The sequence below is a fragment of the Vigna angularis genome, chromosome 1, assembly GCF_016808095.1.
Source record: "Vigna angularis cultivar LongXiaoDou No.4 chromosome 1, ASM1680809v1, whole genome shotgun sequence".
NCBI lineage: Eukaryota > Viridiplantae > Streptophyta > Magnoliopsida > Fabales > Fabaceae > Vigna > Vigna angularis.
This window is the reverse complement of record NC_068970.1, coordinates 42,799,428-42,871,516: the sequence shown is the minus strand read 5'-3', so window position 1 is coordinate 42,871,516 and position 72,089 is coordinate 42,799,428. Positions and strand designations below refer to the sequence as shown.

Below are 72,089 nucleotides of genomic sequence, written 5' to 3'. Positions count from 1 at the left end.
AACAACAAGCTTCTCCTTCTTCAAAAACTTGATCAAGCAATCACTTAAACACAATAGCTTCCTTAGAACCAATTATGTACTCTCAAATAGTTTAGGTAACCTCGGAAATGTTTAGGAGACTTCTATTTATATGCCAGGGGTCAAAAAATGAAAAGACAGCTACCAACTATCACATATAATCGATTACCAAAAGTGATAATCGATTATTTTAGACTGTTATGGATTTTGAAAAACATGATATTCGATTATCCTTAGTGATAATTGATTATTTCCGAACCTTGGACAATTATAATTTTCAAAGATAATCGAATATCCCCCATGATAATCGATTATTGCCGAGAGAAATCAATACAAAAGAATAAGTTACATGACTTCTAAGTGCTTACAATTGAAAGATAAAGCCTAATACAAATGATTCTACAAAATGATGCTTTAACAATGTATGTGAATGTTCCTTCAAGTCTTTAAGTGCATCATCATCAAAATCTCCTCAAAGAATCAATGCTTCTTATTGGTAGCATCAACTCAACAGCGTATCAGGAAGATAACAAGATTGTTTAGGGATACCAAGAGTGGTAAAGAATATTGCACAACCCGGAGTAGGTGATATTCGGTTCTAGTTAGAGTAACAGGGGTTACTGGATTGACTAAGTGATACCAGGAATGATATGAATAATCAGTTGTAAACTTATTGAAGATTAATGTGGAACCCTCTAAGAGATCTTGGAGGAGAACTACACGTAACTCTACGGAGTGAACCAATATAAAATAACTGTGTCATTTCTAAAAAAACTTGTATTTGAAGTTGCTAGAGAACATTAGAAGAGGGTTTTAATAGTGATTTCATAACTCTTTTCGAGCTATAAAGTTGATCTTGATGTACGTAACACTTATGAGTTAGTTATGTTTCATTATATAAACGTTATTATGTGTAAATCGTTTACAAAACTAACTCAATGAAGTCTATCATACACTCTAATTTCGCGAAAACATGATAGAGCAACAATACGAAGAGCCTTGTTCAATCCTTCTTCAATTTTGATCTCTCTGTGAATCCTAATTTTGAATCTCAGAATCTATTCTATTCCCAATTGCGAATGTAAGAATCCTAATTTCGTGATTCCTAATTTCAATTTTAAGAAACTTATTTCTTTAATAATGTAATCTAATATATTCCACATTATCTGCCTTCATTTGCCACGTAAATTAATGAATCTAGGTTAGAGTAACAACTAAACTTAATTTTAATTCCTTAACTAATTTATAGACAGATATCCAATTGTACTGTCTTTCTACATTTAGGGATTCAATTTTGAGACAAAAGAAAAATGACTATTTAAAAGAAACCAACATAAATAGTTACTATCATTATTATAATATATATATATATATATATTTATATATATATATATATAATGCAAATTTTAATTATTATTAATTTTTTAAATTATGTTGACCCATTATTCCATGAAGGGTTTTTTCTTGACCGCTTAGTATTAGACAATGTCCCACTAACATGAATTAATATACAACAGCTAGAATGCACCTGATAAGCTACCATTACACAAAGCCAATAAAAAATTATTACATGTGGAATTATCCATGTCTAACGCTCCTAATATCATATGGTTTTGCCTTACTAATTTTGTTTGACCCATTGATTACCAATGACAATGGTGTTGACTTACCAATTTTCGTATTTCATTTTTTTCTTCTTAATAATTGTTTTTGTTCAATTGTCCTTATAAATAAAAATTTCACAATTCTTTTTTTCACATTCTGTTTTCAATATCTTTTTATTGATAGGAAATAAAGTTGAAAAATACAAAAAATTATTTTGTTGATTTAAATCACTTAAATTTCATTCTGATGATCTCTATTTGTAATAATTAAAACTCTTCAAAAAAAAATAAAAAAGAAATAAAAGTATGGTAGAATAAGTAGGAATAGATTGTGAATATATTATTTTCTAATTACTACAGAGATATTGAAAATATTTTATCTTAATAATTTTTTATTTACAATAACCTCTTCCTGCTAAATGAACATTAATCATTTGTAGGACTCATTCGACTATAAAATTTGTGTGGCTTATATTATATCAAATTTGAGATTTATCAAACCTATACATATCATATATTTCATACTTGTATGTTCAAAATCTTTTTATTTTATAATTCTGTCATTTCACTTTGTTATTTTACTTATAATTATTATATGCAAATGAACAAAAGTATTTTCTGCAACATATTCAAAGATTGTAGATTACCAAAAAGCAAGGGAGCACAGCTCTAGGATTTAACACAACGAGTTCTTCAATCTCTGAGTGGTCTCTCATTTTCTTTACCAAAGAATCAAACCCAGTATGAGTGATTTCCTCAATCTCTTGTAGAGGATTATGGATTCTCCCAGCTATCACTCTGCACAGCATAACACATTTTCTGGTCACAGATTTGTTATTGGGTGAGCAAATTGAATGAATAGCTTTTGCACTGCTAGAAGAGGTGCAAACCCCAAGTGCACCATTAAATAGTTCTTGGTTGGAGTAAAAACCATGCTTCAGAATTTGACAGACACCACAGAGGTCTAAAGTGCAAACGGTAGAAGAGGAAGCATTTGAACCAAGTGAACATGCAAGTGTTGTGCCATGAAATCTGAGCAGTTCATTTCCATCAACCAAGCATCTCGGCTGCTCCTTTTCTAGGTTTTTCGCTTTCACCCTTACCAATTCCCTACATTCCTCATACCATGCAAACGTTTCTTGCTTGCTCTGTACTCTCATAACACATTCAATCTCTGTTGCATTGCTTTCCGTAAAGTTACCTTCGCATATTTGTTCAATGATCTTACTCGATGAATCTTCTCTCTCAAGTTGGATCACTGAACAAAATGTTTACAGCTTACGTGTTAAACTTTAGTATAGTTCTTTCCAGACAAATTATTATATTCAAAATAGCATGACACACTTTTATATTTATTTGATAGAGTATAAGGATAAAATAATTATTAAAATATAAATTTTTATATTTTTTTGAGAAAACAGAAAGGAAAAAGTAAGGATAATGTCAAATGAACGTAAAAAATGTAAGTGTATAATGATTCTTTGACACACCTAATTTTTTACATTCATTTGACACTACCTTTCTCTATTTTTTACTCTCTTCTTTCTTAAAAAATACAAAAATTTATACTTTTATCACCATTTTACCCTTATACTCTATATCAAATGAAATGTAAAAGTGTGTCATGATACCATTACTCTATTATATTTTTTACTATTATGAGAAATATATTTAAATGATAAATTAAACAATATTATATTTTCAACTTTGACTTATTTTTCTTTAAAAAAAGTTAGTTACAAGTATAAGTTTTACTTGATAAAAGATCCAAATATTGAATTTAAACTTGGTTTATTTATATCTTGATTATTTTATTTTTATAAAATGTTACTTTAACTGTTTTTTAACGTTCTCAATATAATAACACTTAATATGGCTTTAATACCAGATAATTTATCTACCAACAGAAAAATATGTTTAACATGGGAATTTATTCAACATTTTTAAAATATTATATTTTCACAAAGTGAATAAAAAGTTATAACTTATTGACTGTTAAGATAAAAACAATTCAAAATCAGTCAGAGTTTAGTCAATAGATTAATGTACATATTTCCATAAGCAACCTATAAAATAAGTAAATTAATAAAAACTTCACAATAATATTTATAAACAGACATATATAAAGAAGGACATACTCCAACATATATATTTAAGAGAATTATTTTTCTTAACATTTCATTTTCTTTTAATCTAACTCTAAAAGTATATATATATATATATATATATATATATATATATATATATATATATATATATATACTAATAATTCACGAGCTTTTAAATTTTGAATTTGATTCATTTAAAAATTCAATTTAATTCCAAGCTATTTTTTTTACGTAATTAAATAAAATAAGATCAACAAGTAATTAAAATCTAAAATTTTACTCATTTACATTTTTAATAGTCTACAAAAAACTCGGTGCTCTATCTTCATCCTGTCTAGGTAGACTATTTTGAGTTATGAAAAAAAAAACTCAGCAGAAACACACACAATGAAAATCCTAAAAAGAAAACAAAATATAATATTACAGAATATCTGGTGAAACCCATGTTTATATGAATTACTTTAGAAAAACCATAATATTTATTTTCATTGAAAAGCAAGAAACCAAAACCAGATACAGTGTCAAGAGAATGTTCAATCCCTGCCAAAGTTACAAAAGTGACATCAATATTCTTCCAAATCTTCCAAAGATTCTCACATGAAACTATATGACTAAATAGTCAAACTAGTGTAAAATTGTTCCATGAGAATTGGTCAAAAACTATATACATATAAACACTCATATTCATTTTGCTAGAAAAAGTACTGATCTTACCTGAATGTAGATGGAAATTTCCCTGTTCTTCAACAGTGTCACTAGATTTGATTTTGTCTTCACATTCACGATGACGTGTTGATATTGGGGGATCATTAGAATCTTTCACTGGAACCTTTTTCTTTGAGAAAACAACACATTCATCACAATCAACACAAAGTGTTTCTGATGAAACTATAGTTAGCTTGGATTTTGCAGGAGAATGAGAAGGAGGTTCTTCTATAGGATAACATGGAAAAATCTTAATCTCACCACTATATCTATCAAGGAAAATTTCATGGCTAAGTTGGTGTTTTGACTGTCTTTTATTTCTCTCATCCTTTTTTCTCTGATCTATTCTTTTTGCCTGGGGATCATGAACTTCTGATGAATGAGATCTGCAATGAAGTGATTTCTTCAGAACATGCCAAATCTCTGACATTCTCTTGCTGTTCTCTTTCTCACATGTCAAAGATTCATTACCAATGTTTTTATCTTGCTAAGGTAAGTAAACATTCAAGGAAAAAGAATCATTATTTTTTTTTCTTTGTATCACATAATATCGACCAGATTGTTTTCCTTGTTTGCAGCATTCACAAATGGGAGGAAATTCATGGAGTACAGATTTTATTAACACTGCCAGCTTTCTATACAAGAACACAAATACTGTCAACCTTCTCATTTATTTATTATTTAAACAGTAGAGATTTTCCTTTATTTGAAACGTTCTGTTTTTCTATATAATCATAAAATGAAATATTTGTTTGGCTTACACCATAAAAAGAATATGAGTCCATGAAAATATTTTTTGAAAGAAAATAATCCGTGCACGGGCATTATAAACTGATTGTACTTTAAACTAATTAAAATATATATGTTATGTAGTAAGGATATTTATGTAATAACATAAATATCTTAGATATTTTAGACAGTTAAAATATCAGTCAAAGCCACTAACCACACTTTTAGGTAAGGTGGTTACGTTTATTCTTTATAAATACAGTGACAGGACCCAAGTCCAGGTACGTTCTCTTTACGCTCTAGAGATCCTGAATAATATTTCAGAGCAGTGTCCAATTACTCTCTTCTGAGCTTCAGCTCCATAACTCATATCTGACTTGAACGTCGGAGTATCTTTGCAGGTACCTCCCCCTCCTTTGGTGAATACGAAGGACAACAGTTGAAGAAATGCAAGCATCCCAGATATCCAGGAGCAACAGAGACACACAGGAAAATGTACACCGAAACATTTTGGCGCCCACCGTGGGGCCGAGAGCCAACCCAAAGAAGCCACAAGAGGAGCCTCGGCCTCAATGAATCACTCCTTCGAATAGAGCTACTCCATCAAATCGCGGCATCGCCACCAAGATTCTCCTCCGCGAGCCGTGACGCCACTGTCACTACCAGATCAAATGACGCCTCCATCGGGTTTCTCTCCTTCTTCCCCCGTAAGCCATTGATGCCAGTAGACATCAACGAAATCATACCTCTTCGCGGGTCAGACTCAGCGTAGAGAACGCCTCCAAGTTAGGTCCATACATCAGCCTCCGTCACGCCACCGGACACCACTGTCACAGGGGAATCATTAATTCGTCCCCATCGCCTCCCATCGCCTCCCAAACACGGTCACGCTAATCCTGTGACAGTGAGGGAGACCACCGAACTCAGATCCAAGGTGCATCTCAACAAGAACCACCCACACCAGCACCTTCATTAGCGCCACTCTTCAGACCCCAAAACGCGCAACCGGATCCAACACCCAAAAACCTAGGTCTTTCTCCCAAAGCAGCTAACCAGAGGTACCTCCACCCAGTCACACATACTCGCCACTGTCTCCGCCCAAACCGGCCGCCGCCGGCTACATTCAAACCGCTACCAACGTGCCCACCGTCAAGACCATCATCGGCCTCACCGAGGCTCTTACCCTTCTCCTTTCTCGCGTGCGAGATTCTCTCCGCGCCGCGTCTTCGCCATCCGAAAGAGCCCGATCATCGCGGGTTGCGGCAGATGCCACCAAGCCAGGGTCATATTTCCGTTATCTCTGTTATTGTCCCTTCATCACTTGGAAGCAATGGAGCCCATATTTCCCGACATGGACAGAGTACAGGCTTTGGAACATCTTGCTGCCGCTGCAAAGAGAACTTTTGTTCCATGGAGGAGGGGTAGTAAAGTCAATGCCAATTTCATATTTAACACCAGAGACTGTCTCAAAGATCCTTGTAACAGAACATCCTAGTTTCCCAATTTCCACAAACCCCAATCCCCAAAATCGGAGAACAGAAAAACCCTAAATTCCCAAATCGCAACCCAAAGATCGCGCCCACCTCTTACAGGGCCGGACCACCCAGACGACAACCCCCGCTTCTTTGTCACCGGAACCTTGGGGGGCATCCGCCACCGCGCCAGTGCCGTCACAGGGTCACAACCTAGTCTGACCGGCGACTTTGCCAGGAGCTCGGTTCCAGTCACATGAGCAAGCTAGCCGTTTACGCGGAAGATTCCCACACGAAAGATCGCCAAAAAGATCGCGGACCCATTCTCCACGTCTTCCGCAACAATCGCGCCATCCACGCGTGATTCGGTTGATAGCAGACCCATTGTCCACGTCTTCCGCAAGACTCGCTCCACCCACGCATCATTCAGTTTGGCCTCCACGTCATCCAACCCAACTTCTATTCCTCAAATACTCCGACGTTCGACCTCGACTTTCGACTTCGAGGACGCTCGACAGTCACTATGTACGGGCGTCAAAACAGCCGACGTTCGGCCTCGACGCTCCTGCTCGCACGCTCGACAATCAGTGTGTGCGAGCGCCCAACAGTCAACGTTCAGCCTCGACGTTCCTGCTCGAGCGCTCGACCCTCGGCCTCGACGTTCCTGCTCGCACGCTCAACGTTCGGCCTCGACGTTCCTGCTCGCAAGCTCGACAATCAGTGCGTGCGGGCGCCCAACAGCCAACGTTCGGACTCGACGTTCCCGTTCGCGCGCTCGACGTTCGGCCTCGACGTTCCTGCTCGCACGCTCGACAATCAGTGTGTGCGAGCGCCCAACAGTCAACGTTCAGCCTCGACGTTCCTGCTCGAGCGCTCGACCCTCGGCCTCGACATTCCTGCTCGCAAGCTCGACAATCAGTGCGTGCGAGCGCCCAACAGCCAACGTTCAGCCTCGACGTTCCCGTTCGCGCGCTCGACGTTCGGCCTCGACGTTCAAGGATTCGAACGCTCGACAATACCTGTGGACGAGCGACCAAGCATTCAGCCGTTCGTCCTCGCCTTTGGGTTCGAACGCTCGACACTCAATGTGGACGAGCGTTCAAACAAAAGACCGTTCTCCTCGCCCTTGAATGCGAACGCTCGACACACCACGGCTACGGACAATTCGGCCACCTCAACAATTCGGCCACCTCAACAATTCGGCCACGAGTCTCAACAACGTTCGGCCATCTTTGGCCTCGACCGTTCGGCCACCAGGTTTGCAAACTTGACCAAACGGTCTCACCTATATGCTTAATATTATTTCTTACAGTGCAGATAAACATATCTTGTACATAAAAGCGGACACTTGAAAGCCGATCATCCTGAAGTACTTCTAAACCCGCTGGCCGATGTTCGCCCTAGAACACCCAGCTGCATCGAGCAACACGTGCATAAAGGAATACACCCCCGCTGGCCGATGTTCGCCCTAGAACACCCAGCTGCATCGAGCAACACGTGCATAAAGGAATACACCCCCGCTGGCCGATGTTCGCCCTAGAACACCCAGCTGCATCGAGCAACACGTGCATAAAGGGATACACTCCCGCTGGCCGATGTTCGCCCTAGAACACCCAGGTGCATCGAACAAAGGGACACACTCAACGCTCGACATTCGATTATCAACGAACGTCCACTCAGTCAGTCGTTCGGCCTCAACGCTCGACAAACAATTGTCAACGAGCGTCCACTCAGTCAGTCGTTCGGCCTCAGCGCTCGACAAACAATTGTCAACGAGCGTCCACTCAGTCAGTCGTTCGGCCTCAGCGCTCGACATTCAATTGTCAACGAACGTCCACTCAGTCAGTCGTTCGGCTTCAACGCTCGACATTCAATTGTCAACGAGCGTCCACTCAGTCAGTCGTTCGGCCTCAACGCTCAACATTCAATTGTCAAAAAGCGTCCTCATGATCGGCCTCGCATGTCACTCGGCCTCCACCGCTCGGTCATACGTATCCTCACGTTCGGCCTCACTTGCTCCAGCTTTTTGCCGTTTGGCTTCGCCTCCTTTTGGTCCATCAAATTCAACCACTCGGTCACGTTCAATCCACACATGAGCAATGACCAGGAACACGCTCTCTAATTACAGCAAAGACAGCCTCCCTCAAACTCATAAGTCCTATAGTTACCACGTCAACGGTTAACTCGGACTTGGGGGGCATGTTATGTAGTAAGGATATTTATGTAATAACATAAATATCTTAGATATTTTAGACAGTTAAAATATCAGTCAAAGCCACTAACCACACTTTTAGGTAAGGTGGTTACGTTTATTCTTTATAAATACAGTGACAGGACCCAAGTCCAGGTACGTTCTCTTTACGCTCTAGAGATCCTGAATAATATTTCAGAGCAGTGTCCAATTACTCTCTTCTGAGCTTCAGCTCCATAACTCATATCTGACTTGAACGTCGGAGTATCTTTGCAGGTACCTCCCCCTCCTTTGGTGAATACGAAGGACAACAGTTGAAGAAATGCAAGCATCCCAGATATCCAGGAGCAACAGAGACACACAGGAAAATGTACACCGAAACAATATATATCTTATACACAGTCTACTGAAAGAAAAATAGAGGAAAACTTTAAATATTTTTTTATCAACAAAAAATATATATTTATTTCAGTATAATAAAGTATTTGGGATAATCTAAGTCACATATATTATATGTTCCAGTTATTATGAAGAAGATCAGCAGGGAGATACCCAATCAACAAATACCTTCTAGAAGGATTCCTAAAATACTCATATGTTTACATAATAGCTAACAATACCTAATTCAGCATGTGGCCTTCAAATCTTTGTCAAATGTTTCCGAGTATAGGGTCAAGGTTTTATATGTTCATGAAATCATCCTTTTATAGGTATCTGTCCGCACGAATGGCACATCTCTTTTTTCTTGAAGAGTGTTGAGCTTCATCTTTAGTTGCTCGTCGTTAAGGTTCATCTTGGACTTGTCTCCTAAGCGAAGGTTTACCAACTTTCACGGACAACATAACATAAGTACCATATATGAGGTTAAATAGTGTTTTCCCATGTTGTAGTGTGGTGAGCAACAGTAAAGCCTACAAGACCTATGGTAACTCATCCATCCAGACGCCTTTTGATTCATCCAAACGTTACTTCAACTTGGCCATGATGTTCTTGTTGACTGCTTTAGCTTGATCGTTCATTTCAAGATGCTCGATAGAGCTAGTGACGTCATCCTTCCAATCTTTCTATTCGGACACAGATGCGGTCAAGCACTCCATCTTTTGTATAAAACCCAAGGAAAAATAATGGAAATTAACAAAATAAAATAAATTAGTTTTAAATTTTAATTATGCTTAGTTGGGTGTTAGGTTGTTGGTGAATAAATAAATTAAATTATAGTTTTAATTATTTATTATTTTAATAAAATATGGTTGGATTGTATGATTTAAATAGGTAACTTTGTATATAAATTTAAGCGAAATGGAAGTGGTGTAGTGGTTGTTGTGTGTGTGCATATTGTTGATAGGAGGAGTTATACTCACCTATATATCTAATGTGTTTTATGATGAACAAGAATGGTTTTATGATTTCTTGCACAACAAATGACATAACAATTGATTTATCTTTATTGTGTTTATGTTTGTGCTTGAGATGTTTGATATATGTATTCATTGTTTGTAAATGAATCATGAGTTTAAACAGATTGCACATTATATTTCTGGTAGAAATAATCAATTAGACAATGTATACTATAAGAAATGCGTTGATTACCGAAGGATTATTACCAAAGGCCTTTTGGCCGTCGGTAAAATTGATATACCGAAGGATTTCCCGACGGTCATTTAAGTTGGTCATTACCGAAGGCTTTTGCCCTTCGGTATTGGTCAGCGGATTTACTGAAGGCTTTTGGCCATCGGTATAGGCATTCACTTAATGAAATCAGAATTTGGGATTTCCCTCTTCCATTTTCCCAAATATTGTTCGCAAAAGCTTCCCTCAAACTTTCACTCCCAATTTGTCAGGTCCCCGCTTTCCCTTCTCCCCTGCCCTAATCTCTATCTTCCTCTGTTGTTCACAATCCGAAACCATCATTTCCATTGTTTCTCACTTTGTCGAGCTCCTCTTTCTTTACGACTGTGGTTTGGCGGAGTCAGGAGGTGTTGTCGCTACGTCAGGGTTGGTGTCGCGGCGTGGGCAGAGCTTCTAGTTGCCGAGGGAGGCTAATTCAGGGGTTGTGTGACGAAGTGGCTTTCGTTGCATGAGAAAGGTTGCGCGAGAGAGGGTATTGGAGGGTTGTCGCACTAGTAAAAAATTGGGTTTTTACAGCGCACATTATGCCACGGTTCACTGGAAACCGCAGCATAATGGTGCGCGGTGGCAGTTTTGTAAATAAATCGAACAAATATGCCGCGGTTCAGAGCGAAACCGCGGCATATACTCCAGTCAACCATCCCCTTTGACGCCACGTCTGAATAAAAAATTAAATAACAAAGTATATGTCGCGGGTTTCTGGACAACCGCGGCATATACCCCTGCCAATTTATTGTAGGGGCTGACTGAGTCAGAGAATTTCAGAAGTTACAAGGGTATATGTCGCGGTTGCTCTGAGGAACCGCAGCATATACCGCAGTAACTTCTGAACTTCTCCGTCAGTCAGAGAATTTCAGAAGTTACAGGGGTATATGTCGCGGTTTCTCAGAGCAACCGCGGCATATACCCCTGTCACCTACTGATATTCCCCAAAAGGCAGTTGGGGAGACAGTTGGGGAGACAGTTGTGTTCAGCACGTTACAGGGGTATAGGCCGCGGTTCTCAGAGTAACCGCGACCTATTCTCCTACCTGAAATAAATTTAAAATGAATTTGACATATTTAGAGGAATATACTGTGGTTGCCCGCTGAACCGCTGCATATACTTTAAAAATAATTTCAAAAATGCAATTAAGGTTAATTTTTTAAATCAGTATAGGCCGCGGTTCCTTGTGAAACCGCGGCATATAACCATCTTATATCGCGGTTAAGTAGTGAACCGCGGTAGATTCCCCAGTCAGAGTTAAAAAATAAAACTTTGGAACAGTGTCGTCTTCTTCGCGCAGTTTCCCTTTCGCGTTTTCTTCTCCTCCCGCGACCACCCATCTCAGGCCATCGTTTTTGCACCGTTTAAACTCAAAATTGTTCGGTCATTTTTCGTTTTTGACGATAAGAAAGAGTTTTAGCCGATCAAAATCGTTTGAAACGCCTGTCATTCCTCTCCGCTGCCATTTCCCTTTGTTGCACCAAGCTTTTTCGCCGCCCCTCTTCCAGGTATTTATGCCCTTTTGCATTCTTAACATGATTTCTTCATTAGTTTTTGCATAATAACAATTGCTATAGTTTTGGTAATGTATGAAATTACTATAGTTTTGGTAATGTATGGTATAGTTTTTGCTAAAATTTTGGTAATGCATGAAATTGCTATAGTTTTGATAATGTATGGTATAGTTTTTGCTATAGTTTTGGTAATGTGTGTTGTAGTTCTTGCATTATTTATAAACCTTCAAATATTATTCACTAAGTTTCAATGATATGTATGAAATTGCAAGTTTGATTTTTAGTAGCTTATCTTTTTATGTAATATTTAGGAATATGGATCGAAATTGGATTAATTTACCACGTATTAGTGCTGAGTACGAGAGAGGTGTAGAGGAATTTATACAATTTGCACAACGTAATGAGGGGAGAAGTGATGATGAAGTGAAGTTTAGATGTCCTTGTGTGAACTGTTTGAATGGGAGAAAGTTGAACGCAACTCAAATTAGAGAACATCTTATATGTGATGGTTTTCTAAGATGCTATACAACATGGATATGGCACGGCGAAGAAATGCATTTTCCCACTGACTCTCAAACTGTAAATGTTACTGATTCCACCATGGAAGAAGATCGACCGGATGAAGACAAATTGGAGGACATGATCCGCGATGTTGGAGCAAAAAATTTTGCCAAAGCTCATGTGTATGAGACGATGTCGACTGATGCGGAAACACCTTTGTATGTCGGTTCAACTAAGTTCACACGTTTGTCAGCGGTGTTAAGGCTCATGAATTTGAAGGCGAGCAATGGATGGACTGATAAGAGTTTTACAGAACTGTTGACGTTGTTGAATGAAATGTTGCCAGATGGAAATACACTGCCCACTCGTAATTATGATGCGAAGAAAATTCTTTGTCCAATGGGTATGGAGTATAAAAGGATACATGCTTGTCCCAATGACTGCATTTTGTATAGGAAAGAGTTTGAATTTTTGACAAAGTGTCCAAAATGTGGCTTATCACGATAGAAGTCAAAAAACAATAGTGAAGATAATGGTCAGATAGAAAAAAATGGATCTGCTTTGAAAGTAGTTTGGTACCTTCCAATAGTGCCCAGACTTAAGCGTTTGTTTGCGAATCCCAAAGATGCTAAAAACCTTAGATGGCATGCAAATGAGAGAAAAATTGACGGGCTGCTTCGTCATCCAGCTGATTCAAAGCAATGGAAAAATATTGATCGACAATTCCCCGAATTTGGTAAAGAGTGTAGAAATCTTAGGCTTGATTTAGCCACTGATGGAATGAACCCATTTGGTAATCTGAGTACCAATCACAGTTGTTGGCCAGTTATATTGATAATTTACAACTTATCTCCTGCATTGTGCATGAAGAGGAAGTACATGATGTTGTCTATGATGATATCTGGTCCAAAGCAGCCTGGAAATGACATAGATGTTTATCTAAGCCCACTAGTTGAAGACTTGAAGGTTTTGTGGGTTGATGGGGTTGAAATATTTGATGCATTCGCTTCAGAGACTTTTATGATGCGTGCAATGTTATTTTGCACCATTAATGATGGTAATTTGTCAGGATACAGTGTCAAGGGTCATAAAGCGTGTCCTATATGTGAAGAAAACACTGCAGCTCATCAATTGAAACATGGAAGAAAGACGGTGTATCTGCGTCATCGGAGATTTCTAAAACGTAATCATCCATATCGAAGGTTAAAAAAAGCATTCAATGGAGATCAAGAGAGGGACGAAGCACCAAATCCACTTACTGGCCTTCAAGTTCTTGAAAAAGTTAATAAAATACATCATGTATTTGGGAAAACATCGAAGAAGTCATCTGTAACGACCCCTTGAAAGAAGAAATCAATATTCTTTGATCTTCCATATTGGTCAAAGTTAGATGTTCGACATTGCATAGATGTGATGCATGTAGAAAAGAATGTGTGTGATAGCTTGATTGGTACATTACTCAACATTCAGGGAAAGACAAAAGATGGAGTGAATACTCGTTTGGATTTGGTTGACATGAATATCCGAGAAGAGTTGGCACCCAAGGAGATTGGTAAACGTACTTATTTGCCCCCTACATGTTACACAATGTCTAGACAAGAGAAGATAAGTTTTTGTGTATGTTTAAAGAGTATCAAAGTACCACAAGGATACTCTTCAAATATGAAGAGTTTAGTGTCAATGCAGGACTTAAAGCTTGTTGGCATGAAGTCTCACGATTGTCACGTCTTAATGCAACAGTTGTTACCGGTGGCTATTCGTGGAATTTTGCCCAAAAATGTTAGGCACACCATAAACAGGTTGTGTTCATTTTTCTCGTCAATATGTAGTAAAGCCATCGATCCTACAAAGTTAGATGAACTTGAAGGCGAGATTGTTATCATCTTGTGTCAACTAGAGATGTTTTTCCCTCCATCTTTTTTTGACATCATGGTACATTTACTTGTTCATTTGGTTAGAGAAATCAAGTTGTGCGGACCGGTATACTTAAGATGGATGTATCCTATTGAGCGTTTTATGAAGATTTTGAAAGGGTACGTTAAAAATCCATATCGTCCTGAAGGTTCGATGATTGAAAGGTATATTGCTGAAGAAAGTATCGAGTTTTGTTCAGATTACATGACATCAACGAATCCAATAGGAGTTCCTCGCACAGCATGGTTGAATAAATTTTCTACAAGTAAAAGCATCTGAGGTGTCAATGTGGTGACAAAAGATCGCGAAGAATTGTTGCAAGCGCATCTTTATATATTGAACAACACAGATGAGGTGATCCCTTTTTTGGAAGCACACAAAGCCATTGTTAAGAATAAAAATCCAAGACAATCAGAGAAATGGCAATTGATGGAGCATAACAAAACATTTATGTCTTGGTTCAAATCTGAAATTGACAAAGAGCCACATTCTTCTGAAACTTTATTGTGGCTTGCAAATGGTTTGAAGTTTGATGTCGTGTGTTGTACAGGTTATGAAGTCAATAATTGCACATTCTATACGAAGACTTTGGATGATAAAAGCACAGTACAAAATAGTGGAGTCAGTTTAGAAGCTGAGTCACTTCAATTTTCCACATCAAAAGATCAATCTCCTGTAGTTGGATCAATGAGATATTATGGTATAATAGAAGAGATATGGGAGGTTGATTACACCAAGTTTTTTGTTCCATTGTTCAAGTGTAAGTGGTTTGACAATAAGAGTGGTGTGAAATTAGATGACTCGGGTATGACACTGGTTGATTTTCGCAAGGTGGGTTACCGAGACGAACCGTTTATCATGGTACATCAAGCATCTCAAGTTTTTTATGTCAAAGATCCTGCGTCTGACCATTGGTATGTTGCTCTTCAAGGCAAAAAACAAATTGAAGTTAACGAAGACAATCTGATTAATATTTATATTGCTGACAACCATTCATTTCAAACTACAACAAACTTGGATGACCAATCTCTAGTTGACGATGATGTACATGCAATTCGGTCAGATCATGATGAGGGAATATACATATGATGAATCCATATCTTTATGTATGAATTTTCAATTTCTGTATAAGTATTTTATTAATATAACATAAGTTTTCCTTTTATACATTTCCTATGATTACTATTACATGTTTTGTTAAGTTATATGATATTACATAAGTCTTGAAATAAAATTTAATGTTGTTATTTATTTTGACAGATATATGGTTGATCATCCACATTCTTCAGGGGATGAGGCTCCCCCAACCAGATCCACTAGAGGACCCACTAGGATGAAACAACTATTGATCAGGAAAAATAGTGGTGAAAGAACTCCGGTGAATGTGAATGTCACCACGGGTGTGGCAACTGGCCCCCATGCAGATGACTTCCGATCATACCTTGGAGTAGTGGCACGTGATAAGATTAGCATTCTCATTCCATCTTTTGATCATGTGTCCGAGGTTGATCGGAACATTATTTGGAAAGATATATTGGTAAGTTAGTTAATAGCATTTGAATTAAAATTTGTTTATATTGATAATTTTGTACTAATACAACTTTATTATGTTTTTTTCAGATGACATTTGACATTCCAAATGTCACAACACTTAGAAATAAGTGTTTGTCAACTGTTGCAGAAAATTTCAGAAACTTTAAAAGCAAGTTGACATCAAGATACATCTTTGGACACCTTAAACATAAAAGTCCATGTAGTTCATATAAGTCCATTGATGAGGAGACTTGGCGGCTTTTTAAAGAGAGTCGGATGTCAGAGGAATGGTAGGTTAGTGTAGTTCATATTATTCAATTCCTCATTAACAAATATATATCATATGAACTAATTAATTAATGTGTATGTGACAGGCAATTAGAAGCAAAGCACAAGGAACAAGTGCTCACAACAAAAACCCCCACCTATTATCTCGTGGTGGGTATAGGAAGCTTGAGGAGAAAATCCTCAAGCAAAAGGCAGATGCTATACCACCATCTCAGGGTGGTAGCCCTCCTCAGCCTCTTTCTCCACCGTCTAGACATGAGAAATAGAAGTTGGCCCGTATGCGACCATCGGGCACCTACTCTTCCGACACTGCACGAGAGATTTCTGAAAGAAATATAAGTTATCACTGTTCCTAAAATAATAAATATTGTCATTATACATACTACATTAAACTATTTAAAGAATAATGGTGTTTTGTAATGTTACAGGACGCCTTGGTTGAGCAGAGCTCCCAAGGCCAATTCACTCCAGAGGGTCGCCAGGATATTCTTGCTGCTGCGATTGGACGACCTGAGCACCCTGGACGTGTACGTGCTGCAGGTCCTGGAGTAGGAAATTCCAGATGCTATACCAGCAGCAGTTTCAGAGCATGCGCCCGGTGCCGTCTCCTATAAAGGAACATGTTATCCCTCCCCCTCCCACAGGTAAACTTAATAAACATTTATGTGCAATTATTTCTATCTCTTGTATAATCTAACATTTACTCTGACAGGGAGAAGCGCGAAAGGAAGTTGTTCCGCATCAGCCATCCTAGAGGATGACATGGACGATGGTAGTCCATGTCTGCTATACATTTTAGAGGATACTGAGATGATGCTGGTAGCTCGTGGAACAGAGTTTAGGTCAGCGACTGTATGTCATGGTATGCAACTATTAGAGGATGAGGTGAAGGTCTCAGTGGATGAAATGATCATACCAGATGCCTCGGTTCCTCTATCCACGGAAGAGATTTTCACTGTGGAACAAGCATATAAGTCGTTTATCACTTGGCCTAAATTTTTGGTTAAACCAGTTTCTGACCCCTCGGTATGAAATTCTTCTTTACACTTCTCAATTTTAAAGGTTTTTGATGTCAAAACTTATCTTATCTTTTCATGTAACAACAGACGCAGGCACAAGAGAAGATTCCTCTATCTGAGGATGACCCTCTTTCTTCATTGCATCTACTTGCTGACATCCTTGATGATAAGCCTTTGGAGGTTGAGTATGATGCTAATGTATTTGGGACAGGCTCTAAGGTCCCAATATACCTTAATAGCCAAGATGTCTGTGAGCTTGCGTCGGGAACACAAGAATTGAATATTTCAATTATTCAACTTTGGACGATGTAAGTCTATGACCAATTATTTATATATAAAATTGATTTATATATCAAGTATCCTTATATCAAAGTTAATTTTTGATTTCAGGTATATGTCTGGGGTCAGTAACAAGTTGGGGCGTTCTGATGATTATGGATTCATTGATCCCCAATCAATTCATGAATCAAATGATTTTGATCAGATCAACATGAATCTGATAAGAAGTTTTGGAAGGGGCAAGAAAATATACTTTTTGCCTTATATATCCGGGTAAGTGAACTTTGTTAACATAATAATGTTCCATATGTGATTTTAATATTTAATAGTTACGTTATTATGAATTTCAGGCGCCATTGGCAACTTCTTGTTATGTCTATGCAAGACAACTATGCTTTGTGGTTCTGTTCATTGCATAGGCCTCCTCCCACACAACTCAGACAAGCAATTGATTGGTAAGAACCTCAATGTTTGGACTTTCTTTGTTATATAAATGAATGCTAAAACCTTTTTTTATATACAGTTCTATTCCAGCAAGTATAATGATGGGTGGGAGATCAATTGTTAATAGTAGAAAGATTGCTTGGATTTCTCTCAAGGTTTGACATATGCTAAAGCCATACTTTGTTATAATTGTTTTATTTTAATGTTATTCACTAACTATTATCAATTGTGATGATATATTGTAGTGTAACAGACAAAATAGGTCATATGAGTGCAGATACTATGTAATGTATTGGATGGCCCATATTGTTCGTTCTCACATCACAAGTCGCTGGGAAACGGTAATATTTAACTTTAACAAATTTTGATTTTTTCCCAAATGTTGAATTCATATACACTAATTAATATGAATTGTCTTTTGCAGAGATTCAAGACTACTACACCAGTTCCTGAGAAGTCACTATTATTCATTAGGAACGCTGCTGCGAAGTATATAATTAGATTATACAATAGCTCTTAGATTTAAACATTGCATTTGATTAGATTGAATTTTCTTAGACTTTGTACTTTATTTGATGTTGAAATACATTTGAACATGTGTTTGTTATGTTCAAATTGAATTTGTGTACATGTTTTTATATGCAGGTCTGTTTTTGTGGTAGTGGATATCACAAAAACAGACCTGCAATTTTAAAAAACTGTAGGGGAATATGCCGCGGTTGTGACCACAACCGCGGCCTATAGTGTTTCGTTTTTTTTTTAAATGAGACATATGGCCGCGGTTAGTGCTACAACCGCGGCATATACTGGAGTCTTTTGCCGCGGTTGAAACCGCGACATATCGTGGACAAATTTTATTTTTTTAAAAAAAATGGATTTAGGCAGCGGTTCCTTGGACAACCGCGGCATATTCGGCAACCTATATACCGCGGTCATAATCGCGGCCTAAAGTCTCTGACTTACTACCGCGACTGAATATGCCGCGGTTCGTAAACCGCGACGTATAGTGAAAAATAACCGCGGTAAAATCCCCTCGCTGCACTAGTGTCGCTGTCGTAGAGGTAAGTTATTGCTTCAAATTATGTACCTTTTGGTGGTTGCCCTCTTTGTGATGCATGTGTGAGTTAACTTGTATATGTGTATTGCTTTTGGTTCGCATTGGAGATTTTGTTTAACACTAAATATCATTGGAAAATAATTGCAATTGTAGTGGTGCGTCTGATGGAAAACCATCAAGAAATCACATTGGACCTCTTACTAGAGCAATGGCTAGGAAGATTCAAGAAGAAGAAGGATCATCTAACATTTTACTTCTATGGAAGGTTACTTATAAAAATCCTTCTTCTCTTAACTAAAGCACTTATATTTTGTTTTGTAGGAATTAATAAATCTTGGAGAATATGATTGAGCCATCCAAGAAAGAACCAAGCAAAGGAGCCAAAAAGCAAAGGAGGTGCTTACGGCATGCACCAGCATTTTCCCCGTGAATATTGGCTGATTTGGAAGGAAGCACACACCTTCCTGGATGAGCTGGAATGAGGCATGGATTTTGCTTGATCAAAATCTGAATAATTTGAATTTTAGGAGGGAATTACAAACAGAATTTAGACTCCTCTTCACCTATAAATAAGAGGGCCTTTTCTTTGTATTGGGTTACTTTTGAGCTTAGTAAATTGTTGCTGAAATTCATTGCCAACCCTATTGCTCTTGAGTCACTAATTCTCTCTACTTTCTCTTCCCTTTCCTCTAGCTTCCCTCCATTGTAGGAAGGCCTTCTGAGCTGTGAGGTTCCCACACATACTTATTCCACTCAAATACACCAAAATCTCACCCAATTGCTATTGCATCCACTCTGATGTATTTCATCCACTGCACCAATACTATTTTTCATCCGCTGCATCTGCAAGGCCAAGTCATTCAAGCATGGATAAGCTTTCATCAAGTGGTATCCAGAGCTTAGGTTCTCCACGCACCAAGGAGCTAAGCATTTCTTCTCATTCTGCAATTTAATTCTGCTGAATTCCATCTCTGTTTCTGTTTTCTTTTTCTATTTTCTGTTTCTGTTTTCTATTTCTGTTTCAGTTTTAATTCTGCTTCTGTAATTCTGTTCCAGCCTTTAATTCTGTGTTCTTACAGTGCCTTATGTCCATCTTTCATTTTAAACGGTGAATTTTATTTGTTTGAGTCATTTCTACCTTTATTTTTCATTTTCCAGTAATGTTAGGTCATGTCCTGTTGTGCAGTTTTTTCAACTCTGTCATCAAGTATTTGATTCTGTTCTAGCTTTCATTTTCGTTTTAAGTGTATCCTGAGCAATTGCTAGCTCTATGTTGATCATATAAAGCAATGGCAACATGTCCAGCTTTGATCATTTGAGCCAATTAGCATTGCAAATATTGATTCCAGTAGAAAAATCTGCATAAAACATCATTTCTGGATTAATTTGATATCAGTTGATGCAGTCCAGATTTCTTTATTTTCAAGCTTTGTACAAGTTTGTTTACTGTTTTTACATGTGTTTGAAGTGATAGCAACTCCTAATAATCACAGAATTGGAAAATGAGTGGTTGAGTTGCTTGAAATCTGGTTTCAAATCACTGTTACTGTTTTAATCCAAGCTTTTCACCGTGCTAAGTTTCCTTGAATTGTATTATCTGAGTTTGGTCATGCTAAGCACATTAAATCTAGCTTAGATCTGTGTTTTTACACTTCTTAGAGTCATTTCCTTTGCTGTCCAGTTTTTGATTCCATGAAAAGCTAAATTTGGTTGGTTCATTGATGGTTTTTGCTGCATAATTTGGCCATAGCAAGGGTGATTTTCGAATCCTGCTATTTCTGTGTGTTTGGACAGTTTGAACAAGTCTAAATGGATGATTAAAAGTTGCTAATACTGTTCATTTGGTCAAAATTGAAGTTATATGCAGATTGGATACTTAAACCATCAATTTTGAGTTAAAATTGGAAGTGGACCAGTGAATTTGAGTAGTAAGCATTAATTCAGCTGTTTAAGAGTTTAAACATGTTTAATATCATGAATAAAAGTTGTTTGAACATTCACCCAATTGCTACTGCATCCACTCTGATGTATTTCATCCACTGCACCAATACTATTTTTCATCCGCTGCATCTGCAAGGCCAAGTCATTCAAGCATGGATAAGCTTCCATCAAGCGTCGAAGGTCGAGTGAAGCGCACTCTAGGGCAAAAGTATGGTTTAAGGAGGTTATCTTCGTCCAGGAAGGTTGTAGCGTGGAGGTAAGCTCTTTGTCTCTGAATGAAGTGAGAAGTGGTGTAGAATTATGGTTAAATGTTGAATAAAAATGTGGTTGTATTAGTAAAAGAATGAGATTGTATTATTAGAGTGCTTTAGGTTCATCTTAGGAATTACATTTCTTGTATTACTGATCCTTGTTTGGGAATGATTGAAACCACAGACTGCTATGGTCATATTAGGTTGAATGCTATTTTTTCTTATATTCCAAGCTATGTTGCATGTGTGAAATGTAGTGTTATGGCCAGATTGCTAAAGGGTGCAAAGCTTTTAAATGTATTAAAGTCATGGACCTTTGATTCAATTTTGTTTGAGTATATTAGAATAAATGTTGTCGTTGTGAAACCAGTCATGATATCATTATATGTGTGCACGTGATATAGGTACTTAGTTAGTTGTTACCTTTGATTTAGGTACTTAGTTAGTTGTTACCTGTCTTGTTGATTCGTTTTCTAGTTTTAGCTCTTTACTTTAGCCTATATAAAGGCTTGACTGGTCATTTAGAAACCAAAACACACAAACACAGTAGTTGAACGTGAATGCAATATGTTTTGAGTTTAATCCATTCATATTAGGCATTTTACAACTGAATATGCATTCATATAGTTCATTTGTACATTGAATTCAAAAATCTGAAATAATGTTTGATTTTAGAGTTGTAAAACTGTCCAACTTAGCTTTACATATAGGAATAAATAATTTTTGCATCTTATTCTACTTATTAATTACATTTCAATGTGTGTTAGGTTTGTTTGCCAAAGATCAAGTGAAGGTAGGGCTGGTACTGGGTAGATCTAGAACACGAAATCAAAGAAGAAGAAAGTTAGAAAATCTATCACCCAAGGTTCACTTTAACATACCCCCTTTCGATATTTGTATACTTTAAATGCACTTGATTGAATATGATTGCTAGTTTTTGTGAACCTTGGTTGACCATATGTTTCATTTTAAGTTTGATCATGATGCTTGATGAATGGAAGGTGTATACACTTTATTTTGTATTGTTTAAGCATGTTTTGGTGGCTGTTTTTGTAGGCTGAATATGTTGGTTGTAGATGAATACAAATGTTACACAATTAAAAGAACATAGCAAAAGACATTCATGTGATACAATACAAATACATGAAGTAAATAATACTAAAGACTAGATAGAAAGTACCATATTTGACAGAAGATCATTTTGTTCCAACTTTTTCTCTCATTTGTCAATGATTCACAAACTGTTTCAACCATCAACTCAGTCATATATGCCTTTTTTTCAATGATACTCCCACACTTGAACTCAACAATGTCCCATAACACACAACCTACTTTACCTCAAAACTCTAAGACGTGGTATAATCTGGTTTTACAAGTCCAAGGCTGATGACAATGGACTTGAAAATCTGAATAAAAACCTAAAACAGGCTCAAAAATTGGTGCTAGGGAAAATTTTCCAAGGTAGGCTATATTTGGCAAGTGACTTAATTCAAAGAGGGCCTAGATCACATCAAGAATTCACATCAAATGATCAGTTATGAAGAGAAATAATGCAAGGCCTAGAATGTCATTTTCATGAATGCACACACAAGAAAAACTGAAGTTCGAATCTCTCAAGGTTCACTCTTGTCAAAACTGTTCTTTGCAACTGATTCATCATGTAAAAATCACTTAATTTAATGTATGAAACTGTACAAACATGACTAAAAATTATGCACTCAAGTTAGACACTCTATCTATCATCTATAAATTAAGAGCTAAGCTAGCAAAATGAGAAATGTGCAAATATGCAAAAACTAGTAAAAACAGAGGTAAAATTTATTCAAGGAACTTTAAAATGACAAAAGAAAGCTAGAAACAAACTCAAATTAAATTCTACAATAAACTCAAAATTTTACAACTCAACCTACAAAAACACTCTAAAACTAGGTTAAAGAAGCTAAAAGTAAGAACTAAACTAAAACCGGAAGAATACCAATAAAGAAACTACCTAAGCAAGTCTTAAATGACTAAAGAAAACTAAAGAACACTTCAAAAGTCACTCATTGTAAGAGATTCTAAAACTCACTAGTGAAAGCCTAAAAAGTATGCTAAACTAGTTTTAAAATGAGGACTACACTAAACTGATATGTAGAACTGTTAAGAGACTTTGTAAACAACTTTTAAATGGTAAAAGAATGTCAAAACTAATATAACCAGTACAAACAACCAGAATTGCGAAATTCACCCAAACAAACCCAAAAAGTGTTATCTGAACCAAGTAAAAACTAGAATGTAAGTATGTAAACAAGTTCAAAATGCTAAAATACTAATAAAAACTTAACTAACCACTACAAATCACTAAGAAAACTAAATCTGCCTATGGACCTAAAAATTAAAGCACTAAAACTAGTAAGAGTAAACCATAAAAAACTGCACTAAGTTTAAAATTGAGTTAAATTTCACTTTGAACATGTTTCCATTCATCAAACTAAGTTGCTGAAGTGGTTAGTTATGATAATTAAACTTGTTTGAGTAAACCACTACTAAAACCTCAAAATGACTACTAAAAATGTACTAGAATGGTCAAAATTTGCAAACTGCATTAACTAGCCTAAGAAACTTCAAAGAAACTGTCCTAACAAGTTTAGAATGGAAAAACCTAACGAATTAGAAACTCACACTACAAAAAGAACCTAGAACTCAAAATATGACACCCTAGAACCTAAAACTAGTTACTAGAATAGGCTAAAAGTGGTCATAATGCATAGCGTATTAAAGTACTAACTAAAACAGTTAATAAACTATCTACACAAGTTTTAAAACATAAAAGAAAGATAAAAAAGAGGGCACAATTCGAAAATACAAAGAAATACAAGAATTGACTATTGAGAACCTAAAATTACACTACTTAAAACATAATAAGTGTACTAAATAGGTGACAATTTCGAAATTGACCTAAAGAAACCTAAGAATGTGTAATTTTCTTATCCTAACAAGTTTAAAGTACTTGAATAAAGCTAAGAAAGATGTCAATATTTGAGGCAAGTAGCTAAATCTCAATATTTGGCTACTTAAACCTAAAAAGTATACTAAATAGGTAAGAAAATGGGAATTCACCTAAAGTAACCTAAGAATGCATAATCTTGTTATCCTAACAAGTTTAAAGTACTTAAATGAAGCTAAGAAAAATGTCAAATTGGAACAAGTAGCTAAATCTCAAAATTTGGCTACTTGAAACCTAAAAAGTGTACTAAATAAGTGAGAAAATGGGAATTGACCTAAAGTAACCTAAGAGTGTGTATTCTGAACATCCTAACAAGTTTAAAGTTCTTAAATAAAGCTAAGAAACATGTCAAAATAGATCCTTCCTTAGATTTTTCTATTGTGTCACTTTATTTGTAACCATTTCAATGCAGTCATGACAGGAGAAGGTTCAGAACGTCGTGATAAAGGAAAGGGGGTAGCAAGGCTTAAAAAGAGGCAACGACAAGCACCAAAGTATGTACTTAGGGTTTCTGCTACACTACCTACCACAATTGCCCCCAGTCCATCATCTGTGGGGCCTTCTCCTACCCCTACAGTACACCCTCCTCCTACCCCTGCAGTACACCCTCCTCTTACCCCTACAGCAGACATTCTTCCTCCTGCTGTGATTATTATCCCCACTACTCCCCCCTGTGATTATTACTCCCACTGCTCCCCCTAACCCTACTTCTATACCTTCATCATCTTGTATACCGCCTTCCGGGACTGCCACACCATCTGCTAATCCAGATTCAGATGGTGATGGTGATGGTGTTGACCCGCCCCTCCATGATCAACCGTGGATTGATCCATATGGTAAAGGGTAAGACTTTAATCCTCTTTTTAACCATTTTGATGTTTAAAGTTTATCATACTTCAAATGACTTTTATTTCTTTATATGCCGGTTTATTCCATCCAGGGTTGCTTCCTAGGCCATCACACGATCAATTAAGCAACAATATTTGAGTCCATGGCCTACTTGGGGAGTAATACCTGTAGATGACAAAAAGTCATTCTGGGATCGTTTTAAGGTGAACAACCTATTAAACTAATTGTCATTCTTATTTTAGTATGTTCATTAATTAATGTTTGTTTTGTTTACTGTTACAGATGAAGGTGCAGTGGAAACCTGAACATGAAACTCAAATACAAAGAAATTTCCACATGAAAGCATCTCATCGGCTATCAGAGATGTTTAGGGATGCTCGCAATGCAGGGGAGCGCCCTTGCTGGTTGGGCAAGCACATTTGGAACTCTTTACTCGCTCATTGGAATTCAGCAGAGTTTCGCAATAAGTATGCTACAGCTAAGAGGAACAGAGCTTCTGAAAAGGGGGGCACCCTGCATAGTGGTGGGTCGATCACGGTTCATGAGTGATGATTCAATATTTTCTTGATTTTACATAGCTTATTGTGCTAGATTTAATCAGGAAATTGTGCTTGAATGTCTAGTATTTTCCCATTTTTGCTAATTGTGCTTAATTTGACCAGAAATTCTTATTTTAAATAATTTGAATTATTTGAGACTAATTATTTGCATTATTAATTACAAGAAAATTGTTGGATAATATTTTAGGACATTAAAGGGGTTGCCACATAATTCAAGACTCTCCACAAAAGAAGTGTGCACAAGAAGGAGGACACTACGGTGATTTTACTCTTTGGGATTAATGAGTTTTTGGAGAAAGTTGCACATGTGATTAATCTTTATCTCTCTTTCTATGGAGAAAGTTGCACTTGAGTTTTTGGCTTTTAAAAGAAACAGCCCAAAAGAAAGGAGGGTTGCCACGTCTTTGAAGTTGGAGCACGCGTCTAGCAGCTTGGGCAGCAACACGTCCAGGAGGTGCACAAAGAAGCACGCGAAGGAGCCTGCACATCCAATACTCCACGCTGGCAACAATGAGGGTAGCCCATAAGCAATTAATCTTGGGAACAACACACGTCCATGAGCATAAAGAGCTCTCACACATGTCACAGCCTTTTTGGAAGCACACAACACACGTTTTTTAGGCTTTTAAAAAATGTAGCGCCTTCAATTGGAGAAGCAGCTGCCACATCCTGGAATTAGGGGGGCTCACGTTCAGCGTTGGATGCACACAATGTGGGTTGATTCACGTCCAGCAAGAAAAGGGTGCTTCATAGCCACCAGGCCACACACATAAATATATACATTGAATTCTCAATTGAAGGCAGCAGCACATGGTGTCATGGGTTGAAGGAATTTATGGGCTTTTAAAAGAGTGGTTGTCACGTCTTTGAAGCTGGAGAATGAGAAGCTCATGGCCCACAAGCTTGCTATAGGAGGTGAAGCTGGACTTCACACTCCATGCGGACCACACGCTGTAGCTGCTGATTCACTTGGGCTTGAAGAGAAGGTGCAACTGAACTTCACAATCCACACGGACAGGACGCGCTGCAGCAAGGCAAGTGGTGACATCACGGAGTAGGTTGGACTCCACATTCCCTGCTGGACTTCAATTTTTGTGCATGGCTTGGGCAGCAGCTTGGGAGGTGCTTAACGGTCACGACCCAAAGCAGGAGGAAGCAACACTTCATTTTCATGCTGGAATGGAGGAAGCAGCTCTAATAAAAAAAGGCTTCACACGGACGACAGCTTGGAGAGGTGCAGCCCATGTGCATAAGGACGTCCAATAATTAAAAATGGGGACAACAACACGTCCAGCAGGGAAGAAGGAGCACGCTGTCAGTAAGGAGCCTAGGAAAGCGAGTCATTCAAATCCTTCATTTAAGGAGTCATCCGCCACCCATTGGAGATGATTATTTTACTTTCTCTTTGGAAGCACACGAACGTGGATGATGGAGGGTTACGAATTGGGGATTCATTTTCGTCTTCTTTGCTTGAGCTGCTGCGTCCAACACGTTGTGAGCAGCAGTTGCTGTAAGTTTTTCATTGATCTTGATTACATGACATTAGGATCTTAAGAATTTATGATTCTCACTAGATTAAACATAATTACATAAGGAAGATGAAAATTTATTAACCTTGATCCATGCTAATTGATTCTTGATTTGCTTCAACTCCTTACCCAATCTATCCCTTGATGCAAGCTTAATTCTCTCAATTCTTTCTTGATGGTGGATTTAATGGGAGAGAGCTTCTTGAAGAAATTGTGTGCATCAGGGACAGAACCCTTCTTCATTCTTATACAACTTCCATCAAGTTGTAATTGCCATTAAGTCCCTCAATTATATTAAATCACATTTTGACCCTCATTTATTTTCACATGAGTCACTTAATTGTTAGGTAATTCTAACATTCTCCCACTTGACTCTTGTGATGTCATAACATTCTGTGATTTAATAAATAATCATAATGCGCATTTAAGGACTTTACATAATTGGCTTCATCATTATTCATAATTAAAGATATAGAAATAATAAGAGTCATGGCGGTCGCACATCATTCAACCGATATGTCTCCTTCTATGTACTATTGTATTATCTCTTTCTCTTTAATATGACGTTATAAAACTTAAATACATAATGGGTTCAAACATAATGCCATTTTAATAACAATAATATAATTTGTTTGTTTTTCTTCATCATAATTTGTATACATAACCATACAGAAGAAAATACAAATACAAATTTCAGAAACTTATACATTAAAGAATTCAAGTGTCACATAAGCATTAATAACATTAACATTCAACTTTCAATGGTAGACATAATGCCCATATTCTTTACATGATCAACAAATAATTTGGGCGGTAACCCTTTTGTTAAAGGGTCAGAAATCATAAAATCAGTGCTAATATGTTCTATTGACACTTTATGTTTCTGAATTTCTTCTTTAACGACAAAGTATTTCAATTCCATATGTTTAGCACCTTTGGAATACTTATCGTTCTTAGAAAAGAAGACTGCTGCGAAATTATCACAATAAATTTCCAGCGGCTTGGCAATACTGTCAACTATTCCAAGTCCTGAAATAAAGTTCCGCAACCAATTAGCCTGAATAGTGGCCTCAAAGCATGCCACAAATTCATCTTCCATAGTGGATGTAGCAATGACGGACTGCTTCGCACTTTTCCATGAGATTGCTCCTCCGGCTAAAAGATACACATAACCATAAGTAGATTTTCTTGTATCTATACAGCCAGCAAAGTCTGAATCTGTATATCCAATCACTTCAAGATGATTAGATCTTTTATAAGTAAGCATGTGATTCTTTGTTCCTTGTAGGTATCTTAAAACTTTCTTTGCAGCTTTCCAATGATCCATTCCTGGATTACTCTGATATCTACCAAGCATACCAACTGCAAAACTAATATCTGGTCTTGTACATGTTTGAGCATACATCAAACTCCCAACAACAGATGCATAAGGGATATTTTCCATCTGTTTCCGTTCCAAATCATTCTTTGGACATTGCATGAGACTAAACTTGTCTCCTTTATGTATTGGAACGGGAGATGCTGAACATTTATCCATCTTAAATCTCTCTAAAACTTTATTAATATATGCTTTCTGAGACAAACCTAACAATCCTTGTGATCTATCACGGAATATTTCTATTCCTATCACATAATATGCCTCACTCATATCTTTCATTTCAAAGTTGTTAGAGAGAAATTTCTTAGTCTCACTTAATAGACCAAGGTCATTAGTTGCAAGCAAGATATCATCAACATATAGAATCAAAAATATAAACTTGCTCCCACTGACCTTTAGATATATACACCGATCAACAGTGTTTTCCTTAAATCCAAAGGATATAATAGTATCATTGAACTTGAGATACCATTGTCGGGAAGCTTGTTTAAGTCCATATATTGATTTCTTTAGTTTATACACCATGTGTTCCTTTCCTTTTTCAGTGAACCCCACCGGTTGATCCATATAGACATCCTCTTCTAAATCTCCATTCAGAAAAGCAGTTTTAACATCCATTTGATGCAACTCAAGATCATAATGAGCTACTAATGCCATGATAATTCGGAAAGAATCTTTCTTAGAAACAGGTGAAAATGTTTCTTTATAGTCAATGCCATCTTTCTGAGTAAAACCTTTGGCAACAAGTCGGGCCTTGTACCGTTCGATATTACCATGAGAGTCAAGCTTAGTCTTAAAGACCCATTTACACCCAACTCTCTTGCATCCTTCTGGTAATTCCACAAGATCCCATACATCATTTTGTACCATCGATTTAAGCTCATCTTTCATAGCATTTAACCACTTATCAGAATTATCACCATTAATGGCTTCTGAAAATGAAACTGGATCATTATCAATACTTAAGTCATTTTCTGACTCTTGTAAGTAAACCACATAATCATTCGAAATAGCAGACTTTCTTTCTCTTTGAGATCTTCTTAATACTATTTCTTGTGATTGTTCTACTACTGGTTCATTGTTAATCATGGGAGTAATAATGTGTTGTTCTTCTTGATTGTTGTTTGTTTCTACAACATGAGGAACAACAACTCTTGAAGAAGAGGTACCAATTACAGGAACTTGTACTTTAATTTCTATAATTTCAACCTTTCGTGAATCTATACTCCCACTAGTTTCACCATTTTCAATGAACCGAGCATTTCCAGTTTCAACAATTCTTGTACTATGGTTAGGACAGTAAAATATATACCCTTTTGATTTTTCTGGATAACCAATGAAATATCCACTGATTGTTCTTGCATCCAGTTTCTTTTCTTGCGGATTATAAATTCTTATTTCTGCCTGACAACCCCAAACATGCAGGTGTCTCAAACTGGGTTTCCTATTTGTCCATAACTCAAAAGGAGTCTTTTGAACAACTTTACTGGGAACCCTGTTTAACAAATACATGGCAGTCTTTAATGAATACATCCACAATGATACAGGTAAACATGAATTACTTAACATACTCCTAACCATATCCATTAAGGTTCGATTACGCCTTTCTGATACACCATTTTGTTGTGGTGTGCCTGGCATTGTGTATTGAGCACAAATACCACGTTTCTCAAGAAATTTAGCAAATGGACCAGGGTGTTGTCCACTTTCATCATATCTTCCATAATACTCACCACCTCTATCAGACCTGACAATTTTCACCTTTCTGTCTAATTGTCTTTCTACTTCATTTATGTAAACTTCCAAGACATTCACTGCTTGAGATTTCTCATGCAGTAGATAGACATATCCATAACGCGAAAAATCATCAATGAAGGTGATGAAGTATTTCTCTTTATTGAAGGTATTCACATCAAACGGACCACATATGTCAGTGTGTATAATTTCAAGAAGCTGTGTACTTCTTGTGGCTCCTTTCTTTGTGTGTTTTGTTTGTTTGCCTTTAATACAATCCACACATACATTCAGATCAGTAAAATCTAAATCCGGAAGGATTTCATTCTTTACTAATCTTTGGATTCTTTCTTTGGAAATGTGTCCCAAACGTTTATGCCACAAATAAGCAGATCGTTCATCCACTAAACTGCGTTTAGTGCTAACATTGTGATGCAAGGTCATAAGATTTTCAGCATATAAATTATCCAAATTCAATTTATATAAACCATCATAAAGTGTACCAGATCCAATCATACAGGCACGCTTAAACAAACTGAAACAACCATTCCCAAATTTAAAAGAGTATCCAGCAACATCAAGCTTAGACAAAGAAATCAAATTTCTAGTGATACTAGGTACATAAAAAGTATCCATCAGGTCTAAGTGATATCCAGTGTCAAGAATTAATCGATAAGTCCCAACAGCTTCCACTGGAACTTTCACTCTATTTCCCATGAAGACGAACTTCTCAGTTGGGTTTATGGTTCGGATTGTAAGGAATCCCTTTCTTTTCGAACCAAGCTTTACGCTTTAAGCAGTCTTTCTGAAAATGTCCAGGCTTTTTGCAGAAATGACATTTATCATTTTTCTTCTGGATTTTGGTTGAGGACTCGTCAATCTTTAATGGTCCTTTACCCTTTACATGTTTCTTGAATTTCTTTCCAGCTCCTTGATTCTTTAGATAATGAACAGAGTGGCTTCTTAAGTTCTTAAGTCTGGTCTCTTCTTGAACTAACATACTGTGCAATTCATGCACATTCCATTTGTCTTTTAAGGTGTTATAGTTCATCTGAAATGGACCATACTCAGACGGTAGCGAGTTCAAAATGAACTGCACGAGAAAAGTTTCATCCACTTTCATTCCTAGAGACTTAAGTCTTGCTGCAATATTTGTCATCTCGATCACGTGTTCATGCATAGTACGTGAACCATCAAACTTCATGGTGGTCAACGTACTCATCAATGTCCCAGCGAGGGACTTGTCAGCAGTTTGGGAGCGCTCTTCCACTAATTTCATAAATTCTTTTGCATTTTCGGTTTTCGGAATAGCAGATTTGATGTTACTTGCAATGCTCATTCTCATAAACATTAGACTAAGTCTGTTTGATCTTTCCCAAGCTTTGTAATGAGCTTTCTCTTCAGTGCTACTAATATCAGTGGTAGCAGTCGGTTTCTCAACTTGAAGAGCCAAGTCAAGATCCAATACACCTAAATGAAATTGGACTTGTTCACTCCAATCAGGGAAATTTAAACCATTAAAAACCGGAACAGACGTAGCGAGCGAGTGTAAAGATACCGGAACGGGGACTGTAATTAATACATGCTAATCATTAGTGCTTTGAGTCATAAATACAGATTCATACTTTAATCATCATTCTATGTATATCAGTGTTCTCCTTTGGGAGATCCATTAATACACAAACATAAGCATAATGATGCTAATAATTGTAAATCTTTATTGATAATTAAAATATGCATCAACTAGAATCATCTACTACCTTTGGGTATATAAATAAATCTAGCGAGCATACAAAATTATCTACAATCATACTCATTAATTATAAGATCAAATAATCATCTTTGGATGATACAAAATATCTTATAATAATGAATTTTCAATTAACCCATAAATTAATTATTCATAATTTAGCATCCATACAATGAGTAATTGAAATAAAATCATTAATAATTTGAAATTAAATTAACTTTAAAATTTTGGTCACTTTGGTGACTAACAAAATTTACCATAATTAATTTCAAATAATAATAATAATAATAACCTTTAATTTATTATTAATCATAAATAGCATTCTTGTTAATTTTAATTTAACAATATGCATTTATTCACATAAAATTTATTATGTGTCATAATTAAAATTGAAAAAACCTAATTTCAATAAGTGGGTAAAATTATTCGTAATGGAGAACATACATAAACTTTAATTCTCCAGTATGCTACACGTTGGAAACTTTCATCTTGCAAAGTTTCAACATCAATTCATATAAAACAAAAAACTTTCCTTTCATTTACGTGTGTGGCAGACCATGTCCAACTTGATTTTGATTTTTAATACTATTCATTAAAAACAAAACTTTGGAAAAGTTTTCAACACACCTTTACCATTCACGGCAAACAAGGTTTCAACATTCATAAAGTTAAACTTAACTTTAATAATAGTTTTGGCATTGCATTCCATTCCCGTAAGCATTATCATCCAACAACTATTCATCATCTTCTTCCTAAAACTACTATTCATCATCTTCTTCCTAAAAATTACTATTCATCATCTTCTTCCTAAAAACACATAATTTCAATATGCAGCCTTTTATATATACAACTTAAAACATTTATTCCAACACCATAATTACATCATTTTAGGAAAAAATCATGAATCAAATTTCTTTATTCTAGGAGAATCATAAATCTAACAACCTAAGCTCTGATACCACATGTAAGTTTTTCATTGATCTTGATTACATGACATTAGGATCTTAAGAATTTATGATTCTCACTAGATTAAACATAATTACATAAGGAAGATGAAAATTTACTAACCTTGATCCATGCTAATTGATTCTTGATTTGCTTCAACTCCTTACCCAATCTATCCCTTGATGCAAGCTTAATTCTCTCAATTCTTTCTTGATGGTGGATTTAATGGGAGAGAGCTTCTTGAAGAAATTGTGTGCATCAGGGACAGAACCCTTCTTCATTCTTATACAACTTCCATCAAGTTGTAATTGCCATTAAGTCCCTCAATTATATTAAATCACATTTTGACCCTCATTTATTTTCACATGAGTCACTTAATTGTTAGGTAATTCTAACAGTTGCCACACTCATTTTAAGAGCTTTCTTTGAATGTTTACGGGTTGAACATGGTGGAATTTTAGAAGCAGCACGGTGTCATTTCTTTTCTTTTCTTTAAGAAAAAGCAATGCATTTTATCTTTCTTTATGCTATGACGGTGATTTATTTTTGGAAGAAACACTAATTCAATCTTGAATGGGAGCTGCACGGTGATTTTATTATGGGGCATTCATTTTGCTTTCTTTTAGAAAAAGTGACGTTTTCAATTTTAGAACATGCTGTTACGTTTTTATTTATGAAGTGTTAATTTCATTTTAGAGGTTTCTTTGAGTTTCAATTGGAGAAATAGGAAGAGCACACACGGTGACATTTTTAAAAAGGATTGACGCATTGTTAGCTAAGTGTGTTTTATTTTTATTATCTGTTGCATTTTACTGTTCATCATCTTCTTCATTGCTTCATTTTGTCACTGCGTTTTACTGTTCATCTTGTTTTCAAGTGTTGTTTCAATCTCAGTTTGCTTTTACTGATACTTCTATTGTTGCGTTTAGTGTTTAAGTTCATTTGGTGCATTTCAATTAGGTTGTTGTTATGTTTTCTGCGCGTTTACTGTTCCAACGTTTTGTTTTCAAATCCTAATGAATTCTGCATTTGTTGATTTTGCTGTCTTTTACCATTCGGCCTTACTGTTTTGACATTTACTTCAACGCTTTCAATTTTGTTTAGTTATGTTTAATTTCATGTTTTAATTTAATTCCTTTCATACACAAAAACACCTTCAAACCCCCCTCACTACATGTTTGACCTAAGTCTCGAACCACATTTGGTCCTTAACAGATGACCTAGGAGTCACTTCCTAGCACTATACTGCATTTTTAATGCACATCAAATTTGTATGGCAACACCCCGATCAATGAGCATGCCATTCGTGAGGTAAACTTTCAATACTTTTCTGTTTCTTTCATATATAACTTATGTATTTTCTATTTCATGTACACTTCTAACTCTAAATTATGTTACAAGCACACGCTTTGGGATGGACGGTCCATGTTGATGAGGTCTTTGCACACACTCATGTTCGGAAGGGCACTAATCAATTCGTTGATGAAAGATCTCGGAACACTCATGTAAGCAAATAACATGGCCACTAATATTAATTTCTCATTATGTTATTGTATTATTCCCTAATATTGCTTTTAATGTTTGAACAGGAAGAATTTTCTACGAGACTTTCACAGGTTAGATTTGAACACGGGTCAGCTCCTACACCGGATGATGCGAGTAATGAGGACGACGACATTCGTAGGATACAGTGTTGGGTCAATGTCGTTGGTGGGAAGAAAAAGGGACGAATGTACGGTGTAGGAAACTTTCTGCAAACTATACAATATCAAGAGGAGGTACTCTGAAGCACCAACCTTCTTCTTCCACCACTACTCCTAACGAGACCATCGAGTGCTTGACACAGCTACTACAACAATGTGATCAGGAAAATCATCATTTGAGAGAAAATTATAGTGACTGAAGAACTAAGTTTACAAACTTCAAGTCCCTGGTCATGAGAGTGTTGCCTAATGCTTCAGATATTCATTCCATTGTCCCTTTGACCCAGCCACGACCCTCCGCGTCACACGTCGTCCCTCAGCAGCCCACATCAGTCCAGCCCACATCAGTCCAGCCCACATCAGTCCAGCCCACACCAGTCCAGCCCACACCAGTCCAGCCATCTATAGAGCAGCAGGATGATGAAGATCATTCTGATGATGATTATGTAGATTATTAGTTTTATTTTGTTATTGAACATAGTTCTTAGAACATTTGGATGTTAGACCATTATGTTTCATGTCTAGATGATATTATTTTATGTTTCATGTTTCATTTATAAATGGAAGTTCTTAAATTTGAACAATACAAATGATGTTATAAAGTTGTTTTTGTCATTAATGATTGGATGATTTTGGGATGCATATTATGGAGGTCTGTCTGTGGTTTGAAAATATTATGCAGGTCTTTCTATATTGTGAACATTTTATGCAGGTTTGTTTGGTTGGATAAGAAATACAAATATGATTTAATTTTGCCTGGATTATACCGAAGGCTTTTGTCCTTCGCTTGGCTTGTGTCCTTCGACAATTACCGAAGGACAAAGGTCGTCCGTAAATGTTAACGACAAGGGATTTACCGACGATTTTCTGGTCGTCGATAAGTCGTCGGTAATAGGTCATTACCGACGGCTTTTGGCTATTTCCAAGGGATTGTGGCCTTTGGTAATGCCCTTCCTTTTTGCAGTATATAATGTTAGATTTCTCCAGATATCAATATATGTTTAACAAGGGCAAACAATTGTGTAGTAATCGATTACATTAGTTGTATAATCGATTACCTAGTCCAATGAGATGGTTAACGATGTTGGTGAAGCGATTCTGAAGATCTGATATTGTTTCTTCTTGCTTCATCCTGAACATTTCGTATTCCTGGATCAAGGTATTCTTTCTCGCTCTCTTTACGTCATTTGTACCTTTGTGGGTTACTCTCAACACTTCCCACATTTCTTGTGCAGTCTTACAAACCAAGAGGGGGGTGAATTGGTTTTAATAATAAAGTGTGCCATTTTAGATTTCTTCTCAATTTTACTTACTAAGCAGATAATATAAATGAATAACAAGAGTAAGGTTGAGAGAAATTTGTACAGATGATTTTATCCTGGTTCGTATCTTACCAATCCTGGCTAATAGATTAAAATGTATTTTAATCTATTAAATTGGAAAAGTTTGAGTTTCCAGCTTTTACTCATTTTAATCGATTAATACTTGTTTTAATCGATTAAAACAGTGCAATTTTGACTCTAGACATCAATTATATAATATAAAAGTACATAGAATCAAAACCACTAAAAATCTAAGTCCTAGACACTGAACTACAATTATTACAAAAGTTTTTCAATGCAATACAAGTCTTCATAACATCTTGAATCCTGATTTCTCTTGACTTGATTTGAACATCATCAAAACTTCATCTTCATCATTTTGCTAACAGAAAGTAGGTGAATAAAATATGATTTAAAAAAATGAATGGAAGAAATAAAAAAAGGTTAATGAAAAACATGAGTAACATATAATAATATAAAAAGTAGGTGGAGAATTTAGAAGAAGATAAAAAAATGGAGAAAAAATTAGTTGGAAAAGTAGGTGATATGAGAAATTACGTAGAATGTAAGGTGGAAGGTAATTTGGAGTGTGATACAAGGTTGATATGGAGGGTGAAGTTTGAGAAGAAAAGCTAAGATGATGAAAAAGTCAAAATGTATTGAGTTAATTAATCCTTTATAGTGAAGAGTAAAAATGAAAAATTGAAATATAAAATTTTAAAATAGTTAATTAGGGTTACAAATAATAAAAATAATAATATTTTTTAATTATTTTTTATTTTTTATCGTTTTATTTCCTTTATTTTTTATTTTTTTTTGTTATTCATGTTTTTTATAAAATTAATTTCTGATTTCACAATCTTTCCTATTTACTTTTTTATAATTTTTTAAATAAAATTATTTTACCTGGACCAAATTATGTGTTCACACATATCAATCTGCATTCACCTTTACTATAATTTTTTTTTCTTAAACATTTTATTTCTCCTTCTCAATTTACTTGGATGGTATATTTACCTTATATTGGGCTACAAAATTATTGTGTTATTATTTACATTTATTACATGATTTTGACATTTCATCTTTATGATATTACTAGTAAAGCGAATTCCTTTATAGAGATTGGTATTGCTTATATAGCAAACCAGATTATTTTTTTCCTTTATTGTCTTTTATAATTTATAAAATTGTCATTTAATTTATGGAAATTTATATTTAATTTAAATTACTATATTTAAAATATTATCTCACAATTTTAATTTCATTTCTCACCATTTCTTTATAATATAAGGTACAAATGTCAACTTTCTATTTGTATATATAAATATATATTGTTTCGGTTGTAGGGGCTGAGTTATCCAATACCTCCACGTCCTCCTCTTCTTATATCTCGAATGTCCGGTTCTCAATCCTTACTTCTCGATTTCCTTCTCAACGCGCGGGTGGAAGACCTGCAAAACATTCTCCGATGCCAAAGTCAGTTTGAGAGAAATGGCTTTTTCGATAGAACAGTAATAAATGCGCAGTAAATGCCAACCTATCTACCACTCACCCTGGATCTATATTTATAGTTTTCGCCATGGGCTTGGGATTAGTGAAAAGTTAATCACGACCCAAATTCAGCCCAATAGCTTTTAACCACTACTTACCTTAAACCTGGTTAATTAGCGATGTGGCCGACCGGTCTCGCGAGGTTTGGCCTTATATAGGCAACCTGGTTGGTTGGCGGTATGACCGGCCGGCTTCATACGAGTTGCTATCTCTACGGGTGGCAAGCGGTAAGGTTGCATAATCGTGGACATACGGGCGTCCGGCCTACCACGCCCGACCCTTCCTGGTGACGAGTAGAAGAGTAACATGTTTGGACCATTGTGGTTACGTGGACGTCTGGTTTGTTTGGTGTCTGGTCCCTACTGGTACACATATCATTTAATTAATAGATATGATACTTTTTTATTAAATTGAGTTGTAATGAAATATTTAAAATATATTTGGATTTAAGTCAACACTTATTAACTTTGCAAATTGAATAAATTATTATAAATAGGACATTAATATTATATTTTTTATATTTAATAAAAATTCTTCTTAATAGTAAACAATAAAATTTACTTAGAAAAAATTATAAAAATTATTTTTTTAATACTAAGTAAAATATATAATAATTATTTTTTATAATTTATAAAATTTTCATTTAGCTTATCGAGATTTATATAACTTAAATTAGTATATTTAAAATAATATATATATATATATATATATATATATATATATATATATCTTGAAATTAAAATTAAATAATAAATATATTATAATTTTGTAAAAAAAATACATTTAAGAAATGAATGATTATTTTAGTTTTAATCATATTAATATTTCAATAATGCACATATGACTTTCTCTTTTTACATATAAATACATATTATTTAATTCACATAATATTTCAACAATGCACATAATATTTTAATTCAATTCAATTAACTTTGCAAATTGAATTCATTGTTATACAATAAATATGACATCAACATTATATTTTACTACATATTGATTTATGTGTTTATTAAAAAAAATTAGAGATAAAAATAAGGTTTAATGTCTCGGTAGGTCCCTATTTTCGGCGTGAATCTCAAATAGGTCCCTTTTCTTTTCGGTGTCTCAATTGGGTTCCCATTTTTGTAAAATTGTAACAATTAAAGGCCTACCGTCAAATTGGACAAACGACCGTTTAATTGTTTATTACGTGGCATGGTCAGTGTTTTCAGTAATCATAGGTGGAATTAAAAAAAAATTTGTATTAAAAACTATGAGGTTAAATCAGCTTTAGAGAAAGGGCACAGTGGGAATTCCCACTTCATCTTCCCCTCTCCTTCTCACACACAACCAGAGTTCGATGATCTCGTTCAGAGACTCTAACCGATGGCTCAGCTCACCCACCTGAGCCCGGAGCACCGAGTTCTCAACCTCAACGCTCAAGAACTGCTGCGTGGTGATGTTGACGGTGGTGAGTATCTGCTGATTCTCCTTTCTCAGCTGAGCCACTTGGGTAACCAGATCGTCCAAGTGCTTCTGCTTCCTCATGCGAGATCGTCGTGCAGATTCGCGATTCGATGTCATTCTCTTCCTCTTTCTCTGATCCATTACCGCTTGCAAGTCCTCCTCAGAACCCGAGTTCTGAAGCAGAGAGGATGAACCCGAACATGTTCCGCTTGAGGAAGCCATGGGTCCTGCGCCTAACAGTGCGCGATTTGTGATTGTTGGGTTCTTCTTTGCAGGTCTGGTTTTTATGCAAGTTCGATTGTAGAGCGGGAAGGTGCGGTGGCGTGTGATGGCTGCCATGGAGGTTGGGCAACGACGAGGAAGCTCGCGAGGTGAGGGAGGTTAGTGGTGGTCGCGGCATGGTTGGTGAAGATCGCAAGGTGATGATCCGAGATGAAGGTGCGATTGGGTTCCGAGAATGGAGAAGATGAAGATGGTTGTGCCAAGCTTTCTTCAATGGAGGAGAGGCGCGATGAAGGTTGCGGTGGCTGGTGCGTGTTCGATGATTTGCGTGTGAGAAGAGTGGTGTCGCGGCGGCTGGCGTGGTTGATGGTGGTGGAGAAGAGGACGGTGACTTTGTGCGACGGCAGCGAGATGTTGGTGATGCGAAGACGAACTCGCAGATGGCGGTCGTGGTGGCTTCGAACCGTTGCGCGAAGGAGAAGGAAGGTGGCGGCGGTCTTGGTTGAGGCACTGTGGTGGTCCGTTGATGCGCCGGCGAGAAAGGAAGGAGATGATGTTCTAGCCGTGGCGACGACTTGCGGCATTGGCGGGAGCGGCGGAAGCGGAACGGCAGTGGCGGCTAGGGTTAGGGTTTCAGTGGGTGGAAGATGATAGGGCTGACGTGGCGCGAGGTTGAAGAGAAGGTGTTTGATAGAAAGTCAGTGTGAGATGGGAATCATAATCAGTTTTCCCACTATGCCCTCTCACTAAAGCTGATTTAACCTCATACTTTTTAATTGAAACTCTATTTTAATTCCACCTGTGATTACTGAAAACACTGTTCATGTCACGTAACAAACAATTAAACAGCCGTTTGTTCAATTTGACGGCAGACCCTTAATTGCTCGATTTTACACAAAAAAGGACCCAATTGAGACGCCGAAAAGAAAAGGGACCTATTTGAGATTCACGCCGAAAATAGGGACCTACCGAGACATTAAACCTAAAAATAATAATAAATATTTTTAAGTTTATAATTAAGTTTGGAATAAAATCAACCTTAAAATTAATCTATAGGTATATTTATAAAAATATCAATAGTAAATTTTGTAAAATTATAAATAGGAGACTTTGTAAACATATAAGAGATAAAACATGTGCAAAACTGGAATAGACTCTCTAAAAGTATAAAGGATATGTAGAAATATGTATAGTTAACTTAATAATAAAAATATAAATTAGTGTATGAATAGACTCATGCAATATGAATTACTAGACCCATTCAATGAATACATTGACAAACTCGTTCAATATGTGTTGTTAGACTCGTCTAATTAGTATATGGACACATTCATCTAATGCGTATGGTTAGCTTATCTAATTAGTATATGGAAAAACTTATGTAATATACATTGCAAGAGTCTAATCATAAAATGGATAGTCATATAATGTGTATTAGTAGATTCATCTAATATATAAAGTATTTAGTTAGACTAATGTAATTAATGTATGAACAAACTCGTCTAATATGTGTTACAAGACTCATCTAATCAATGTATGGACATACTCGTCTGATGTATATTTTCATACGCATTTAATCAATGTATGGAATGACTCGTCTAATAGTTTTTGTTATACTCATCTAATCAGTATATGGACAAGTTCGTCTAATGTGTATTGTTAAACTTGTGTAATGTTTTTTCTATACTCATATAATCAATGTATAAATAAATTTGTCTAATGTGTATTGTAAGTCATTTAAGCAATAAATGAACAAATTTGCTTGATGTTTATTAATAGATTCATCTAATTTATGTGTTGAAAGACTTGTCTAATGTATATTGCTTAAATATATGAATGACTTGTCTAATGTGTACTGTTAGACTTATTTAATCAATACATCAATAGTTTTATCTAATTTTTTTTTGCTTTGCTCATATAACTAATGTGTTTCCATACTTGTTTAATAAATTTTTGTTACATTCGTCTAATCAACATATGAAATGATTTGTCTAATATTTTTTGTTATACTATCTCATTATTGTGTGGACAATCTTGTGTATTTTTTTTGCTATATTCTTCTAATCAAAGTATGGAAAGACTCGCTTAATGTGTCTTGATAGACTCGTCTAATTTATACATCAATAAACCCACATAGTATGTATTATTATACCTATTTAATCAATATATTGACACACTTGTATAATGTGTATTGTTAGACTTGTATAATAAGAGTATATTCAGACTCGTGTAATGTGTATTGCAAGACTCGTCTAATTAATGAGTTGGAAAACTAGTTTAATGTGTATTAATAAACTCCTCTAATTTTTGTATAGACAAACTTACCTAATGTATACTACTAGACTTGTCTAATAAGTGTATAGACATACTCATCTAATGTTTGTTGCTAGAATCGTTTACTTAATGTATAGACATAGTCGTCCAATCAAATTATCTGCAGACTTGTTTAATTGTATTGCAAGACTTGTTTAACTAGTGAATGAACAAACTTATGTAATGTGTATTAATAGACTCATATAATTTACTTATGGAAAAATAGACTTGTGCAATGTATATTGTTACACTTATCTTACTAGTGCATGGACAGAATTGTTTAATATTTGTTGCTAGACTTTTTTAATTAGTGTATTGACATACCTGCATAATGGATATTCCTATACCTGTCTAATCAATGTGTGGAATAATTTATCTAATATTTTTTCCTATACTTGTTTAGTAATTATATGAACAAATTCATTTAATGTATATTATTAAACTTGTCTAATTAGTGTATCAGCAAACTCGTTTAATATGTTTTTTTATACTCATCTAATGAGTGTATGCTTAGAGTCGTCTAATCAATGTATAGAATATATCATCTAACCATATAATTAATGTATGTGCATATTCTTTTATTGTGTATGGCTAGACTCGTCTAATGGTTTTTGTTGTACTCGTCTAATCAATGTATATATGAACTCATCTAATGCGTATATTGTTAAACTCATATAAGATTTTGTTATAATTATTTAGTATGTATTGTTAGACTCGTCTAATCAATAGATGTCTAATATATATTTATAGACTTAAGTAATAACAATATAAATACATTTGTTTCAATTTTACTAAAGTCTATATTTTCAAGTTACAAATAGTAAAAGGTGAATTCAGATAATATAAAACAAATTTTATAACATTAAAAAATATGATTTTGTTATTACAAATATTTAATTTAAATTTCTGAAAAGAAGTATTAAATACAATAAATAAAAAAAACTAACTTTTAAGACCTTTGTCAACAAAATAAGATGATAATAATGTAAGTTTATTAATTTTTTTTCTTATTATATATATATATATATATATATATATTAAAAAAAAGACAAACTTTGATAATAGGAGTATTTTAATAATTTATATTTTAAATTTAAAATAAAAATTAAAAAAATCAGAAATTATTCAAATATCTTTAATCTTAAAACTTAGAATTCATAATATTTTTTTAACTAAAATTTGATACACAGTAAGAGGTTAGAATCTATAATATATGAAGATATTTTTTCAACTAAAATTTGATACACGTTAAGAGGTTACATAAATTAACAAACCCATATAATATATATATATATATATATTACTTAATTGATTTGTTTTACTTTCATACAAAATAAAATATATAAAAAATATTGTTTATAATGTATAAAATTATCATTTAATTTATCAAGATTTATATTTAACTTAAATTAGTAAACTTGAAATAATATATATATATATATATATATATATATCTTAAAAATTAAATTAAACAATAATTACATTATAATCTTCTTTTAATTACATTTAAGAAATAAATGATATTTTTACTTTTATAATCACGTTAATATTTCAATAATGATGGACTTTTTCTTTCTATATATAAATATATATTATTTAATTTATAGATATGATACTTTTTTTTTTATTAGATTAAGTTGTAATGAAATATTTACAATGTATCTCAATTTAAGTCAATGCCCATTAACTTTGCAAATTGAATTAATTATTATACAGTATGACATCAACATTATACCTTTTTTGTATGTAATAAAAAATATTTTGATAATCAACAATAAATTTAACTTTGAAAAAAAAGTTGTGCACCAAACTTTTATTTCATTTTAAATATTTCTTTTAATGTACTTATTTTTTAATTATTTACATATTCTTAATAAATAAAACTCCTGTATTAGGACTTCTTGTTCCTTTCACCATATATCACATCATTTTCTATTTGAGATCGATGATTATTAGTGTCAAGATACTCCTAATATGAAATACTCCTAATATGAAATACATACATCAATACATACACTATTGAAATACTAAAAAAAAGTTTCTCTTTTGAAATTCCTTCCACAACATTATACTCATAATCATGTTATTAATGAATAAAACATCACAATCCATATCAAACACACATATAAATCAGGGTAAAATCACCTCAAGCAAATCAGAGATCAGAAAAATAACAAAATACACACTAGCACTCAGACTGGCACTTAGCGCAAGACTTCTCACAAAAGATAGCGCTCAGCGACAAGCCTAAAACTTAGCGCCAAAACTTTTGCGAAAGGTGATGCTCAGTGACAGAGCTTGGCACTCAACGCCAAACCTTTTGCAAAAAAAAATTCAATACCAAATTGAATTTAATATTTAATAAGAAAATAATTTTCATCTCATATTTTATAATATTAACTATAAATTTTAAGAAAAAATTGAATTAATATGATATTTATTTTATTACAACTTATTACATAACTGAAATTATTTGATTTTTATAAAATTTTATATGAAATAAAACACGTGAATGAATAATATATATATATATAATATTTTTTATTTAATTATAAAAAATCAATTAATTCAAAGTGAATTATCTATTATAAATAATATATAATGACTCTTTTTACACCAAATCATTTATTTGTCTAGTCAATTTCAACCTTAATACAATATATTTGTAAGCATTATAAAAAATATTTAATAATAATTCAAATTAACAATATATACTTTTTTATTATTTATTACTTAATTATTATAATTATTTAACTTTAAAATAAAATATATAAAATTTATTAATTTTATAAAAATTATTTTAATTATTAAATATAATTCAAAAAATACTCGTGCAATGAACTTTACAAATACTAGTTCATTCTACAAATGTCACAATCTTCATGGAATAATCATTGCACCAAAATTTTCTAAATAAACAATTCAAAAGAATCTAATACAAAATTATTGTTATAACTGTTGTAGGCAAGAACTGCTAAAAAACAGAAAAAAAAAACCAAAATCCAAACATACTATTCTGTTAGAGAAAAAATAAATATCTAAATAAATAGGATCTAGTTTCTTCTGTGCATATAGTTTAAAAAATGAGGTTGAAGCATATTAGAAACATCATTAGGTTCAAATCCTTGTGATGGACCTGGTCGATTTGACAGGCTCTGGAATGTTGCATCGCACTGCAATTGAGCAGGAAGAGTTTGCAAGGCAACATTATTATACGGCTGCATTGTTTGAATATTTGCATCGTAATAGCACGATGATGGGTTTTGGTTTTTGTTTGTTCTATCCTCCTGTTGTGTATCAATTCTGTGATCACTTGCACCAACTTGATTATTCCAATCCACTGCTATATTTTTTTCTATCAATTGGGTAAAGTTTTGACCCAATTGAAACAAAGAAGGTAGAGAATTTTGACTGAGATGACATGGATAAAATGGTACTCGATTGTTATCATTAGTAGGAAAAACCTGTGTTTGAGACATGTTCTGCATGAAACTGAGGTGACTACCTAAAGTTGGAGCCAAGTAAGGAACAAGTGCTTCATCATTGTCTGATTCTGCTATTACTTTTCCCTTTGAATCTCGTTTGAACATGTTCATCCTTTGATTACAAGCATCAAGCTTAGCATCCAAAATGCTTACAAACATCCTCAACTGTTCCTCTTCAAGAGTATTGTAAGAGTCATCCCAGGTTGGATAAATGAGCTGGATCTTCCCTTTCTGCACTTTGGAAATCTCTCCTTCAATCCTTTTCATCCTTTCATCGAAATACTCTTCCACATCATACACCTTTGGACGCCTATCACTGGTAGTGTTCAGATATTTCTCAATCACACGTTTCAACTCTCTTGGGTCTTGTGGCCATATTTCAGGTTCATCAAGAAACTTTGAAGCAAAGATAATCACACCAACGTCAACTGAACAAAGTGTTGAAAACTCGTAAACTTTCTTCATTAGTCCGTTCTTTCTCTTCTGAAATGTTGTCTTTCGAGCCTTCTCTTTCTCGATCAGATCCATGGGTATCCTTCCACGCCCCATTTTCTGCCACACACAACAACAATTGCCAACATTCACTATCCAAGTGTTTGCACAAAAGTTTATACGCAAATAGTAATATATAACATCATTTTGCAACAACAAAATTGTTTCTTTGCATCAGAATAGAAATAAGCTGAGAGTCAATCGCTTTAGCAATGTTAACAACGCAAATTCATCTATGTTCTGGTTGCGATGACAGTGTTAGGCTGAAGATATGCAGCAAAAGAAAACCAAAGTTTTCGCATGAATGCATACAACATAAATAACATTAACATTTTCATGATTCAAAGTTTACTATTTTGTTCAAGTACAAGTGCACATACCTCTTTGATCTTCCTTTTTCCTTTTTTCGAGCAATCGTTTACTTCTTGAAGAAAGTCTGGTTTGTGTTATCTCTTAAGCTTCTCTGGTTTTCTTTGCTTTCTATACATATATGGCATGATAGCATAATGAGCGCTGTCTTAATCTCTGATTAAATAATAATCGGGATTTTAATTAATTTCCTTTTTTTACCTTTCAATTTGTTTTATAGGTTTGGATTATAGTTGGATTATCCTTAATTAATTTAAAAAATATAAACCATTATTACAAAATCCGGATATGAAATATATTTTCATTATTTTATTTATACAAATAAATATATTTAATGACTTAAATCTTTTAAAGTTAATTAATGGTATCCGGTAAGTAAAAGATTTAGAATAATTCTAATGATGGACATTGAGTAATATATATATAGTAACAACGTGAATTTTCAGAAATAATATTGATGACAACTTTTATCACTTAAGAAAAAATTTACAAATATATATATTTCTAAATTTACAAATATATATATATATATATATATATATATAATCATTTTATTCTTTATGACTATTGATAAAGAGAATTGTTCATAAAATTAATAAAAATGATTTGTAACGATTTTATAACTGGTTTTTGATGTACATATTTCCTTACCAATTTTACTCTTATTCATGATCTATATTTATTAAAAAATGTCAATTAAAAAATAAATTTGGTAAGTATTTATATATATATATATATATATATATATATATATATATATATATATAATTATTATTTGACTCTTACAATTCAAATATATTTATATCTCATCATACACTTATTCTATTAATTTGTTTATTTGTATTTATTTTCGTATACATATTTAATTATTCTTTTATATTGTATTTAATCATGTACTTGTTTTATTTATTTATTTATTAAATCTTACATATTCAATTGCACATAATTCTACTTGTTTATATTTATATTTATTTATACATAAAGATCTTATTTATTTGTTTAGTTATATTGTTTGGTTTTAAATATTTATTATTTTATTTGTTTGTGACAAATAAATAGATACAATGATAATAATTAATATGAAAAGATAAAATTTACTATAAGTAAATATTTGATTATTATAACGAGAAATATGACTTTAGAAATTTAAATAAAAATGAGATATTTTTAGGTTACTTTATTATTTATGATGAAACTCATTTATTTTCATTAGTCACCACAAAATTTATTTAAATATATATAAAGTATTTGTAAATTTAAAAGAACTTTCATATTTATTTTATTATTGATTTAAATATATAAAGTATTTGTAAATTTAAAAGAACTTTCAGATCTATTTTATTATGTTATGATTTTACATGTTATTTGTGTCACATTCTCTCTTTCTATTATGTATACTAAAATTTGAAAAACTCACTTTAAATAAATGGAAACATTAATATTTTAAATCTTTTTCATTAGTGATCACAGTCGTATTCCCAATAATAAGCTTACAGAAAACTATTGTTAATAATTTAGTAATATTTTTGGGACGAGATTTTGGACTCTTTTCGTCCAGATGTTCCAATCATTTTAGAAAAACTAACTGCGATCATATATACATGTCTTTACCATACACATGTTTTATTAATATATATTCTCATAAGTTATATGGAAATTAATAAAAGTTTTAACAAAAAAAAATACTAAATAGATAAAATTTCTTCTGCTTTTCCAAGTATTGCGAAAATCCAGTTTGTAAAATATGATATAAAAATTAATATATATATATATATATAATATAATAATATATATATAATATAGTTATAAAGTTAAATATAAATATTTTTTATATTTTTAATATAAATAGTTTTTAATTATTTTGTAGATAGTTTCATAATTAAAAAATGGTTAAAAAAATATCAAATCAGAAAAGAATTCAATTAAAAAAACAATTACTTAAAATGTAAAAATAATAAAATGATGATTTTAATTTAGAAAAGTTTTATTTGAAAGATAAAATCCCCTCTACATTAGGATAAATATTTTGCTAGGTTGAAATTCTTCTCTTTTAAAATTACAATTTATTGACCAACAAGTAATTTAACAATACAAAAGAATATATAAGCATTTGGTGACTGTATTTTCTAGTGTTTGAATAACTTTTCAATAAATTTCATAATCTATGGTCAAAATATTGAGTTTTGGTTCCTAACATGTAAAAGTAAAAAATAAATAAATAAGTTATTAAAGATATGAATGACAATATCAGCTGATATGGTCTATCCCATTTTGTTCTCTCTGGTATTTGTGAGGAAAAGTAAACAAAGTATGTCCTTCTATACTTTTTTAGATATTTAAAAATTAACTAAGGTGTTATTATTTTAACATTTAACAATTTTTTTACACATTTTACATTCATTATTTTTTCCTTCAATTTTTATTTAAATATAAAAATTAACTTTTATAATAATTAAATTTTTGTGAATGATCATTATAACTGACAGACATGTAATAATGGACTTTACTGGAAAAATGAAACAGTTGAGATTATGGGAGTAGTTATCAGAGATATTAATTCTACGTTTTACCTTGAATGTAAAGGCATGTCTTGGAAACATAAAGAATGAAAAGAACCATGAGACAAAAAGATATGGGCAGAGTTGGAGTCTGAACACCATTTTTGTTTTACTTATTAAGAATGATTTTACCTCCTAAGTTACTATTTACCTATTTATACTCCATTATAGATAAAAATTTACTACTATTTATTTATTTTTATTTACATAAACATGCATTAATAAACATGCATTAATTGTTACTTAAATGGTATAAATATTCTGCAATGAATAAATTTATTACTGATTTGTTTAATTAATCACAGTATAATAATGGGTGGAGCAAACAGAGGATTGAGTATCTTATTTCTATTTTTAAAAATGAAAATTCAGTTTTATTCATGTTTTTAAAGTTAATTGTATTGTGTAACATTTTAATTATTAGCACTCATCGTTATAAAATTGTTAAAATAAAATAAATTATCTCAAACTAAATATATATATATATATATAGTATTAATACAATTGTCAAAACCAAATAACAATAAAAATAAAATATATTTAAAAAAAATTAAGAATTACTATTAGACTACCAAGAAAAAATATTATGTTATATAACCGTCTCTCTACTAAAGATTTTTCAACATCTCTCATTTAAGATATATCAACTCATGTTTTTTGGTCTGCTTACACTATTAAAGATAATCATTGTAATAGAAAGAAAACAACAAACTGAATCATATAAAAGAAATGGTAAACTAATGTGTAAAAAACTTTGCCTAATATAATTATAAAATATCAACTATACACTAAACATGTATAACATACAACGAATCATATATTCACACAAATAATTAACATTAGATTCAACTATGCAGATATATACTTTTAACATGGGCTTCAACGTGTATGTTGGAATAAGAACGATGGTTGGATTTGCCTGTATTAAACCTTTGGAACTGGTGTGATTCTAAATTTTAAATTAGAAGTGTAAATGAAAGTTAGATTGTTTGAATGAAAATGAGTAATATGAGAATGTACACAGTGATTGTGTATGCTATGATTAAGTAGAGCCTAGATTGTATGTGAACAGTTTATTGGAAAAAAAATATAATATATTGACTTTATATTGTGCTTTGTATGAATGGAAAGGGAAGAATGAGCTTCTAATGTGATGGTAAGGATTTACTCTTTTAGTTTGAATTTATGATTAGAACGATCATGTGTAGTATATGAATGTGGATATGTTATATGAACGATCATGGAGTGATGATGAGATTGAGACCGTGTAGTCTAGTGTCTGATTAATCGTGCAGTATAATGGCCGATCATGGTACTTCGTTTATGATTTCGTGTAGAATTCGTATTATTTTTAATTCTATTATAATAAGAATTTCATTATTATAAATGTTTAATACATTGGAAATGTTAGTAGTTTTCACATGTTGTGGACTGTTCAAAATTTTATTTTTTTAGCTTACCTTTCCTTTTTTCATGTTGGTTTCTATGGGCTTTTTTCGACCATCGTTTTTATGGCAGGAATAGATGGGGATGTAGGTGACAACGAGACTAAGTAGTAGTCCATTGAGGGGGAAGTCAATACATAATAGTATACATGAATGGTTCGAATTTATTTCTAAGACTACTTAATTATTGTTTGAAAAATTAGATAAAAAATTTGTAATGATTCTGTATTATTATCTTTGTATCTCTTGCTTAAAAGAAAATATATGTGCATTTTCATGCTATATTTCGGGACGTTATATCAAATATTAAAACAAAATATTATTATATACATATCAAATAAGAGTAATAATTAGATGAAAACAGTTAAGAAAAATAATATCAAATATATGTCTTAAAAGTAAGTTACAAAATTAAGAAAAACAAATTTGTAAAAGTTTCTTAGTTTATATGATAAAGTAAAGGTGTTTTGTACTTTAAAATTAGGTTAGATATGATATAACCAGATATTAGAAAGAAGAGTGTGAGGATGAGTATATATATATATATATGGTGTTCTAAAGTTGCTTTTGTTAATAGGTTATCCTAATTTTAATTTTGGTAGTTAGTAAGTTAGATAGAAATAATGTAGTGGAACATGTCCATGTTGAAGATGTTGAAAGTGGTAATTATTTTAATTGGTGTAAAATTATAAAAAAAACAATAATTTTGTTACAATTTGCATATAATTTTAATATTTTATAATTATTAGGGTTTAGGATTATAAGTTAAGATTTTAATAAATATTTTTTAAAAAAGAATAAAACCCCAGGAAAGCATATAATAACACATATTTGAATATTACATTTAAAAATAAAAGTTGAGATAAGATTATTATTTAATGATTGTCTTCCAATTAAATAAGGATAGTACCAATGCAGATTGAAGTTTTACACGTGTTAAGAGCCTATTTGACGAAACACGTGCTCCTTTCAACACAACTACCCCATGGCATTTCCGTTATTCGAGGGCGAGAGCGTGGTCAATTATCAGAAGTCAACAGTTTGAAAAAATAAAAATTGTCTTTTGGAATTTCTTCTTCTCCTTCTACGTTTTCCTTTCACTTTCTCTTCCTTTCCATCACTTTCTCTTATTTCCCCTTCGCATTTTACCTGCGATAAAGACCACAGAAAATCACGGTTCCATCCACGCTAATGGAGGAAAAGCACGCAGCAGCCTCGGAATCCGCGCACGCCGAATCTAACGGTATCTCTAATGGCTCCGACCACGGTTGGCAGAAGGTGACCTACGCTAAGAAACAGAAGAAGAAGACCAACAACACCGCCAACGGCTCCGATTCTCGAGCTAATTCCAACAAGCTCGTTCCAAACGGGACTTTGTCCGGCTCCGATGCCATTTTCCTGTCACTGGAACTGCAATCGGAGGATCGCCGCCGCAAAATTCTGGAGGCGCGGAAGGCAGCCGATGCCGCATACGACGACGATGTCGCGCCGGGCAGATCAAAGCAGCGGTCTCGAAATGACGAAGAAGATGACGAAGACGACGAGAATGTGGAGCATTCCACGGAGAACGGGAAGGCGGAGGAGAAAAAGGTGAAGCAGAAGAAGCCAAAAAAGCCTAAGGTTACGGTGGCCGAGGCGGCGGCGAAGATCGACGCTGCTGATCTGGGCGCTTTCCTCGTTGATATATCGGTAGGACATTGTCAATTGAATGGCGCATTTTTGGGTTTTGTGTTTTCGGTTTGATCTGTGGATCAGGAAGACGATACTTTCGATTCGCTTAGTTTGATTTTGAATTTTTGTCTGTTTTCACTTCAGGCATCGTTCGAGACGCAGCAGGACATATTGATGATGCGGTTCGCTGATTATTTTGGACGTGCTTTTTCTGCCGTGGCCGCATCTCAGTTTCCCTGGGTGAAGTTGTTCAGGGAGTCACCTGTTGCTAAGATCACCGATGTGAGTGTTGAGTTCCTTGTTTTCTTATTGTTTTCTTCTAGGTAAATTTATATAAAGAATTTCAATTTGTTGGCTTAATGATTCTTAAGTGTTTAGGTTATTATGGAATGTGGCATGCATATAGACTTTGAAATTTGTCTGTGTGAATCATGATAGCACCCAGGATCTGTGGCAACATATTGGTAAAAGGTACGGACTTTTTGCTGTCATCGGTCTTGTTCAGGCAGTGTCTACATGAAAATTGAACATTTGACGGAGATATACATACGACAGTGGGCGCAGACTATACTACTGAACAAGAAACGACTGAAGCAATAAGATCCGATGTTAAAAGGACGTTGCTTTCTTTTCAAAATAAATATGTAGTAAAATCCTGTGAGGAAGCCCTATGGTGAAATAAATTGGAGTTAGCTGCCAGCATGTTTTAAAGCAACACGTCAGCAGTTTTTTTAATGTAGTTGCCATGAGATATAACAGTTTTTGTATGTATTTTGTCTGCAATTTCAATAGCAAAAGCCCTGATTAGCTCCAATTGGTTTCGTGGAATGAACTTTTGTGTAACTTTTCAGGGTATATGAATGCTTTATAGTGAGTGCCATGTTCTTCATGCACATTTTAGTTATATTGCTTCATCCTTTGTACTGTTACTTGTAACTATTTGTTTTAACTTATGACATTGTTTGTTATGCTGTCAATTATCTCTTCGTATGTATGAATTGTGAAGTGTCTTTGTTGTAGTGAAATTTAATTGAGGTCTCCTACTATGTGTGGGTCAGGAAACTCATTTTGAAAAATGCAAACGGGAATTAACACTTTCCTAAGCGGAAAACTAGGAAGCAACATTTCATATATCATTCGCATCCAATGGACGTTTTCCCACTTTCATTTGTCTTACTAAATCTGTTGTGATATTGTTGCATATTGTATCGTCTACTGTATTTACTATTTTAAAATTGGCAATTTAATATTGTTAGTCAAGGAAGACTTTTCCTAAATCTGATACCTTTTTCTATCATGATAAACAGTACTGTGTCTTGTTATTGGTGATTTATGATTTGAGAATCATAGTTATTGAAAAGCATTCATTCGTCAGTTACAGAATCATAGTACCGAGTCTTGTTCTTGTCATTTTATGGGATATTAATATTTGACGAATATTTATAGTTATTATACAGCCATTCATATTCTATCTTTTAGTGTTTTTTTCAGAATCTTGGATGTAGTTTCTGATATTTTCCTATGAAGTTTATTGATGAATTTTCTTTCTGCCAGATGCCACTTTCTCACATATCTGAAGCTGTATATAAAACATCGGTTGACTGGATCAACCACCGGTCTCCTGAGGCACTTAGTTCCTTTCTGCTTTGGTCTTTAGATAGCATTCTTTCTGACTTGGGTAGCCAGCAAACTGCGGCAAAGGGTTCCAAAAAAGCTGTGCAGCAAGTTTCTTCAAAATCTCAGGTATTACACTGAATACTTGTCTGTGTCTAGAACTAGTGGATTTTATTCTTCTTTTGATTTTTGGATAGTAGAAGTTGCTTGTGTTGGGAGATAGAAAGTGACCCACCAAATTGAAACAGAACTAATCTAAAAGAGAAATTTCAATACAGAATAGCTGTCTATTAAGGGAAGTCTCTGGAAGACCCATGTCTGAACAGCTAAGAGGTCAATTGAACAATCTTGTCCCGAAGCATGATCAATTACTAAAGGACATCTTCCTATTTTTATTGCAATATTCTCTTCTAACCAAATACATTTGGGGTGATAAGTTAGCTGTCTATTCACTCACCCTGCAACTCTATCGAGGGGACTCTAAAATAACCTATGTACTGAACAGTTAAGAGGGTCAATTAAACAATTTTGTCAACCATGATTAATTAGTGAACACATGGTCACTTATAAATCCGAATATTCTCTTCAAACCAAACGCAGTAGGGATGCATGGTTGGTGCATGAATTTGAAATTCTATGGGATATGCTTTAGTACAATTTGATCTATCAATATTAATTTATTTATTTGCAACTAGATGTTAGTTTTGATAGGATAATCTCTGCTTCTAATTGTTCAAATGATTATGGCATAAACACTGCAGGAAGCGATGCTACAAAATTATATATTTAGTTAGTTCAATTTATGTTTCCTCCAATTTCTATAAGATCTTCTTTGACACTTACACCCCTAGTGAATGAATAGTCAATGTCAAGATAGATGACACCAATAGGTGCTCTAGAGACATATATGGCTGACACACACAACACACAGATATAATGTACGTAATTTTTCTTTTTTCCCTTTGCGGAATGGGCATTTAATAACATAGGAGGTCAAATATCCATGTTCTTAGATCACCATTTTTTGTTTGTGTTAACGAGTCAGTTTGTTTTGCTTCATTATTCTCTCTTGTAACTAAATGCACTTGCAAAGGAAACAATTGCTTCTATTTGAATATCCATTAGGTTATGTTTGATTTATACCGTTCTTGTGTTCATTGTAGTTTGTTTATCTTCTGATTGAGGGTACAAAAATTGTCTTGACAAGTTTTTTTGTAATTTTGGTCCTAGATCACATTCAACCTTTACTTGATTATATATACTATTCTTTCTAGCTGTAAACAAACATTAAGTTTATACTACCTGCAGGTTGCCATGTTTGTTGTTTTAGCAATGGTATTGCGCCGAAAGCCAGATGCTCTAATAACTGTGTTGCCCACATTGAGGGAGAACACAAAGTATCAAGGGCAAGATAAGCTTCCAGTGATTGTATGGATGATAGCTCAGGTGAGGCATAGATGCCAAAATAACGATAACTTATTACCAATCCCCTAAAATTTGAGTTATTTGACTTTTAAAAGAGAAATGTAACATCATTTTCCTTTCATTTTGTTAATGGTTAATATTTCTGTATAGGCCTCTGTAGGGGATCTCTCAGTAGGTTTGTATGCTTGGGCACGGAATCTCCTACCCATAGTGATTGGCAAAAGTGGTAACCCCCAATCCAGGGATTTGGTTTTGCAGCTGGTGGAAAAGTATGAAAACATTGTTGCCCTTATTTTATTTATATCACTAACTCATCATTGCTATTGTCATCACCACCATTGCGTTTTTTGTGATTTGATGGCAGAATTTTGTCTACCCCAAAAGCACGGCCTGTTTTAGTAAATAGTGCTGTGAGAAAAGGGGAACGATTAATTCCTCCTTCTGCATTTGAAATTTTGCTCTGGGTTACTTTCCCTCCATCTTCGACTAGAGTAAAGGTAGATATGTTCAGCTGGCTTTATATGTTTGCATTTAAGTGTATCATAGCTCCAAATCTTCAAAATTTAAATCAATATGCTGCTGCTTTTACATATAGGCTACCGAAAGATTTGAGGCCGTGTATGCCACTCTGAAAGAGGTGGCTCTTGGAGGTTCTACTGGAAGTAAAGCAATGAAACAAGTTTCACTGCAGATATTCAATTTTGCTATCAAAGCAGCTGGAGAAAGTACGCAAACCTGGTTTTATTATTTTATTTGTGCCTCATTTCCTTTTTGATGAAATAAATGCCGAGTGTATTCTAAAACATGTATTTTTCAGACAATCCCGAGTTATCTAAAGAAGCAGCTGGTATTTTAATTTGGTGTTTGAGTCAAAACACAGAATGCTACAAGCAATGGGTGAGTGTTTTTTGTCTTAAAGCTTACTCTCTTCGATTTAAGCAAGCTATTGATGTTTTTTGGATGGAGCAAGACAACTTATTATAAGAGACAATTTCTTTGGATGTTTCTGAGATAAATGGTAATCTGATAGGTAATGGTTCTTTTATTAGAGAAAGACTGAGAGTGTTAATCTCTAACTAAACCCAATGCCCCTAATCATCTCTGCCACTCTCTTCACGACCGCCAACCTCTGCCAAATCCTGCTAAAATGTTACTTACAATCAATTACTCCCTCAACCAACATAAGCCATCCTCATTGAGCTTATTATCTAACCCAACCATGAAACTAGATTTACTTCTTTGATCTTATTCCTTGTTTTATATGAACAGGAAAAAGTTTATCAAGACAACATTGAAGCAAGTGTTTCAGCTCTGAAGAAGCTTTCCGATGATTGGAAGGAGCTATCAACAAAATTGTCTCCTTATGAGTCACTGAGGGATACCTTGAAAAATTTTAAGCAAAAGGTAGTTTCTAATAAGTCAAAAGATCTATATCTTCAGTTTATTGTGTCTGGGATTGCTTTCAAACACTGTGACATGGACTGGTTGAACTGTGTTTTATTGTACTGAAGTAGCAGAATGTTTGGACATGGTATGTAATGATGTAACTATTTTTGGACGCAGAATGAGAAAGTATTGGCTTCCGAGACTGATGCTGCTCGTCACGCATACTTCAAGGATGCGGATAAATATTGCAAGATAATCCTAGGAAGAGTCTCACGAAGCCATGGATGCACGTCTTGTTTAACCTTAACAGTTCTTGCTTTGGCTGTGGGTGCTGCCGTTCTTTTGTCCCCCGGTATGGAATCTTTGGATTTTAAGAAGCTCTCCGAAGTTTTCAACTCTCAGTACTGAATACTTGAGAATATTCCGCATTACTAGCAGTTGGTTGCTTCAAACAATTTTTGTTTCAGCCCCACTCATTCACAATGGGCACAGTGAACCAATAGCCTCATAATAAAGTGCTAAATGCGGAGATTGTACACTTAGTTCAAATCAAATCATGTTCAGGCAACAAAGGATAGCCGAGGTCAACAATGGTTTGAGGTTTACTTTAGTTAGACTATTTTATAATTTATTTGTTCTTGTGTTTGTTGAGTCTTACTTTTAGTTATTTATGCCTTTATATTAAGTACGCTGGCAAAATGCCAATGAGGTAACTACAGCTGTATCCTGAAGTTAATGTAGTTGTATCAGAGGAATTTTCGTGGTGCATTGCGAATTATTTTTTCTACCTTTTTCTGTTATCACGGGTTGATGGTTGTCATTTTCAGTTGCTTCTTCCCTGTTATCGATGCTTTGTTTTCCTTTAATTGAACAAATTGAAGAGCATATCGAATGGTCGATATATAAAGCAGGAAATATTTTCAGTGGATAAGTGCTATATTTTTTATATTTCAGAAACACTGATTTATAACTGTTGAACCACGCGTTTTGATCAGATATTCTGAAATTTCCTTGCATGATTGATATCATAAATTCTGTTGAACGTGCAAAAGTGGATTGCCCGAGGTTCATTAATTTTCACTTGGGAACCTCATGTTAATTTTAATCGCTTGACGTTACATCATCAAGGTCAATCTTACTAAGGATAGTTCTACTACATTTTTTAATTTGCAAACGTATGACATTGAATATTCATTTTGTAATAGACAGCAGAAAAATAGGTATAATTATACATTTACAACAAAGTTTTGGTGAACTAAACTTCTAGAATTACCATAGAACAGCTGCTTTGTTGTGTTTTAGTCCAGATTTATAGATTATCATAATCTTCAGGTTCGGCATATGGGTACTTTGAATATGAACTTCTGATTTTTGAAGGATCTTCAGGTACAGACCAAGGGTACTGCATGTCAGGGTCTCGTGGGAATTTCCTGAAGTTTAAAAATGGTGCCCAAAGAATAACCCTGCAAGATTTTACACGGGTGTTTTTTGAAACGTGTTGCTAATTGTTACAGCAAATAATTTCAAAAGAGAAATGCAACCAACAACAGCAGATTTGTTATCACCGCACACAGTAAGAGTGGTAGTAGTATCAGTATACATATATTTATTTTGCTTTTAGAGGGAAGAGTTTCTCACCCGGGGAAGAAAATGAAGACAAACATGAATTGCAGATACATCTCCAGCAACCCTCTTCTATACCATCTTTTCCAAAGCCATATCATGATTACTGGCTGCAATTCACGCAATTATGGCCACTCACATTAAAACTCAATTGTGGATGCTGTTGATAGATGTATATAATTTGGACAAACTTAGAAAGTTTTGAAAGAAAGGAACTTACTGGCACCACAAGGAAATAAACAAACATACCAATCCCCCATTGTGTCAAAACCCAGGAGAGTTCTGGCCGGTTATTCTCTCCTGTCACTGCTAACACTGGCTGCTCCGCCTGCTCAAATAACCCACACTTCAATTTTCTAAGCAATGAATCTTTAGGTACTTGTTTGGTGAAAGAGTAAAAAGAAGTGAATTTCAGTGTAGAAAGAATCTCACCAAGGCCAAGAGTGTTCCGAAATGCAGTGCGAAATTGGTATAGTTAAAAGTGAGATGATTATCTGGTTTGTGGGTGCAGCATGAGACCTGCAATGAGTTGAGGAATGAAATGAGGTTATGCAGAAGTAGCAGAGAATGAGTTAGCAGATGAAAAAGCAAAGTACAGATAGTGATTGGGAAGGCCTAGTTGTGTTTTTGTGCTTGGAAGCAAAGAAGAGAGAAGTTGTCCCAATGGAGGAAATGGGAAGAGGAGGAAGAGCTTTGGGAACATGGAGGCTGAATGAGCACCTCATCTTTCTTTCCACTTCTCTCACTTTGCTTCCTTATCACTTCACTTCCATCAAATTAAAACAAAAAAAAACTCATCCACTACCCTTTTTTTCTTGTCCATTCAACTTATGCTCATAAGTTCAATGCAATTATTTCCTAAATATTATATGCTTTGCTCATGTTTAGGGAATTCTTCATAAAAAAAAATTAAATTACCTTTTAGTATTGTTTAATTTTGTTGTAGTTAAATAATGATGAACATTCTATGGTTGAAAGGTGATTCTTTTTAAATATAACTCTTATAAATTACAAAAATAAACTCCTTTCGACTTTATTTACTAAACTACACTCATTTATTTATTCTACTTGTCAATAATTTGGTTAAGTCGAATTCTTGGGAATTGAATTTCGAGTTTGATTTTTTTTCCAGATAAAAAATAAAAATGTAAACATATAATAAAAAAATTATAATATTTTTAGTTTTTTAAATAATGTGAATATCAAAAATAGATTAAATAATAAAATTATACATTTAAATTAATTAAACACTTGATAATCATTAAGCTAACAAATTGAAACAAATAGTATAAAAGGTCGTTCCCAGTGCTATAGACCTAACTGTAAAAACATGACCTAACATTACTCTAATATCAATTTTACATAATTAATTTTGTTTTGAATTTCTTGTCTTCTATGCACCATGCTATCAATGATCTCATTAACCAAATTTAAATTTATATCTTTCATACAACAATTATAATTATTTTATTTATATAGTAACAAATATTTAAATATTAAGTAATATAAATTTAATATTTAAGTACTATTACAATTTATATCTTTAATTATAATTTTATTGTAATAGTACTTAAAAGATTAAATTTATATTACTAAATAAAAATATCACAGTAACACAGCTCTTAACAATATTTTAAAATCTTTAACATTGATTGTATGATATTTCAAAATAATTTTTATAGTATGGAATGGATTAACAAAAATAAATGTATTACTAGTCAATGGTTTTACCATTGTCTAAATATATTTTTCATGACACTAATAAAAAACATTTTAAAATAAGTCGCGAATCTCATATCATTAGTGTTTTGTGAACAGTATCTTGCTCTATATTAAATACATTGGGTTGACTACATTTATATGTCAATTTGTAGATTTAAGAATGGACATTATTTATGTTTAAGAGTCATTTAATTATTATTCAACAATAATTAAACTAATGTGCAACACATTGATTTAATTTTCTATATTGTTAGAATAATAGTTTAATTAATTAAACATGAATTATGTGCATTTTTAAAATAATAAATTGAGTAAATAAACGTAATAGACACAGTACATTGTAACACCAAAAACGTTTCTTTAACAACGTTTTTTTTGACACAATTTTGACAACGTCACGTGGTGGTTGTCTATTGATTGATATTTAAAAAAATAAATTAATATGCAATTGATCAGGCAAGAGTATTATGGGAAGAAAAAAATACGAAATTTCATTTCGCGCTTTTGCTTCTTCTTTCATTTGCATTTCGCAGTTTCGCTTTCGCCTGACCTCTCGCGTTCTCTCATCTCTCTCAGTTCTCTTATCTTTCTGGTGTTCAAAGACTAACCTTCTCGTTAAACCCTAAAGAATCATCTTCTCCCTGTCTTGGGCGTCCGTGTTCTGCAGCATTGAAGCCCTTCACTTGGTGTTTTTTAGAAAGTAGAACTGCGCGAACCCTAACCAACTTCTCGACCCTTGTTGTTTTGTTGATGTTATAACTGCAGGTCCAATGGCAACCCAATGACAACAACCCTCTTCTTCGTCTCTCTCCACCATTTTCACTTTGTCTGGAGCATTGCTTTCACTCTCACAGGTCTTCTCGATCGAAAGAAATTTTTCACTCGAGTTGGAACTTGTACATGTTTTTTATATACAAAAGATCATGATTATAAATGTTGGGTAATATGTACTGATAATATATTATATGAATAAAATTTCAATTTTGATATAGTACCATACGTTCTCTAATAGTGTTGTTCGATCATATATATTGAAACTTTTATTTGGTTATGGGTGTTTGGTACAAAAATCGATTATGTCAGCGACCTTGATAGGCCTGAGTGTTGGTGCCTAAAAAATTGATCCAATTCAATTGAGTGTTGGTGCCTAAAAAAAGAATCACATTACACAGGTGCCTAAAAAAAAGATGAAATTCAATTACGTAAAATTTTTTTGGGTACTTATGTGCTCACAGTTGACTCCGACAGCACAAGTTTTTGTACAAAACCACATTTTTGTTCGTGTAATCGTTTACAGGGTCCTTGTAATCGATTACAATGTCCAAAACGGCCTACACTTGATTACCAAGGCATAATTTGAAAGGTCTTTGAGTCTAGATTCCAACAAAATAAGAATCAACTCATTTGGAGTTCGGTGGAGAAAGTTATAAGCAAAACAACCAGCAAATGTCAGAGTTGGCAGGAATATATAAAGCGTTAACTTTAAGGAATAAATTATACCTACTCAGATGTCCAAAAATTACAAATTAGTAGTCATTGGAAATCTTTTTGAGTCTAGTTTCTAATAAAAAAAGGATCACATCATTTAGAGGTCGGTGAGAAAAGTTATCATTAAAATAGAAAACAAAGGTCAAAGTTGACAACATGTTAACTTGGTCATGACACCAACATTGGGTCTTTCCTCCACTAAAGACTGCCAAAATCAAGTGAAGACCACCAAAGTTGCCATAAACATTGTTCCTTTCCTCAATCATGGGGTGCCCAATCATGACTTCTCAGCCTCTACTCACACTTAAACACCAAAATTAAGTGAAAACCAGTGGATTTATGCCAAAAAATTAAAAATTTTGACTATGGGTCACCTAGGTTACCACAACTAGCTCCTACAGTACAAGTTTCTATACAAATCCTGGATTTTGTTCGTGTAATCGTTTACCAAGCATATGTAAACGATTACAAGTGTGTTTTTTTGTGTGCAGAAGGTTCAGGACTTCATATAAGTTGCTCATCTCATAAACATTGTTCCTTTCCTCAATCATGGGGTGCCCAAACATGACTTCTCAGCCTCTACTCACACTTAAACACCAAAATCAAGTGAAAACTAGTGGATTTATGCCAAAAAATTAAAAATTTTGACTATGGTCACCTAGGTTACCACAGTTGGCTCTGCAGTACAAGTTTCTGTACAAATCCTGGATTTTGTTCGTGTAATCGTTTACCAAGCATCTGTAAACGATTACAAGTGTGTTTTTTGGTGCAGAAGTTCCAGGACTTCACCTAACTTGTTCAACTCAACAAAATTGTTTCTTATGTCCAACAGGGGTGTCCAAACATGATTTCCTACAATAAAATCACACCAAAACCATTGGATTTATGCCAAAAATATAAAAGTTTACACTGTGGTCACCTATGTTACCACAAGTGGCTCCTGCAGTAGAAGTTTTTGTAGAAATTCCATTTTTTTCTCGTGTATCGATTACCAAAGAGGTGTTATCGATTACAACTGTGTTTTTTGGTGCAGAAGTTCCAGGACTTCACCTAACTTCATCATGTCACAAGCATTGTTTCATTCCTCCATCAAATACATCAATACTAATCAAAGTGGCCACTTTATTCATTAATAATTCAAACAAAACCTCATTTCACAATGACAATAACAAAGGAAATTCAATTAAGATTAATAATATGTACAATTTTGTATTACTTTCTCTTAACATTGAACAAAATATATTCCAAATTATAAACATTTGTTCATCTATGTACAATTTTGTATTACTTTCTCTTAAGAAATCTATACAAATATCACTCATATTTTATTCTAAGAAATCCAGTGTAAGGAGTCCTAAGCACTCTGCTCTTGTAACGCCTTCGTGACCCCATCCTCACATAAGTCTTCATTGGAGGTGGATTGGTGGACATGCCTCCCGGGGAAAAAAATCTAGTGTTCATGGACGGTTCTTCACGTAAAACACTCTGTCCACCATCTCCGCAACCAGTGATCGGTGCTCCTCTATCAAATGCTCATTCAAAGTAGAAATATACTTTGTTGAAAATGAGTGACTAACCCTCAACTGCATCAATGACAAACAAAATAAACAAAACATAAAAGCCCTAAAACGAAAACAACAAAAAATTTAACAAAACAGGGAAAACCGAAAACGCAATGAACAAAATGAAAGAAGAATGCATTTACCTTGCTCGTCCAAGGACCATGGTTACCGGAACTTGCCATTTCACACAATACACTCAACAAAGAGGAGAAGACCAAGACGAAGAAATGTAACGAAAACGTAGAAGGAGAACGACAGCCATAAGGAAGAGGGAGATCGAAAACCAAAAGGGAGAGCTAGAACGAAGATGGTGAACGAGAAGGAAGAGAGAGAACGGTGATTTCTAATGAAATAGGGCAAGGGGTATATTTGGAATCCCAAATTTCTGAAACTCTCATCAATTTCGATGTCACAATTTCAGAAATAAAAGAAAAAAGAATTAGACCAATGCGCTACTGACACCTGGCGTTGTCAAAAGTGTGTTAATATTTTGTTGTTAAAATATCGGGATCCTATAATAGAACCATTATACTACATTTCATTCATAAGCCATAAGCCAAAAGTTTATATAAGTACCATCTCTATATTACGACATTCCTAGTTAACTTTCACAATAATTTTTTTTTCCCAAAAACATAAGGTTGAAGAAAAAGAAAAAGGAACTCTATACAATAAAAATAAATTTATAAAAGTAGTCTCTACCATTTAACCTATCCTAAGATGATCTCATTTTTAATGTCTCTCACCTACAATATCTCATACTCTAATTTAAACACACGATCATAATAAATAAATACATAACCACAAACTTGAGGAAACTAATATATTTAAAAAGGTTTAAATCTCATAAATAGTTCAAAGAATTAATACAAACAACATCTCAAACCATTCATTTAATGCTTGCAAATCATTTAGATAAACTATAAGTTTCTACCTCTGAAGGATTTGTGTTGAATTAAATTTTGCTTAGCAAGATTTTTGCTCACTCAACGAATAAAACACCTGGGAGCAATTTTCACAAATTCACCCAAGAAGTTTTATCCTGCCTAGTGAGTGAAACACGTATGTTTCTTTGACTCATCATTAAAACATTCTTACTCAATGAGAAGATCACTTGTTTAGTGAGTAATACCTCACAAGTGAAAAATTCTCTTAATGAGTCTACATAATTCAAAACTCGTAAAAGATATTTAAATTTGTTCAATTAGCTTTAAGGTATCTTTCTTCTTTTTCACAAGTCAAAACATATTATATCAATTCAAAATTGTAAAATAAGAGTCAATTGAGCCAAATTTACATATCTATAAATCAAATTACTCATCAATCTCAAACACATAACATTTATTCCACTAAATCAACTAGCAATTTCAAAGTGTTTAGAGTTTTCTTAGAGTCTTTACTGAATACATATTTGACTTTGTAAAAATAATAATGTAATATAATCCAAAAATATAATTATAATACACACGTGTACAATGACTTGTCATAAAATGAAAATACGTGGTGGAAAGCCGTTACACATGTCACAAAGTTTATAACGCCATTACAGTTCAAGGACTGAATCCAAACACTTCAATACTTGAAAGACTAAATTAAGTCAAAGTTTCGAAAAGAAACTAATTCTAATTTTTATCTAAAATTAAGAAATAAAAAACATTTTTAACTCAATAATAAAAAAGACATTTTACATAGTTATATATATTTTTAATAATTAAAAACATATAAAAATAATAATAATGTAAAAACAATATATAAATATAATAATGCACTAGTTGATATTTATACGTAGATAAATAATCAATTCAATAAAAAAGTATTAATATATTTTATATTTAATACAATAACAAAAAATTACAGTTTTAATAAATAAATTTAATTTCGTTAATTTTATTTGAACTCAAAAAGTTGAGGTAATTAAACATGTGTTTTATTTATTAAATGTTATATACATTTATTAAAGAAGTTAGTCTTAACATGCCATGTCATTAATTTTAAAAAACAATCCATTTACTCTTAACTTATTATTTTATAAATTTAAATTTTTTAATAATTTCATTAGTGTTAGTACACTAATTCTTATTTTTAATAAAGATATACAATAACTATTACACATAAATATATGTTCAATAAAATTAATCATAATAAAAGAAATAAAATAATAAAAGCTAAGGTTATTATATTAATAATATAATTTTTTATTATATCAATATCGATATTTATTATATGATTTAAATCCTTGTCTCACTTTGTAATGTGGTCTTTTCATTAATATAATACTAACCACATTAATTCATGTATTACTTGTTAGATTGTGAGTCTTTTGTTTTTTTAATTTTTTTCAAAAAAATTATCATGTCTTAAATGAAGATTCTATTACGTGACAAATACAGTGTAACGTAAAAATAAAAATGTCATATGTTATTATTTGGAAGCAAACATTATATTCAAAATCTCAAAATCTCAATATAATACGTACTTTTTATATATATTTGGAATATTTTCTTCTTAAGAAGATGTTTTCATCCTTAGATTTTACATAAAAACTTTCTCAAGTAAATTTGAAATGCGTACTAATATATTTTTATTTTATTTGTTCCCTGATAGTTTAAGAGCGGTGCCCGAGATGATAAGATAAGTAGTAGCACCAATGGTTTTAGGAGCTTCAATTCTTTGCATTTGTGTCCACTTCATGCATTCTAATTCTACACTATTTTTATATAATTAACTCTTAATAGCTTATTTCATTCTTTATTTGATTCTTATTTAAAGTGATTTTTTTCAGTTTAATACTCGATTATTTTAAAAGTGTATATATTAGGTTTCAAAATTTTTAAAATTGTACGAATAAAATCTTATCAGTTAAGTTAGTAGCCACATACGTTAATTTCGTATTTAGTCTTTTTCTTCTCTTTTCTATTCTCTTAACGTTAATCAAAAGCAGAAAGTGAAATAGAATTTTTATGTCTTTGCAGTGTACTATTTTGCAGTGAATTTTCCTCAACAAAAAGTGAATAAACATTTTATTGTAATATAATAATAATAATAATAATAATATTAATAATATTAAGAATAATAATAATAATAATAATAATATAATATAAATGTAATATAATTTAATAATATAAATTAATTAAAACATAAACACATTTAAATGTAAATTTAATATGCATGAAGATATAAAATTTATACTATTTCAACAAATAAAATATCATCATTAAGGCTTTATTCTTTTGGGTGAATTTGGGGGAGATGATTTGAATGAATTTGAGTGGATTTGAGGTTAATTTTTTAGTTGTTTTTTTGAGTGGATTTGTGGGTGACTGAGAGTGGATTTTGAAATAAAGTTTGTGAGAATTAGTGTAGAATTTGATTGATGTGATAGATTTAAAAAATTAATTTAATTGGTAAAAATTAAAGATTACCAAAATACCCCTAGTTATTAAAGTAATATAAAAGTTATTTATTAATGTTATATTTAATTGTAAAAGTATTTATAAAGAGACAAAAATTATAAATAATTTTTAAACATAATTTTTAAAAATTATAAAAATTATAATGTAGTAAAATGAATTTATTTTTAAATGTAGTATTTGTTTATATAATTTACTATCATGTAGTATCAATTTATTTGTTACGAAATGATTAATTTTAAACAAATAAATAATTAAAGGAAGTTACAAGATCTCTTCAAAATAAATTAATTTACTTTTTTTAGAAAACTGTCCAAACATAAATCAGATTATGATAAGCTCATTTTTGAATACTTAGTCTATGATAATATTTAACTTTGTTTCAGAATGTCTATGCACGCTAGAACAAATGCTTGTGCACTCCCAAATACAAATAAATTTCAAAATCCTCTAAAATATATTCCGATTTGACTAATTTTTACTTTGTTTTTTATTAAACATTATTTTTCATTCTTAATTTATCCTTAAATTAATTATTCTCCATGTCTCAGTAAAAATAATGTATTTATTTAAAACAAAAGAGGCGATCAAACTATCTTAAAAAGATATATTTATTATTATTATGTGTATTTTTAATACATATGAAAGAACCTAAAACTGCATTAATTGTTGGACAAAGGGAGTTCTGTGGTGGTTAATTAGAAACATTGATTAGTATTAGTTATTACAAGATGGTTTTAAGTCTAATCCTTATTACAAAATTAATTTGAGATGATCTTGAGTATAATATATCCTTACAAAAGTTAACTTAATTTAAAATCTAATTTATTCTTATAAAATTAACTTCATTTATTTCATTTTCTGTTATGTAAATAACAGGGTTGTTGAATTTCTCCTTGGTGTATTCTAGTAGACCTTGAATTCCTGGTGGATAGACATAGAGCCAATCTTTGGCTACCTGCAAAATATTAATTTCTCATATGCTTTGTGAAAAATAATGTTCAATTATTTGTAAATAGTGTTAACTCTTGGTTAACTCAGACTAGTATAGTGATAACTAATCATTGTCATGCTCTGAATGGAAGAATCTAAACTGAGTAAAACTCATTTTTACTCTAAAAACAAGAATAATGCATTAACATGGAACTTCTCCCTGTAAACTTTTACTACTGCAGCATGAGAAAGAATGAGGTGGTGTGTAACCACATAGGGCTCAGTGGTAGAATCACCAGTCGTGCAGTTAGCAAACCACTTGGAGCATCTATTGGGTGGGGATCCACCATTTCCATAACCTAGAGTTCTATATAGAACTGGTTCATTTACTGTAATCCAGTGCCTGATCCTGTCACCAAGTTCCCTGAAGCAAACTTCTTCATAATCTGCAAAATCCTGACTGTTTGCATAATCAAAGTATCAATTCTTCATCAGTTGAGTGAATGGGAAGGACAAGTCCATGTCCATGTATTCTAGGGAACATAGTAATCTCACTATTGCTTACACAATTTTGGGATTCAGAAAACCACCATATTCATCTTCAAGAGCTTGAGGGAAATCAGAGTGAAATAGAGTTATAAAGGGTTGTTGTCCTGTAAACAAAAATAGGTACATCTAGTTTAGTTTGATTTGGAGAATATCATGAGAAAGAGAAACAGAAAGAGCAAGAAAATTATGTCCACTGACCATTTGCTATGAAATCATTTATGAGATTGTTGTAATATGCAATGCCTTGTCGTTTAACTCCTCCCTGCAAGTTTCCATCTAAAATCAAGGTAGTTTAAACTTAACTGCATTATGCAAAAACTATACAAAGCTCTACTAACCATTATGTGTGATTCAACATATATTCCCTCAAAATCATGCAAACTCATGATTCAAATTAGCATTTTGTTATACCAAAACAATAAAAGAGATAATTATAGTTTCTCACGAGGTAGTATTCTTGGCCAAGAGATGGAGAACCTGTAGGCATTGAATCCAATATCCTTCATTATAGCCACATCTCCCTGAAAAAAAAATCACATGTAAAAAACAAAATCATCATTCTAGATGAAATAAAATCTCGCCAAGCTAAGGAAATTCCTCTAGAACTTGATTTCTAAGTTCAAAATTATGAGAAAGAAAGTACATTGTAGCGGTGGTATGAATCAACGACAACATCTGCATTACTGTGGTCTGCTATTCTATCTGAAAAACGTTTGTTGTCAAACCTCCACTTCACCGTCGTCTACCTCCTCTCCACGTCCATCCCCATAAACCTCTCCTCCACCAAACAAACCTTCATCTTGTTCTCCATGGCAGACATCTCCCTCCTCCCCTTCTTCATCTGATGGCTGCGTAGGGGTCTGCCTCCAATGGTAGTGGTACGAACCGACCTCCATCATCTACGTCGTTGTCGTCAACCCCAAAGCCACCATCGCTTTCATGCACGAAGGTTAACACGGTGGAGCTCTCCAATGCTGGAGCTATGGAAGTCCAATTAATACACACACCACAACCGATAACACACGCGCACACCTTCCCTGGAACCGGATACCGGATTGTTGTTGGACAACCTGCAACCGGATAGCAGACTGTGTTGGAACTTCTTGGAGAAGCTGGAACCGGATACAGGATGTGTATCCGAATACGCCTCCCATGAAAGTTCTTTGAGAACGTGTAACAGAATACGCCATCTTTGTAACCGAATACGTCAAACTCCTACCAAAAACTCAAACCGGATACCCTCTTCTTCCAACCGAATACCTAGCCATGAACATCACTTCTTCAACCCCTTCTCCTTCCACGTTTGGTCATCTTCATATCCGTACAGGGCATATGAGTCTGTGTATTAAATCAGAGCAAATCCTCGCAAATTGACGAGATGAGTTCAACAGTGTTATCTCGCAAATCAACGCTGTTCCATCGTCCCAAATCGTTGTAAATCATCGCAAGAGAACAACGCTCGTTTTCCAAATCCATCGTCGCCGATCACCGTGAACAGTTATTTCCCTTCAAACGAACACAAACGAACACAGCGTAAGACTTTTAGTAACTACAAAATCACTTACTATATTTAAATTGATTGATTAATATTGTGTACACTTGTTTCTCCAGAAGGAAAAATTCTTCAAGCTCAGGAACCCCAATGACTCTTCTAATTCCACGACTGCAATCTGGTCCAGCAACAAAAGCTTCTCGAATCTCATCCACAACTCCTGCATCAACCATTTTGTCCACCCTTTTGTCCAGATACGGAAACAATACTGGTAACAACACATCGACCCAGATGAAACAACAATTATATTTGGAACGAAAAGCAACGTCAGGGTCCTCAAGCAAGGGTGTGAGGTAAGTGTTGGAGCCACCCACGATAATGGGTAGGTGTCCGTTTTGAACGATGGTATCAAGAGCGAGAAGTACATGGTTGCAGAAGTCATGAATGGTGGAGTCGTAATCAGGGTCGTCAATGATGGCAAGAAGGTGATGGGGAATGCCAGAATGTTGAGACTCTGAAACATTGTTGGTGATGATGTGAATACCCTTATAAACTTGGATTTTGTCAGATGATTTAAGAGGAAATTCGAAGGTTTTCAAACTGTAGAAAGAGAAAAAAAAAAAATGTCCTACCATGAAAATCATTAATATAAAAAGAGAAAAAGTTGATCGTTGTAAAAAGTTTGATAAAATATCCGTTTATACTAATTTAACATAAGAGACTTCATAAATACAATTTTTATAACTTTAGGATTTAATTTATACACTTTTAAAATCGGCTACTAAATTGAAAAAATAACTTAACATAAAAACTAAATAAGCAATTAAATATGATATTTTATTGCTCTTTTGATTCATGCATTCTAATTCTAACAAACATTGCAAATTCTATTGATATCCTTATAATATTTCTCTATAAATAAATTATTATGCATATTTTTAAAATTTTAAAACTTTAATTTTCAATTTTTATTTATGTTTATTTTAAGTTTAATAAATATAATATTTTAAAGTGAAATAAGGGAGATGAGTGTGAATTTAGTAAAATATAAAAAAATTATTAAGAATATAATGAAAGTAAATGGTTATTAAAAGTGAGAAAGAGTGTAAATGTATACTTTCATTAGAGAAAGATGTGTGCTTGTTTTAAAATTAGAGAGACTGAACTTACTAGCATGACTTGTGATCGAATGGATAACTTTCATGACATAATTAAAATGTTTTATGATAAATATATTTTTAATGTGGAAAATAAAAAAAAGTTATAAATTTTGCTTTTTCCGTTATAGTGAATCTCAAATATATGATGAGAAAAAAGATAGGTATATTTGGGTTTTGATAATAGACACAAGTTTCATGTGGGATTAGAAGTTTTACTTTGTTTCATTTTACTGAAAAGATCCACTATCTCACTATTTATAAATAAAAAGAAATTTAACTATCTTGAGTTGTATAAATATACTTATACACTATCATTCTAAAATGTATTTATAGAATTGAAAAATCTTTTTTCACTTCATAAATTTCTATTACTTGGTATTTGTTCTTCCAACATTCCTCATACTCTACCGAAAAGTGGAATCCATGCAAAAGATTTTTTAACGCTCAAGTCAAAGTTAATCAAAGTATAATTAATGTAAAAAGAGATTCTAATTCTTTAGCCTGAGTCGAGTTGACTCAACCTTTGTCTCGGGCTGCCACGACTTGACCTTCGATCGAAATTACTTCAACTTGACATTCAATTGGGGTTGACTCTACTCGACCTTCGACTAGGGCCAATGTTACGCAACTCTCGATAAGGGCTAGTGTTTCTCAACCTTTGGCTGGGGTTGTTGCTACTTGTCCCTTAGCGACATTGCTTGACCTTTAGTTTCGACTCAACTCAATATTCAGTTAAAGCCAACTCGACTTCATCTTTAGCTTGGGTTGACTCAACTCGACCTTTGACCTTGATCGATTCTACTAAACATTTACCACAAGCCAACTCGGCCTGACTCAACTGGGTTGACTTGACTCAACTGGGTTGACTTGACTCAACCTCAACCTGGGTTGACGTGACTCAACTTTTGGTTTGGGTCAACTTAGCTCAACCTTTGATTTATGCCAAATTGGCTTGACCTTCAGTTTATGCTGAATTCAATCAACCTTTTATTTATGTCAAACTACATAAATCGATATGACTCAACAAATTGACATGACTCAATCTTCAGCGAGTGACTCGGGTTGACTTTCGGCTTGATCCATTATGTTCGACCATTGGCCCAAGTATAGTTTGCTCGACGTTTTAGCTTTGACTGTAGGTCGAGTCAAGTCAGTCCATTATAGTCGAGTCGGCCTGAATTAGATGTTGAGATGATTCGACCTAAGGTGAAAGTCAATTTGAGTCGACATTTTGGGCTTATTTTCATTCTAATCAATGAGGAATTCCGAAACTTGTGGAATTTCATTTTTTTTAATGAATTTCAAATCCTATTTCTTTAGTTATTTTGAAATACTTCTTAAAATTCCTCCATTTCAATTTTCTTTTAATTTTCTCATCCAAACAAGCTATTTTACTTCAAAAGATTTTAAATTCTCTAGATAAATTAATTACTATCTTAAATTGTCTCATCTAAATACAATATAAAGTTGTATATATTGAACTTAGGGATATCAAAATTACTCATGCCCGCATAAGATAATTGGTACTCGTAAGTATTTATTATTCACATGTGGTTGATATTTTAGTACTCATTCATAAATCCGTGAAGGTATTTCCCATATACGTGAGTATCATACCACTCATATCCATATATATCTATTACCTATAAAATATTAAAATTAAAATTTAATTTATGTTTTATTAAGTTAAATTTAATTAAAATTAATATATAATTTATATTTTATGAAATTAAATTTAATTAATATTAAAATTTAATTAAATTTATATATTTCTTTTATATTTTTCTAATTATATATATATTATATTAAAAATTTATAAAATATATTTCTTAAAATATTTATGAGTAACCGATTCCGCAATTTTAAAAAACCCAATCGATCTAACGAGGAAGAGAATGAATAACAAGTTGGATTTTTTCTACCAATTTGACAGCAATTAGGCTGCGGATATGACGCCATCCCATCTAGTTATATATACCATGCACAAAAGTTACAATTGATAATTTATAATACAAAACAAAATATTTACAAAAAGTTTTAAAAAGCAATTAAAATACAATTCCATATTCATGTTTTTTCAAAGGTGTAAACTGAGGTTGCTTTTTGATGAGTCAAAATATTTTAAATCAATGATGATAAATTATTTCATTTTTACTGATTTGAACAATATTTCTTAATTAACATAGTTCATTATGATATTTGAATGAATGTGATTGCAAATTGTGTTTTTTTTTT

The 72,089-nt window shown here is 33.5% G+C and overlaps 6 protein-coding genes across 6 annotated transcripts; 1 reads left to right on the top strand and 5 right to left on the bottom strand.

Moving 5' to 3' along the window:
* Positions 1-2,251: 2,251 nt before the first annotated feature.
* Positions 2,252-4,865, bottom strand: LOC108319689 (uncharacterized). The gene is made up of 2 exons (XM_017550911.1): positions 4,445-4,865; positions 2,252-2,880 (listed from the first exon to the last, which is right to left on the bottom strand). The coding sequence occupies exons 1-2, from the start codon at positions 4,863-4,865 to the stop codon at positions 2,252-2,254; spliced, it is 1,050 nt and encodes a 349-aa protein (XP_017406400.1).
* Positions 4,866-38,758: 33,893 nt separating this feature from the next.
* LOC108319687 (bZIP transcription factor 11) lies at positions 38,759-39,178 on the bottom strand. The gene has a single exon (XM_017550910.2). It carries the CDS (start codon positions 39,155-39,157, stop codon positions 38,759-38,761), a length of 399 nt encoding a protein of 132 aa, XP_017406399.1. The 5' UTR covers positions 39,158-39,178.
* A 5,345-nt stretch (positions 39,179-44,523) lies between these two features.
* Positions 44,524-45,504, bottom strand: LOC108319686 (MADS-box transcription factor 3). Its single transcript, XM_017550909.1, has one exon. The coding sequence runs from the start codon at positions 45,502-45,504 to the stop codon at positions 44,524-44,526; it is 981 nt and encodes a 326-aa protein (XP_017406398.1).
* Positions 45,505-50,884: 5,380 nt separating this feature from the next.
* Positions 50,885-56,702, top strand: LOC108319718 (uncharacterized). The gene is made up of 10 exons (XM_017550947.2): positions 50,885-51,508; positions 51,635-51,772; positions 53,045-53,233; positions 54,413-54,550; positions 54,680-54,798; positions 54,894-55,026; positions 55,125-55,254; positions 55,347-55,426; positions 55,799-55,933; positions 56,093-56,702. Exons 1-10 carry the CDS (start codon positions 51,011-51,013, stop codon positions 56,321-56,323), a joined length of 1,791 nt encoding a protein of 596 aa, XP_017406436.1. The 5' UTR covers positions 50,885-51,010; the 3' UTR covers positions 56,324-56,702.
* Positions 56,703-57,093: 391 nt separating this feature from the next.
* On the bottom strand, positions 57,094-58,301 carry LOC108319719 (NAD(P)H-quinone oxidoreductase subunit L, chloroplastic). The gene is made up of 5 exons (XM_017550948.2): positions 58,135-58,301; positions 57,971-58,057; positions 57,759-57,866; positions 57,554-57,648; positions 57,094-57,378 (listed from the first exon to the last, which is right to left on the bottom strand). The coding sequence occupies exons 1-5, from the start codon at positions 58,261-58,263 to the stop codon at positions 57,225-57,227; spliced, it is 573 nt and encodes a 190-aa protein (XP_017406437.1). The 5' UTR covers positions 58,264-58,301; the 3' UTR covers positions 57,094-57,224.
* A 10,340-nt stretch (positions 58,302-68,641) lies between these two features.
* Positions 68,642-70,549, bottom strand: LOC108319684 (adenylate isopentenyltransferase 3, chloroplastic-like). Its single transcript, XM_017550907.1, has 3 exons — positions 70,533-70,549; positions 68,800-69,294; positions 68,642-68,708 (listed from the first exon to the last, which is right to left on the bottom strand). Exons 1-3 carry the CDS (start codon positions 70,547-70,549, stop codon positions 68,642-68,644), a joined length of 579 nt encoding a protein of 192 aa, XP_017406396.1.
* Positions 70,550-72,089: the final 1,540 nt, after the last annotated feature.

Excerpts from the sequence above, each read along its gene's own strand:
- LOC108319689 (XM_017550911.1), bottom strand. The coding sequence starts at position 4,865 with ATGTCAGAGATTTGGCATGTTCTGAAGAAATCACTTCATTGCAGATCT. Across the intron at positions 2,881-4,444 it reads AAATTTCCATCTACATTCAG|TGATCCAACTTGAGAGAGAA; the intron begins GTAAGATCAGTA and ends CATTTTGTTCAG.
- LOC108319687 (XM_017550910.2), bottom strand. The coding sequence starts at position 39,157 with ATGGCTTCCTCAAGCGGAACATGTTCGGGTTCATCCTCTCTGCTTCAG.
- LOC108319686 (XM_017550909.1), bottom strand. The coding sequence starts at position 45,504 with ATGGGGCGTGGAAGGATACCCATGGATCTGATCGAGAAAGAGAAGGCT.
- LOC108319718 (XM_017550947.2), top strand. The coding sequence starts at position 51,011 with ATGGAGGAAAAGCACGCAGCAGCCTCGGAATCCGCGCACGCCGAATCT. Across the intron at positions 54,799-54,893 it reads GTTTTGCAGCTGGTGGAAAA|AATTTTGTCTACCCCAAAAG; the intron begins GTATGAAAACAT and ends ATTTGATGGCAG. Across the intron at positions 55,255-55,346 it reads TATCAAAGCAGCTGGAGAAA|ACAATCCCGAGTTATCTAAA; the intron begins GTACGCAAACCT and ends TGTATTTTTCAG.
- LOC108319719 (XM_017550948.2), bottom strand. The coding sequence starts at position 58,263 with ATGAGGTGCTCATTCAGCCTCCATGTTCCCAAAGCTCTTCCTCCTCTT. Across the intron at positions 58,058-58,134 it reads GGCCTTCCCAATCACTATCT|GTCTCATGCTGCACCCACAA; the intron begins GTACTTTGCTTT and ends AACTCATTGCAG. Across the intron at positions 57,379-57,553 it reads GTCTTCATTTTCTTCCCCGG|GGTTATTCTTTGGGCACCAT; the intron begins GTGAGAAACTCT and ends AAAATCTTGCAG.
- LOC108319684 (XM_017550907.1), bottom strand. Across the intron at positions 68,709-68,799 it reads TTCCTTCTGGAGAAACAAGT|GGAAATAACTGTTCACGGTG; the intron begins GTACACAATATT and ends GTTCGTTTGAAG.